General features: G+C 41.6%; 2 non-coding genes and 5 pseudogenes across 2 annotated transcripts; 2 read left to right on the forward strand and 5 right to left on the reverse strand.

Annotated features, from left to right (window-relative positions):
• Positions 1 to 9,988: 9,988 nt before the first annotated feature.
• LOC140283455 (U2 spliceosomal RNA) lies at positions 9,989 to 10,165 on the reverse strand (annotated as a pseudogene).
• Positions 10,166 to 17,012: 6,847 nt separating this feature from the next.
• LOC140283456 (U2 spliceosomal RNA) lies at positions 17,013 to 17,189 on the reverse strand (annotated as a pseudogene).
• Positions 17,190 to 22,172: 4,983 nt separating this feature from the next.
• Positions 22,173 to 22,363, forward strand: LOC140283306 (U2 spliceosomal RNA). Its single transcript, XR_011910014.1, has one exon. It is a non-coding gene; the product is annotated as a U2 spliceosomal RNA (small nuclear RNA).
• An 8,028-nt stretch (positions 22,364 to 30,391) lies between these two features.
• LOC140283387 (U2 spliceosomal RNA) lies at positions 30,392 to 30,568 on the reverse strand (annotated as a pseudogene).
• Positions 30,569 to 37,518: 6,950 nt separating this feature from the next.
• Positions 37,519 to 37,695, reverse strand: LOC140283457 (U2 spliceosomal RNA; annotated as a pseudogene).
• Positions 37,696 to 42,683: 4,988 nt separating this feature from the next.
• On the forward strand, positions 42,684 to 42,874 carry LOC140283356 (U2 spliceosomal RNA). Its single transcript, XR_011910059.1, has one exon. It is a non-coding gene; the product is annotated as a U2 spliceosomal RNA (small nuclear RNA).
• An 8,232-nt stretch (positions 42,875 to 51,106) lies between these two features.
• LOC140283458 (U2 spliceosomal RNA) lies at positions 51,107 to 51,283 on the reverse strand (annotated as a pseudogene).
• Positions 51,284 to 72,089: the final 20,806 nt, after the last annotated feature.

Consider the following 72,089-nt stretch of genomic DNA (forward strand, 5'->3'; position numbering starts at 1 on the left):
TGAATGTCCGAGCATAGTTTGTAAAAAGCGGGTAAGAAAAGGTTCGAATGCCCAAACATACACCATCAAAAGAGGGAGCGGAGGTGTTCCGCCATAAGGTGTGAATGTCCGACCGTAGTTGGTAAAAATTGGGTAAGAAAAGGTTAAAATACCCGACTGTACACAATCAATAGCGGGAGCGAATGTGTTCGGCTACAAGAAGGTGTGAAAGTCCGACCATGTTTTGTAAATAGCGGGTAAGAAAAGGTGTGAATGCCCGACAATGTATGATCATCTTTTGATCGACTGTACACAATCAATAGCGGGAGCGGAGGTTTTCGGCTAAAAGAAGGTCTGAATGTCCAACCATAATTTGTAAAAACCGGGGAAGAAAAGGCTCGAAAGCCCGACTATACACCATCAAAAGCGGGAGCAGAGGGGTTCAGCTGCAAGAAGGTCTGAATGTCCATCAATAATTGCTAGAAAACATGAAAGAAAATTTTCGAATATCAAACCGCACATGATCATAAGTGGGAGCGGAGGTGATTAGCTGCAAGAAGGTGTGAATGTCCACCCATAATTCCTCAAAAATGGGTAAAAAAAAAAGGTGCGAATGCCCAACCATACATCATCAAAAGCAGGACTGGATGTGTTCGGCTACAAGGTTTGAATGTCCGAGCATTGTTTGTAAAAAGCGGGTAAGAAAAGGTTCGAATGCCCGAACATACACCATCAATGAGGGAGCGGAGGTGTTCCGCCATAAGAAGGTGTGAATGTCCGACCGTAGTTGGTAAAAAGCGGGTAAGAAAAGGTTAAAATGGCCGTCTGTACACAATCAACAGCGGGAAGGGATGTGTTCGGCTACAAGAAGGTGTGAAAGTCCGACCATGTTTTGTAAAAAGCGGGTAAGAAAAGGTGTGAATGCCCGACAATGTATGATCAAAAGAGGGAGCGGAGGTTTTCGGCTAAAAGAAGGTCTGAATGTCCAACCATAATTTGTAAAAACCGGGGAAGAAAAGGCTCGAAAGCCCGACTATACACCATCAAAAGCGGGAGCAGAGGGGTTCAGCTGCAAGAAGGTCTGAATGTCCATCAATAATTGCTAGAAAACATGAAAGAAAATTTTCGAATATCAAACCGCACATGATCATAAGTGGGAGCGGAGGTGATTAGCTGCAAGAAGGTGTGAATGTCCACCCATAATTCCTCAAAAATGGGTAAAAAAAAAAGGTGCGAATGCCCAACCATACATCATCAAAAGCAGGACTGGATGTGTTCGGCTACAAGGTTTGAATGTCCGAGCATAGTTTGTAAAAAGCGGGTAAGAAAAGGTTCGAATGCCCGAACATACACCATCAATGAGGGAGCGGAGGTGTTCCGCCATAAGAAGGTGTGAATGTCCGACCGTAGTTGGTAAAAAGCGGGTAAGAAAAGGTTAAAATGGCCGTCTGTACACAATCAATAGCGGGAAGGGATGTGTTCGGCTACAAGAAGGTGTGAAAGTCCGACCATGTTTTGTAAAAAGCGGTTAAGAAAAGATGTGAATGCCCGACAATGTATGATCAAAAGAGGGAGCGGAGGTTTTCGGCTAAAAGAAGGTCTGAATGTCCAACCATAATTTGTAAAAACCGGGGAAGAAAAGGCTCGGAAGCCCGACTATACACCATCAAAAGCGGGAGCAGAGGTGTTCAGCTGCGAGAAGGTCTCAATGTCCATCAATAATTGCTAAAAAACATGAAAGAAAATTTTCGAATATCAAACCGCACATGATCATATGCGGGAGAGGAGGTGTTCAGCTGCAAGGTGTGAATGTCCACCCATAATTCCTGAAAAATGGGTAAAAAAAGGTGCGAATGCCCAACCATACATCATCAAAAGCAGGTGTGAATGTGAGATCATAATTTGCAAAAACCTGATGAGAAATGGTGAGAATGCCCGACTATACACCATCAAATGCGGGAGCGGAGGTTTTCGGCTGTGAGTAGGTGTGAATGTCCGACCATACTTGCTGAAAAATATGACAAAGCAGTTTTCACTTGGTTTGAGTGAAGGATTTAATTTTATATCAAAATCCGAAATTGTGTAGAACTCGTGGAAATAAGTTTATTCTCGGATTCCTAAAGGTTTAGTGTTGTTCTTTGGTATACTGCAAAGTAATACTTTCTATTTTGTTGAAACCGATTCAGACATGGATAAATATCAAGGACAAAGCAGTTTTAACTTGGTTTGAGTGAAGGAATTCATTTTATATCAAAATCCGAAATTGTGTAGAACTCGTCAATCGACGCTTATTCTCGGATTCCTGAAAAGGTTTAGAGTTGTTCTTTCCTATCCTGCAAAGTACAACGTTCTTTTTTTGTTTAAAGCTATTTAGACATGGATAAATATGAAGGACAAAGCAGTTCCTTCTGTGGGTACAGTAGCTCCCGGAATATGGTGACTGCAGGCCCTGAGCCTGGTGGACATAAGGCCCTCTTGCCCTGTGTTGGGTCCCAGGTTGCGGGGATGCCTTTTGCAGCCAGTCTCTGGCTGCCCTCTCCGGGGTGGGAGGGACCAGGCGGATGAATTAATTATTCTGCTAGTTTATATATTTTAAACATAAACAATAAACATTTATAAAACTTCCCTTGGCAAGGCAAATCTGTTTGGCATAAAAGGTATTCAGACTACAATTCTGCTGCCATAATGCACAACTCCGGATTTTGATATAATATGAATTCCTTCACTCAAACCAAGTTGAAACTGCTTTGTCCTTCATATTTATCCATGTCATAATAGCTTTAAAGAAAAAAGAACGTTGTACTTTGCAGGATAGGAAAGAACAACACTAATTTTTTTCAGGGATCCGAGAATAAGCTTCTTTTCACGAGTTCTACACAATTCCGGATTTTGATATAAAATGAATTCTATCACTCAAACCAAGTTAAAACTGCTTTGTCCTTAATATTTATCCATGTCTGAATAGGTTTCAACAAAAAAGAAAGTATTACTTTGCAGTATCCCAAAGAACAACACTAAACCTTTAGTAATCCGAGAATAAGCTTCTTTTCATGAGTTCTACACAATTCCGGATTTTGATATAAAATGAATTCCTTCACTCAAACCAAGTTAAAACTGCTTTGTCCTTAATATTTATCCATGTCTGAATAGGTTTCAACAAAAAAGAAAGTATTACTTTACAGTATACCAAAGAACAACACTAAACCTTTAGTAATCCGAGAATAAGCTTCTTTTCACCAGTTCTACACAATTTCGGATTTTGATATAAAATGAATTCCTTCACTCAAACCAAGTTAAAACTGCTTTGTCCTTAATATTTATCCATGTCTGAATCGGTTTCAACAAAATAGAAAGTATTACTTTGCAGTATACCAAAGAACAACACTAAACCTTTAGGAATCCGAGAATAAGCTTCTTTTCACCAGTTCTACACAATTTTGGATTTTGATATAAAATGAATTCCTTCACTCAAACCAAGTTAAAACTGCTTTGTCCTTCATATTTATCCATGTCTGAATCGGTTTCAATAAAATAGAAAGTATTACTTTGCAGTATACCAAAGAACAACACTAAACCTTTAGGAATCCGAGAATAAACTTATTTCCACGAGTTCTACACAATTTCGGATTTTGATATAAAATGAATTCCTTCACTCAAACCAAGTGAAAACTGCTTTGTCCTTAATATTTATCCATGTCTGAATAGGTTTCAACAAAAAAGAAAGTATTAATTTGCAGTATCCCAAAGAACAACACTAAACCTTTAGTAATCCGAGAATAAGCTTCTTTTCATGAGTTCTACACAATTCCGGATTTTGATATAAAATGAATTCCTTCACTCAAACCAAGTTAAAACTGCTTTGTCCTTAATATTTATCCATGTCTGAATAGGTTTCAACAAAAAAGAAAGTATTACTTTACAGTATACCAAAGAACAACACTAAACCTTTAGGAATCCGAGAATAAGCTTCTTTTCACCAGTTCTACACAATTTTGGATTTTGATATAAAATGAATTCCTTCACTCAAACCAAGTTAAAACTGCTTTGTCCTTCATATTTATCCATGTCTGAATCGGTTTCAATAAAATAGAAAGTATTACTTTGCAGTATACCAAAGAACAACACTAAACCTTTAGGAATCCGAGAATAAACTTATTTCCACGAGTTCTACACAATTTCGGATTTTGATATAAAATGAATTCCTTCACTCAAACCAAGTGAAAACTGCTTTGTCCTTAATATTTATCCATGTCTGAATAGGTTTCAACAAAAAAGAAAGTATTAATTTGCAGTATCCCAAAGAACAACACTAAACCTTTAGTAATCCGAGAATAAGCTTCTTTTCATGAGTTCTACACAATTCCGGATTTTGATATAAAATGAATTCCTTCACTCAAACCAAGTTAAAACTGCTTTGTCCTTAATATTTATCCATGTCTGAATAGGTTTCAACAAAAAAGAAAGTATTACTTTACAGTATACCAAAGAACAACACTAAACCTTTAGTAATCCGAGAATAAGCTTCTTTTCACCAGTTCTACACAATTTCGGATTTTGATATAAAATGAATTCCTTCACTCAAACCAAGTTAAAACTGCTTTGTCCTTCATATTTATCCATGTCTGAATGGGTTTCAACAAAATAGAAAGTATTACTTTGCAGTATACCAAAGAACAACACTAAACCTTTAGTAATCCGAGAATAAGCTTCTTTTCATGAGTTCTACACAATTCCGGATTTTGATATAAAATGAATTCCTTCACTCAAACCAAGTTAAAACTGCTTTGTCCTTAATATTTATCCATGTCTGAATAGGTTTCAACAAAAAAGAAAGTATTACTTTACAGTATACCAAAGAACAACACTAAACCTTTAGTAATCCGAGAATAAGCTTCTTTTCACCAGTTCTACACAATTTCGGATTTTGATATAAAATGAATTCCTTCACTCAAACCAAGTTAAAACTGCTTTGTCCTTCATATTTATCCATGTCTGAATCGGTTTCAACAAAATAGAAAGTATTACTTTGCAGTATACCAAAGAACAACACTAAACCTTTAGGAATCCGAGAATAAGCTTCTTTTCACCAGTTCTACACAATTTTGGATTTTGATATAAAATGAATTCCTTCACTCAAACCAAGTTAAAACTGCTTTGTCCTTCATATTTATCCATGTCTGAATCGGTTTCAACAAAATAGAAAGTATTACTTTGCAGTATACCAAAGAACAACACTAAACCTTTAGGAATCCGAGAATAAACTTATTTCCACGAGTTCTACACAATTTCGGATTTTGATATAAAATGAATTCCTTCACTCAAACCAAGTGAAAACTGCTTTGTCATATTTTTCAGCAAGTATGGTCGGACATTCACACCTACTCACAGCCGAACACCTCCGCTCCCGCATTTGATGGTGTATAGTCGGGCATTCTCACCATTTCTCATCAGGTTTTTACAAATTATGATCTGACATTCAAACCTGCTTTTGATGTTGTATGGTTGGGCATTCGCACCTTTTTGTACCCATTTTTCATGAATTATGGGTGGACATTCACACCATCTACAGGCTGAACACCTCCTCTCCCGCATATGATCATGTGCGGTTTGATATTCGAAAATTTTCTTTCATGTTTTCTAGCAATTATTGATGGACATTGAGACCTTCTTGCAGCTGAACACCTCTGCTCCCGCTTTTGATGGTGTATAGTCGGGCTTTCGAGCCTTTTCTTCCCCGGTTTTTACAAATTATGGTTGGACATTCAGACCTTCTTGCAGCCGAAAACCTCCGCTCCCTCTTTAGATCATACATTGTCGGGCATTCGCACCTTTTCTTAACCACTTTTTACAAAACATGGTCGGACTTTCACACTTTCTTGTAGCCGAACACATCCCTTCCCGCTATTGATTGTGTACAGTTGGGTATTTTAACCTTTTCTTACCCGCTTTTTACCAACTACGGTCGGACATTCACACCTTCTTATGGCGGAACACCTCCGCTCCCTCTTTTGATGGTGTATGTTCGGGCATTCGAACCTTTTCTTACCCGCTTTTTACAAACTATGCTCGGACATTCAAACCATCTTGTAGTAGAACACAGCCACTTCTGCTTTTGATGATGTATGGTTGGGCATTCGCACCTTTTTTTTTACACATTTTTGAGGAATTATGGGTGGACATTCACACCTTCTTGCAGCTGAACACCTCCTCTCCCACTTATGATCATGTGCGGTTGGATATTCGAACATTTTTTTTCATGTTTTCTAGCAATTATTGATGGACATTCAGACCTTCTTGTAGCTGAACACCTCCGCTCCTGCTTTTGATGGTGTATAGTCGGGCTTCCGAGCCTTTTCTTCCCCGGCTTTTACAAATTATGGTTGGACATTTAGACCTTCTTGCAGCCGAAAACCTCCGTTCCCTCTTTTGATCATACATTGTCCAGCATTCGCACCTTTTCTTACCCGCTTTTTACAAACCATGGTCGGACTTTCACACCTTTTAGTAGCCAAACAACTCCGCTCCCGCTATTGATTGTGTACAGTCGGGTATTTTAACCTTTTCTTACCCGCTTTTTACCAATTATGGTCGGACATTCACACCTTCTTACAGCGGAACACCTCCGCTCCCTGTTTTGATCATTTATGGTCTGGCAATACTACCTTTTCTTACCCGTTTTTGAGTTATTATGGCTGGACATTCACAGCTTCTTGCAGCCGAACACCTCTTCTCCCGCTTTTGATGATGAATGGTCCGGCATTCTTACCTTTTCTAACACATTTTTCAGCAATTATTGTCGGTCATTCACACCTTTCTCATCAGCTTTTTGCAAATTATGATCTGACATTCACACCTACTTGCAGCCGAACACCTCGGCTTCCGCTTTTGATGGTGTATATTTTGGCATTCGAACCTTTTCTTACCCGCTTTTTACAAACCATGGTCGGACTTTCATACCTTCTTTTAGCCGAACAACTCCGCTCCCGCTATTGATTGTGTAGAGTTGGGTATTTTAACCTTTTCTTACCCGCTTTTTACCAACTATGGTCGGACATTCACACCTTCTTACAGCGGAACACCTCCGCTCCCTCTTTTGATGGTGTATGTTCTGGCATTCGAACCTTTTCTTACCCACTTTTTACAAACTATGCTCGGACATTCACACCTTCTTGCAGTGAAACACCTCCACTCCCTCTTTTGATTGTGTATGTTCGGGCATTCGAACCTTTTCTTACCCGCCTTTTACAAACTATGGTCGGACATTCAAACCTTCTTGTGGCCGAACACATCCACTTCTGCTTGTGATGATGTATAGTTGGGCATTCACACCTTTTCTTACCCATTTTTCAGTAATTATTGGTGGACATTCAGACCTTCTTGCAGCTGAACACCTCCGCTCCCGCTTTTGATGGTGTATAGTCGGGCTTTCGAGCCTTTTCTTCAACGGTGTTTACAAATTATGGTTGGAAATTCAGACCATGCAGCCGAACAACTCCGCTCCCTCTTTTGATCATACATTGTCCAGCATTCGCACCTTGTCTTACCCGCGTTTTACAAACCATGGTCGGACTTTCACACCTTCTTGTAGACGAACAACTCCGCTCCCGCTATTGATTGTGTACAGTCCGGTTTTTTAACCTTTTCTTACCCGCTTTTTACCAACTATGGTCGGACATTCGCAGCATCTTACAGCGGAACACCTCCCCTCCCTCTTTTGATGGTGTATGTTCGGGAATTCGAACTTTTTCTTACCCGCTTTTTACAAACTATGGTCGGACATTCAAACCTTCTTGTAGCAGAACACATCCACCTCTTCTTTTGATGATGTATGGTTGGGCATTCTCTCCTTTTCTTACCCATTTTTCAGGAATTATGGGTGGACATTCACACCTACTTGCAGTCGAACAGCTCTGCTCCCACTTTTGATTATGTTTGGTTGGATATTCGAACCTTTTCTTAACTGCTTTTTGCAAACTTTGGTCGGACGTTCACACCTTCTTGCAGCCGAACACCTCCGCTTCCGCTTTTGATGGTATATATTCGGGCATTCGAACCTTTTCTTACCCACTTTTTACCAACTATGGTCGGACATTCACACCGTCTTTCAAGTGTAACACCTCCGCTCCCTCTTTTGATGGTTTATGTTCGGGCATTCGCACCTTTTCTTACCCGCTTTTTACAAACTATGGTCGTACATTCAAACCTTCTTGTAGCCGAAAACCTCCACTCCCTCTTTTGATCATACTTTGTCGGGCATTCGCACCTTTTCTTACCCGCTTTTTACAAACTATGCTCGGACATTCAAACCTTCTTGTAGCCAAACACATCCACTCCTGCTTTTGTTGATGTATGGTTGGGCATTCGAACCTACTTGTTGTCCGCTTTTCATTAATTATGGGTGGACATTCACACCTTGTCGCAGCCAAACACCTCCGCTCCCTGTTTTGATCATGTATGGTTAGACATTCGCACCTTTTCTCACCCGCTTTTTGCAAACTATGGTTGGCCATTCACAGCTTCCTCTCCACCATACTTGTATGGTGGGATATTCACACCCACTTGCATCCGAAGATCTCCGCCCCCACTTTTGTTGATATTTAGTCGGTCATTCACACCTTACCCGTTTTCTTGCCGCCAAACACCTCTGATCTCGCTTTTGATGATGTAAGATTGGGCATTCAGACCTTGCTTTTCCTGCTTTTCACCAACTATAGATGGACATTCACACCTTCTTGCAGCCGAACACTTCCGCTCCACCTTTTAGGTTTCTATCACACCTTTTTTTTCACCGCATTTTATAGATTATGGTTGGAAATTCTCAACCACTCATCCGAAGACCTCTCCTCCCGCTTTTGTTAATATATTTGAACTTTAGTCAGACATTCACACCTACTTGTAGCCGAACACCACCTCTCTAGCTTTTGATCATGTGCGGATTGATTTTCGAAAATTTTCTTTCATGTTTTCTAGCAATTAATTATGGACATTTAGACCTTCTTGCAGCTGAACACCTCCGCTCCCGCTTTTGATAATACATTGTCAGGCATTCGCACCTTGTCTTACCCGCTTTTTACAAACTTTAGTCGAACATTCACACCTTTTTGCAGCCGAACACAGTTTTTTGCAGCCGAATTTGGGCATTCGCACCTTTTCATACCCACTTTTTACCAACTATGGTCGGACATTCACACCGTCTTACAGCGGAACACCTCCGCTCCCTCTTTTGATGGTGTATGTTCGGGCATTCGAACCTTTTCTTACCCGCTTTTTACAAACTATGCTCGGACATTCAAACCTTCTTGTAGCCGAACACATCCACTCCTGCTTTTGATGATGTATGGTATGGCATTCGAACCTACTTGTTGCCCGCTTTTCATTAATTATGGGTGGACATTCACACCTTGTCGCAGCCAAACACCCTGTTTCGATCATGTATGGTTGGACATTCGCACCTTTTCTCACCCGCTTTTTGCAAACTATGGTCGGCCATTCACAGCTTCCTCTCCACCATACTTGTATGGTGGGATATTCACACCCACTTGCATCCGAAGACCTCCGCCCCCACTTTTGTTGATATTTAGTCGGTCATTCGCACCTTACCCGCTTTTGGCAAACTATGGCCTTCTTGCAGCCAAAAACCTCTGATCTCGCTTTTGATGATGTAAGGTTGGGCATTCAGACCTTGCTTCACCTGCTTTTCACCAAATATAGTCGGACATTCACACCTTCTTGCAGCCGAACACTTCCGCTCCACCTTTTAGTTTTCTATGGGGCATTCACACCTTTATTTTCACCGCATTTTATAAAAACACCACAGGAACACCGTATTGAGGCTTTGTTCTGACCGCTCATTCGGTGTCGCGTTTCTTTCAAGCATTTCTCCTGGTTAGCCCGCACTCGGCTCGCTCCCAGAGCCGTGTTAAAGTCTACTTCGCATTCACTCTCTTTTCTCAGCAGACTAAAAGAAACTTCCATCCTGCACCGCTGTTAGCTTTTTCACAAGAGCAGAGGAGAGCGCACCGTTCCCAGCGGCACTGCAGTACCGGGTCGATGCTTGGAGTGAACGGAGCAAGCTCCTTTTTCAACTCCTATTGATAAAAATCCATTTAATATGTAGTCCTTGCATAGACATATCACATATTAAACTGATAAGTACAGATGGATTATGTGCAATTAGTAAAGAGAGTAGAGGACGATCTCTCTCGTTGGAAGTCCTTACCTATATCACTTATGGGGAGAGTTACAACCATTAAAATGATGATACTACCAAAAGTTAACTATTTGTTCTCAATGATCCCCATAAAACCATCTGCTACTTGGTTTAAGTCACTAGATTCATGCATCTCCAAATTTCTGTGGAAAAACAAACCACCACGTATTAGTTTAAAAACCCTACAGAAGACCAAGGACAGTGGTGGATTAGATTTACCTCATTTTCAGCACTATTCCTTAGCCAATAGGTTACAATATATATCAAAATGGTTTAAACCTTGTTGTTGTCACAGTTCCCAGAGACGTTGTAATCGTTGAGGATTCTATATTCACCCCCTCATTAGAGGCACGTGTTGCAGATTGATGACACTGAATCTTCTTCTCTGTTCATTGCTGGCATCATTCCCAGCATCGTAAGTGTTTTTGGCATTGTTAGCCTCTTCTTCTGGATCTTGATATCGAGCATCCTTTTGTATTTCTGGTTTGTAAGTCCTCTCTCTTCGTTCACCGGAGTCTTCGTCTCTTTGTCCTTGAGTTTGGTGATTTTTTCTTCTTTTGATGCCTTGACACAGTGTGACAGGTGATACCACATGGGAGATCCTTTAACTTGGACTGCTGTCCCTGTGCTGCGAAATGGCTGTGCTGCTCAAATGGTCTCTCCTTCATCATATACACAGTTATTTATACATCACCTTCCACCATGAAGCGTTGTCCCTTTTTGTTTCTCTCTTTGTTCTTAAAATGCTGTTATAAATGTCTAAACCAATCCATTAAACTAGATCATTTTGGCAGTAAAGCGATCTACAATGTGCTTGGTCGCAAAGCTGCTCATCTGTGGTAATCAGCTCTTCAGAAAGGCATTCTTCAATTGATTTCACTCATTTTATGTAATAATTTTGTGATTTCCTACAAAACTACACTTCTTCTCCCATCTGTCTGAGTATTTAATATTGTCTGGGTCCCGTTAAAACATGTATTTTTCCCATCTAATTCCTTGTTTGCTTTAAAACAAGTATTCCCCATTTTCTATCCCTTCAGTAGCCAACCAGTTTGTATGGAGTACACTGGAGCAACTTGACTGATCAGTAAAACACTGCTTTTGTTGTCACCGCAAGGCTTCCCCCGTCGGTTGTTTCACTGAGACACTACTGAGTAACTACAACTCAACACAGTTTATATACATAACATTCATATACATACTAACAAACAAACAAACAATAATTTATCGCAATTTTCTCATCTCTGTTTGAACGTACACCCAGGTAAATATTCCTGTAGTCTTCTCATACCGACTATGGACCCATTCATTGTTTAACTTCACTGTTTTGCAAATCCTAATTGAATATTGCACATTGACATTGAACTTTACTGGATAAGCAGGTCTTCATTGCATTCAGCAGCCTATATGTGAGCATTTATGTGTAAGCTGTTCTTCTTTGCATTTATCAGCAGCAAGCAATTCTTCACTGCACATGCATATGTAAATAGTAAAACAATTCCAATGTGTTAGCGAAACCTTCTATATCACAGTGGTTTCTAAGGTCTATTTTAAGTTCTTTGCCATCAGTGAGATGACATTGTTTACAAAGTGTGTCAAATTATCACTGAAGATCTTTTCAGGAATTTCAAATCTAGAAATGAGTTATTTTACGCGTGATTTTGCTACTGAGAGTGCATCTGCTTGTGCACATGGAAATATTTCAGACCATTTGGTAAAAACCTCTGTTGTCACTGAGCAGAATCATTTCCCTTAACATTAATTTAGTTCAATGAAATCTACAAAATAATGAAATAATGAAATCCAAACAAATATGTTGAAAAAGATACACTGGCTTAGGGAATTATCTTCGTTTTGGTCTTAGATTGCCCTGTGGAATGTATTTTGCACATATTTGACCTGCTAGACAAAACTTTATTCATTTATTTATTCTAAAAAAATGTTTTTAATAATTAGTAAAACCATATGCTGTAAAAACCTGGTTCATTATTGCTTCCATCCCTCCTGTTGAGACATGACATGGTCCGTGGCTCAATACTGCTGCATATTTAAACAAATTCTTTGGCAGTATGGTTTTCCTTCCGGTCATTCATACGAGTCTATTGTAGATGGCAATTGAATAACATCTAATAATGCTAAAATATTTGTAGTTTATACATTTAGCTGTGGATGTCAACATACCTGTTTTTCCAATGCTGTGTTAACACATGTACAGTTGAGAAGGCATACTGACTGTCAGTGTAAACGTTAACAACCTTTTTGTTATTTAATTTACAAGCTTCAGTTAAAGCTACCAATTTGACTGCTTGAACAGAGTAATTTTTTGGTAGTGGTTGTTTTAAGAAAACTTCAGTTTCTGTTACTACTGCAAATCCTGTAGCATTTGTGCCATCAGGGTTTTTTTCCTTGATCTGTTGAATAAATATAGTTATTTCTGCATTTTCATAACGTATATCAGTTAAGTCTGGCCTGGGTAAAACACTGATGGTTATTTCTGGCTTTCCATCTGTGGGGTAGGTAGCAGTGTGGATGGATTAAGTGTAGCACATCTCTCGACAACAAGGTGTGGCTGTGAAAGAAGAACTGTTATGTAGGAGAGATGTCTGGTAAAGATATTTTGTTAAGTAACCATATCACAGCCACTGCATGAGGTACCTTAAGTGTTAATGGGTGAAATAACACCATTATTGTTGATGCCTGCACTGCCAATGGCTTCTGGCCATTGATTCAAAAGTACGATCTCGTCCCTTTTTCCCCCTTTCAGTGGACACTGGCCCCTAATTACCGCAATTCAGCAGGGGGTCTTTCATTACTTACAGCCGAACACCTCCGCTCCCGCATTTGATGGTGTATAGTCGGGCATTCTCACCATTTCTCATCAGGTTTTTGCAAATTATGATGACATTCACACCTGCTTTTGATGTTGTATGGTTGGGCATTCGCACCTTTTTTTACCCATTTTTCAGGAATTATGGGTGGACATTCACACCATCTTACAGCTGAACACCTCCTCTCCCGCATATGATCATGTGCGGTTTTTTTATTCGAAAAATTTTCTTTCATGTTTTCTAGCAATTATTGATGGACATTCAGACCTTCTTGCAGCTGAACACCTCTGCTCCCGCTTTTGATGGTGTATAGTTGGGCTTTCGAGCCTTTTCTTCCCCGGTTTTTACAAATTATGGTTGGACATTCAGACCTTCTTGCAGCCGAAAACCTCCGCTCCCTCTTTTGATCATACATTGTCGGGCATTCGCACCTTTTCTTAACCACTTTTTACAAAACATGGTTGGACTTTCAAACTTTCTTGTAGCCGAACACATCCCTTCCCGCTATTGATTGTGTACAGTCAGGTATTTTAACCTTTTCTTACCCGCTTTTTACCAACTACGGTCGGACATTCACACCTTCTTATGGCGGAACACCTCCGCTCCCTCTTTTGATGGTGTAGGTTCGGGCATTCGAACCTTTTCTTACCCGCTTTTGAGTTATTATGGCTGGACATTCACAGCTTCTTGCAGCCGAACACCTCTTCTCCCGCTTTTGATGATGAATGGTCCGGCATTCTTACCTTTTCTAACACATTTTTCAGCAATTATTGTCGGTCATTCACACCTTTCTCATCAGCTTTTTACAAATTATGATCTGACATTCAGACCTACTTGCAGCCGAACACCTCGGCTTCCGCTTTTGATGGTGTATATTTTGGCATTCGAACCTTTTCTTACCCGCTTTTTACAAACCATGGTCGGACTTTCATACCTTCTTTTAGCCGAACAACTCCGCTCCCGCTATTGATTGTGTAGAGTTGGGTATTTTAGCCTTTTCTTACCCGCTTTTTACCAACTATGGTCGGACATTCACACCTTCTTACAGCGGAACACCTCCGCTCCCTCTTTTGATGGTGTATGTTCTGGCATTCGAACCTTTTCTTACCCACTTTTTACAAACTATGCTCGGACATTCACACCTTCTTGCAGTGAAACACCTCCGCTCCCTCTTTTGATTGTGTATGTTCGGGCATTCGAACCTTTTCTTACCCACCTTTTACAAACTATGGTCGGACATTCAAACCTTCTTGTGGCCGAACACATCCACTTCTGCTTGTGATGATGTATAGTTGGGCATTCACACCTTTTCTTACCCATTTTTCAGTAATTATTGGTGGACATTCAGACCTTCTTGCAGCTGAACACCTCCGCTCCCGCTTTTGATGGTGTATAGTCGGGCATTCGAGCCTTTTCTTCAACGGTGTTTACAAATTATGGTTGGAAATTCAGACCTTGCAGCCGAACAACTCCGCTCCCTCTTTTGATCATACATTGTCGGGCATTCGCACCTTGTCTTACCCGCTTTTTACAAACCATGGTCGGACTTTCACACCTTCTTGTAGCCGAACAACTCCGCTCCCGCTATTGATTGTGTACAGTGCGGTTTTTTAACCTTTTCTTACCCGCTTTTTACCAACTATGGTCGGACATTCGCAGCATCTTACAGCGGAACACCTCCGCTCCCTCTTTTGATGGTGTATGTTCGGGCATTCGAACTTTTTCTTACCCGCTTTTTACAAACTATGGGTGGATATTCACACCTACTTGCAGTCGAACAGCTCTGCTCCCACTTTTGATTATGTTTGGTTGGATATTCGAACCTTTTCTTAACTGCTTTTTACAAACTTTGGTCGGACGTTCACACCTTCTTGCAGCCGAACACCTCCGCTTCCGCTTTTGATGGTATATATTCGGGCATTCGAACCTTTTCTTACCCACTTTTTACCAACTATGGTCGGACATTCACACCGTCTTTCAAGTGTAACACCTCCGCTCCCTCTTTTGATGGTGTATGTTCGGGCATTCGCACCTTTTCTTACCCGCTTTTTACAAACTATGGTCGTACATTCAAACCTTCTTGTAGCCGAAAACCTCCACTCCCTCTTTTGATCATACTTTGTCGGGCATTCGCACCTTTTCTTACCCGCTTTTTACAAACTATGCTCGGACATTCAAACCTTCTTGTAGCCAAACACATCCACTCCTGCTTTTGTTGATGTATGGTTGGGCATTCGAACCTACTTGTTGCCCGCTTTTCATTAATTATGGGTGGACATTCACACCTTGTCACAGCCAAACACCTCCGCTCCCTGTTTTGATCATGTATGGTTGGACATTCGCACCTTTTCTCACCCGCTTTTTGCAAACTATGGTCGGCCATTCACAGCTTCCTCTCCACCATACTTGTATGGTGGGATATTCACACCCACTTGCATCCGAAGACCTCCGCCCCCACTTTTGTTGATATTTAGTCGGTCATTCGCACCTTACCCGCTTTTGGCAAACTATGGCCTTCTTGCAGCCAAAAACCTCTGATCTCGCTTTTGATGATGTAAGGTTGGGCATTCAGACCTTGCTTTTCCTGCTTTTCACCAACTATAGATGGACATTCACACCTTCTTGCAGCCGAACACTTCCGCTCCACCTTTTAGGTTTCTATCACACCTTTTTTTTCACCGCATTTTATAGATTATGGTTGGAAATTCTCAACCACTCATCCGAAGACCTCTCCTCCCGCTTTTGTTAATATATTTGAACTTTAGTCAGACATTCACACCTACTTGTAGCCGAACACCACCTCTCTAGCTTTTGATGAGGTATGGTCCGGGATTCTTACCGTTTCTAACACATTTTTCAGCAATTATGGTAGGATATTCACACCTTCTTGCAGCTGAACACCTCCTCTCCCACTTATGATCATGTGCGGATTGATTTTCGAAAATTTTCTTTCATGTTTTCTAGCAATTAATTATGGACATTTAGACCTTCTTGCAGCTGAACACCTCCGCTCCCGCTTTTGATCATACATTGTCAGGCATTCGCACCTTGTCTTACCCGCTTTTTACAAACTTTAGTCGAACATTCACACCTTTTTGCAGCCGAACACAGTTTTTTGCAGCCGAATTTGGGCATTCGCACCTTTTCATACCCACTTTTTACCAACTATGGTCGGACATTCACACCGTCTTACAGCGGAACACCTCCGCTCCCTCTTTTGATGGTGTATGTTCGGGCATTCGAACCTTTTCTTACCCGCTTTTTACAAACTATGCTCGGACATTCAAACCTTCTTGTAGCCGAACACATCCACTCCTGCTTTTGATGATGTATGGTATGGCATTCGAACCTACTTGTTGCCCGCTTTTCATTAATTATGGGTGGACATTCACACCTTGTCGCAGCCAAACACCCTGTTTCGATCATGTATGGTTGGACATTCGCACCTTTTCTCACCCGCTTTTTGCAAACTATGGTCGGCCATTCACAGCTTCCTCTCCACCATACTTGTATGGTGGGATATTCACACCCACTTGCATCCGAAGACCTCCGCCCCCACTTTTGTTGATATTTAGTCGGTCATTCGCACCTTACCCGCTTTTGGCAAACTATGGCCTTCTTGCAGCCAAAAACCTCTGATCTCGCTTTTGATGATGTAAGGTTGGGCATTCAGACCTTGCTTCACCTGCTTTTCACCAAATATAGTCGGACATTCACACCTTCTTGCAGCCGAACACTTCCGCTCCACCTTTTAGTTTTCTATGGGGCATTCACACCTTTATTTTCACCGCATTTTATAAAAACACCACAGGAACACCGTATTGAGGCTTTGTTCTGACCGCTCATTCGGTGTCGCGTTTCTTTCAAGCATTTCTCCTGGTTAGCCCGCACTCGGCTCGCTCCCAGAGCCGTGTTAAAGTCTACTTCGCATTCACTCTCTTTTCTCAGCAGACTAAAAGAAACTTCCATCCTGTTAGCTTTTTCACAAGAGCAGAGGAGAGCGCACCGTTCCCAGCGGCACTGCAGTACCGGGTCGATGCTTGGAGTGAACGGAGCAAGCTCCTTTTTCAACTCCTATTGATAAAAATCCATTTAATATGTAGTCCTTGCATAGACATATCACATATTAAACTGATAAGTACAGATGGATTATGTGCAATTAGTAAAGAGAGTAGAGGACGATCTCTCTCGTTGGAAGTCCTTACCTATATCACTTATGGGGAGAGTTACAACCATTAAAATGATGATACTACCAAAAGTTAACTATTTGTTCTCAATGATCCCCATAAAACCATCTGCTACTTGGTTTAAGTCACTAGATTCATGCATCTCCAAATTTCTGTGGAAAAACAAACCACCACGTATTAGTTTAAAAACCCTACAGAAGACCAAGGACAGTGGTGGATTAGATTTACCTCATTTTCAGCACTATTCCTTAGCCAATAGGTTACAATATATATCAAAATGGTTTAAACCTTGTTGTTGTCACAGTTCCCAGAGACGTTGTAATCGTTGAGGATTCTATATTCACCCCCTCATTAGAGGCACGTGTTGCAGATTGATGACACTGAATCTTCTTCTCTGTTCATTGCTGGCATCATTCCCAGCATCGTAAGTGTCCGTGGCATTGTTAGCCTCTTCTTCTGGATCTTGATATCGAGCATCCTTTTGTATTTCTGGTTTGTAAGTCCTCTCTCTTCGTTCACCGGAGTCTTCGTCTCTTTGTCCTTGAGTTTGGTGATTTTTTCTTCTTTTGATGCCTTGACACAGTGTGACAGGTGATACCACATGGGAGATCCTTTAACTTGGACTGCTGTCCCTGTGCTGCGAAATGGCTGTGCTGCTCAAATGGTCTCTCCTTCATCATATACACAGTTATTTATACATCACCTTCCACCATGAAGCGTTGTCCCTTTTTGTTTCTCTCTTTGTTCTTAAAATGCTGTTATAAATGTCTAAACCAATCCATTAAACTAGATCATTTTGGCAGTAAAGCGATCTACAATGTGCTTGGTCGCAAAGCTGCTCATCTGTGGTAAACAGCTCTTCAGAAAGGCATTCTTCAATTGATTTCACTCATTTTATGTAATAATTTTGTGATTTCCTACAAAACTACACTTCTTCTCCCATCTGTCTGAGTATTTAATATTGTCTGGGTCCCGTTAAAACATGTATTTTTCCCATCTAATTACTTGTTTGCTTTAAAACAAGTATTCCCCATTTTCTATCCCTTCAGTAGCCAACCAGTTTGTATGGAGTACACTGGAGCAACTTGACTGATCAGTAAAACACTGCTTTTGTTGTCACCGCAAGGCTTCCCCCGTCGGTTGTTTCACTGAGACACTACTGAGTAACTACAACTCAACACAGTTTATATACATAACATTCATATACATACTAACAAACAAACAAACAATAATTTATCGCAATTTTCTCATCTCTGTTTGAACGTACACCCAGGTAAATATTCCTGTAGTCTTCTCATACCGACTATGGACCCATTCATTGTTTAACTTCACTGTTTTGCAAATCCTAATTGAATATTGCACATTGACATTGAACTTTACTGGATAAGCAGGTCTTCATTGCATTCAGCAGCCTATATGTGAGCATTTATGTGTAAGCTGTTCTTCTTTGCATTTATCAGCAGCAAGCAATTCTTCACTGCACATGCATATGTAAATAGTAAAACAATTCCAATGTGTTAGCGAAACCTTCTATATCACAGTGGTTTCTAAGGTCTATTTTAAGTTCTTTGCCATCAGTGAGATGACATTGTTTACAAAGTGTGTCAAATTATCACTGAAGATATTTTCAGGAATTTCAAATCTAGAAATGAGTTATTTTACGCGTGATTTTGCTACTGAGAGTGCATCTGCTTGTGCACATGGAAATATTTCAGACCATTTGGTAAAAACCTCTGTTGTCACTGAGCAGAATCGTTTCCCTTAACATTAATTTAGTTCAATGAAATCTACAAAATAATGAAATAATGAAATCCAAACAAATATGTTGAAAAAGATACACTGGCTTAGGGAATTATCTTCGTTTTGGTCTTAGATTGCCCTGTGGAATGTATTTTGCACATATTTGACCTGCTAGACAAAACTTTATTCATTTATTTATTCTAAAGAAATGTTTTTAATAATTAGTAAAACCATATGCTGTAAAAACCTGGTTCATTATTGCTTCCATCCCTCCTGTTGAGACATGACATGGTCCGTGGCTCAATACTGCAGCATATTTAAACAAATTCTTTGGCAGTATGGTTTTCCTTCCGGTCATTCATACGAGTCTATTGTAGATGGCAATTGAATAACATCTAATAATGCTAAAATATTTGTAGTTTATACATTTAGCTGTGGATGTCAACATACCTGTTTTTCCAATGCTGTGTTAACACATGTACAGTTGAGAAGGCATACTGACTGTCAGTGTAAACGTTAACAACCTTTTTGTTATTTAATTTACAAGCTTCAGTTAAAGCTACCAATTCGACTGCTTGAACAGAGTAATTTTTGGTAGTGGTTGTTTTAAGAAAACTTCAGTTTCTGTTACTACTGCAAATCCTGTAGCATTTGTGCCATCAGGGTTTTTTTCCTTGATCTGTTGAATAAATATAGTTATTTCTGCATTTTCATAATGTATATCAGTTAAGTCTGGCCTGGGTAAAACACTGATGGTTATTTCTGACATGCAATCATGAGGCTTTCCATCTGTGGGGTAGGTAGCAGTGTGGATGGATTAAGTGTAGCACATCTCTCGACAACAAGGTGTGGCTGTGAAAGAAGAACTGTTATGTAGGAGAGATGTCTGGTAAAGATATTTTGTTAAGTAACCATATCACAGCCACTGCATGAGGTACCTTAAGTGTTAATGGGTGAAATAACACCATTATTGTTGATGCCTGCACTGCCAATGGCTTCTGGCCATTGATTCAAAAGTACGATCTCGTCCCTTTTTCCCCCTTTCAGTGGACACTGGCCCCTAATTACCGCAATTCAGCAGGGGGTCTTTCATTAGGAGTACTGGACTCCCCCGTGCACGGTTTCAGCTCCGACCCTGGACAGCGGAAAAAACGTTGAGATCTGGTTTGAGGACCCAATTGTTGAGAAAAGTCTCTCAATGAGACTCAGAGTTGCTGGAGTCAGTTAATGCAAAGGTTTAATCTTGCAGCAAGTTCAAGAATGTGTGTGTGTATGGGTGTATGTGTGCGAACGTGTGTGAGTTTGTGTGTGTGAGAGTTTAAAGAACCTGTTATCCACAGGCAGGCCTTAACTAGTATGGCACGGGTCCAGCCTGTCTCATCTTTTTTGGAAGGTCCAGCGCTCGGCCGTAACCCTTCTGTCTGTTTGGACTCTCACATACATTCGGTTAATCATAGAAAAACGAGAACAAAACTTTTTAGCCCCTTAGATTCATAAAACAGACATGGTGCAGTTATTTCCATTCTAGAAAATAAGAGTAATCACCACCATTCCTATAAATTCTGGATATTCTAACAATCTGAATCTTTTTTAAATGTTCGATGAAGCCCTTTGCTGTTCTGTTTAGAGACTCAGCTGATCATAAATCAAGTTTTGCTCTTGAACCAAGCTTCTAAACTCTTCACCTTTTTCATTTCTCAGTTAGTATTCACTTTAAAACTGATTAAAAGAAAAATTAAATGAATGCCTATCAACAAATGTGGGATCTAAACTCTAGTGCTTCCTCTAAAATAATTTCCTTTCTCAATTCAGAAATGTGTGTGTGTAAGTCACAACACCCGTGACACCAAAACGGCTTTCTTTTCTCTCTTTTCTCTACACTCTGCACTGTGAGCACACACAACAAATCAGAAAAGCTTTTTTCTCTCTTTTCTACATTATGGACTGTGGGGACACAAAACCGCTCTCTCTTTTTTTTTTTTTTTGATTGTGTGCCAGGGCGTTGTCTCACGTATTAGATTATGCTTAAGATACGAATGAGTTTATCAGTCACATCAGAATCCATACATACTGATCCTCCCGTAATAAAATGGTCGGATCTTATCAAACACACTTTGTTTCTTGTGACAAGTCAGCGAAACAGCGTATACACGTCAAGACACTGAATCAAGTTTGCCACAAGAACTCATAAGTTTGGCAGTATTGCTCTGCCGTCAGCAATCATACACCCATTTTATTTTCATGAGACATGTGCAGGCACCTGTTCATCTACTGTTCTATCACTATGAATTAGTTTATCTATTATCAATAAGGATACTTCTACAACTACTATCAAAGTATGTCCGGACTTCTTATGTTGTCAGTTGCTATATATGAATAAGTGGGTTGCTACTGAAAAGCATTAAGCATGTCACACAGCCCAAACATATAACATTTCAGGACACACCACACAGTTAACAACCACAGTGAAGCGTGTCAAAGCCCAAACATGTAACATTCAACAGGACACTTACACAACACATTCAAATCAAACAGTCAGACAACATACAAGAACCTATACCCCAGCCGGCATTGCTCCCTGCCTATTTTCCTACAACTCACTATGTGTGCGCACACCTTTATTCACAAACTCTTCAACTTATACTCTTTTACCGAAGCTGCTACAGCTCGATTGGCCAAATACCCTTGGATCCTATTTCGGTGAATTTGACATCTGCCTTGCATGTAACAGATTAGCGGTTTAGCAGTTTTAATTTAGTTTGAGTGAAGGAATTCATTTTATAGCAAAATCCGAAATCGTGAAGAACTCATGGAAGTAAGCTTATTCTCGGATTCCTGAATCTTTAGATTTGCTCTTTGTTTTACTGCAAAGTACAACGTTGAGCAGCACTAATGAGTTGTTTCTATTTTTGGCAGGCTTTACCTTTGCGGATGAAGCCCTTTCTGTCTGTGCAAAAGAAATCTTGTTACTGTGCAGAGTGACTTCTCTGAGTAGAGTCGCCTTACTTGTTGCGACTGTGCCGATGTTCGAAGCTGGAGTGCAAAGTTGTTGCTTGAATGGTGCTCGCTGGAGCATGCGGTAGTGTAAAGTTATACCATTTAAAAGGGCTGAAGAGTGCTCAGTGCAGTGGGCCGAGGTGCAAAGTGACACTATGGCCATAAAAAGAACACCGCTACAAGTGCGCATTGTGCCAGGAAGGGCCCTCGGACGTGAACCAGTGGACAGTTATCGCTTCTCGGCCTTTTGGCTAAGATCAAGTGTAGTATCTGTTCTTATTAGTTTAATGTCTGATGTGTCCTCTATGCGAGGACTACATATTAAATGGATTTGTATCAATAGGAGTTGAAAAAGGAGCTTGCTCCGTTCACTCCAAGCATCGACCCGGTACTGTAGTGCCCCTGGGAACGGTGCGCTCTCCTCTGCTCTTGTGAAAAAGCAAACAGCGGTGCAGGATGGAAGTTTCAGGGAGCCCAAGATGAAACTTTCTTTTAGTCTGCTGAGAAAAGAGAGTGAATGCGAAGTAGACTTTAACACGGTTCTGGGAGCGAGCCGAGTGCGGGCTAACCAGGAGAATTGGTGTGATAGAAACCTAAAAGGTGGAGCGGAAGTGTTCGGCTGCAAGAAGGTGTGAATGTCCAACTATATTTGGTGAAAAGCAGGTGAAGCAAGGTCTGAATGCCCAACCTTACATCATCAAAAGCGAGATCAGAGGTTTTTGGCTGCAAGAAGGCCATAGTTTGCCAAAAGTGGGTAAGGTGCGAATGACCGACTAAATATCAACAAAAGTGGGGGCGGAGGTCTTCGGATGCAAGTGGGTGTGAATATCCCACCATAGAAGTATGGTGGAGAGGAAGCTGTGAATGGCCGACCATAGTTTGCAAAAAGCGGGTGAGAAAAGGTGCGAATGTCCAACCATACATGATCAAAACAGGGAGCGGAGGTGTTTGGCTGCGACAAGGTGTGAATGTCCACCCATAATTAATGAAAAGCGGGCAACAAGTAGGTTCGAATGCCCAACCATACATCATCAAAAGCAGGAGTGGATGTGTTCGGCTACAAGAAGGTTTGAATGTCCGAGCATAGTTTGTAAAAAGCGGGTAAGAAAAGGTTCGAATGCCTGAACATACATCATCAAAAGCAGGACTGGATGTGTTCGGCTACAAGAAGGTTTGAATGTCCGACCCTAGTTGGTAAAAAGTGGGTATGAAAAGGTTCGAATGCCCAAAATCGGCTGAAAAAAACTGTGTTCGGCTGCAAAAAGGTGTGAATGTTTGACTAAAGTTTGTAAGGTTCGAATGCCTGACAATGTATGATCAAAAGCGGGAGCGGAGGTATTCAGCTGCAAGAAGGTCTAAATGTCCATCATTAATTGCTAGAAAACATGAAAGAAAATTTTCGAAAATCAATCTGCATATGATCATAAGTGGGAGAGGAGGTGTTCAGCTGCAAGAAGGTGTGAATGTCCTACCATAATTGCTGAAAAATGTGTTAGAAACGGTAGGAATGCCGGAACATACATCATCAAAAGCTAGAGAGGTGGTGTTCGGCTGCAAGTAGGTGTGAATGTCTGACTAAAGTTCAAATATATTAACAAAAGCGGGAGGAGAGGTCTTCGGATGAGTGGTTGAGAATTTCCAACCATAATCTATAAAATGCGGTGAAAAAAAAGGTGTGATAGAAACCTAAAAGGTGGAGCGGAAGTGTTCGGCTGCAAGAAGGTGTGAATGTCCGTCTATAGTTGGTGAAAAGCAGGAAAAGCAAGGTCTGAATGCCCAATCTTACATCATCAAAAGCGAGATCAGAGGTGTTTGGCTGCAAGAAAACGGGTAAGGTGTGAATGACCGACTAAATATCAACAAAAGTGGGGGCGGAGGTCTTCGGATGAAAGTGGGTGTGAATATCCCACCATACAAGTATGGTGGAGAGGAAGCTGTGAATGTCCGACCATGGTTTGTAAAACGCGGGTAAGACAAGGTGCGAATGTCCGACAATGTATGATCAAAAGAGGGAGCGGAGGTGTTCGGCTGCAAGGTCTGAATTTCCAACCATAATTTGTAAACACCGTTGAAGAAAAGCCTCGAAAGCCCGACTATACACCATCAAAAGCGGGAGCAGAGGTGTTCAGCTGCAAGAAGGTCTGAATGTCCACCAATAATTACTGAAAAATGGGTAAGAAAAGGTGTGAATGCCCAACTATACATCATCAAAAGCAGAAGTGGATGTGTTCGGCCACAAGAAGGTTTGAATGTCCGACCATAGTTTGTAAAAGGCGGGTAAGAAAAGGTTTGAATGCCCGAACATACACAATCAAAAGAGGGAGCGGAGGTGTTTCGCTGCAAAAAGGTGTGAATGTCCGAGCATAGTTGGTAAAAAGCGGGTAAGAAAAGGTTAAAATATCCGACTCTACACAATCAATAGCGGGAGCGGAGTTGTTCGGCTAAAAGAAGGTGTGAAAGTCCGACCATGGTTTGTAAAAAGCGGGTAAGAAAAGGTTCGAATGCAAAAATATACACCATCAAAAGCGGAAGCCGAGGTGTTAGGCTGCAAGTAGGTCTGAATGTCCACCCATAATTAATGAAAAGCGGGCAACAAGTAGGTTCGAATGCCCAACCATACATCAACAAAAGCAGGAGTGGATGTGTTTGGCTACAAGAAGGTTTGAATGTCCGAGCACAGTTTGTAGACAGCGGGTAAGAAAAGGTGCGAATGCCCGACAATGTATGATCAAAAGAGGGAGTGGAGGTTTTCGGCTACAAGAAGGTTTGAATGTCCAACCATAGTTTGTAAAAAGCGGGTAAGAAAAGGTGCGAATGCCCGAAAATACACCATCAAAAGAGGGAGCGGAGGTGTTCCGCTGTAAGATGGTGCGAATGTCCGACCATAGTTGGTAAAAAGCGGGTAAGAAAAGGTTCGAATGCCCGAATATATACCATCAAAAGCGGAAACGGAGGTGTTCGGCTGCAAGAAGGTGTGAACGTCCGACCAAAGTTTGTAAAAAGCAGTTAAGAAAAGGTTCGAATATCCAACCAAACATAATCAAAAGTGGGAGCAGAGCTGTTCGACTGCAAATAGGTGTGAATGTCCACCCATAATTCCTGAAAAATGGGTAAGAAAAGGTGCGAATGCCCAACCATACATCATCAAAAGAAGAAGTGGATGTGTTCTGCTACAAGAAGGTTTGAATGTCCGACCATAGTTTGTAAAAAGTGGGTAAGAAAAAGTTTGAATGCCCGAACATACACCATCAAAAGAGGGAGCGGAGGTGTTCCGCTGTAAGACGGTGTGAAAGTCCGACCATAATTGGTAAAAAGCTGGTAAGAAAAGGTTAAAATACCCGACTGTACACAATCAATAGCGGGAGCGGAGTTTTTCGGCTACAAGAAGGTGTGAAAGTCCGACCATGGTTTGTAAAACGCGGGTAAGACAAGGTGCGAATGCCCGACAATGTATGATCAAAAGAGGGAGCGGAGGTGTTCGGCTGCAAGGTCTGAATTTCCAACCATAATTTGTAAACACCGTTGAAGAAAAGCCTCGAAAGCCCGACTATACACCATCAAAAGCGGGAGCAGAGGGGTTCAGCTGCAAGAAGGTCTGAATGTCCACCAATAATTACTGAAAAATGGGTAAGAAAAGGTGTGAATGCCCAACTATACATCATCAAAAGCAGAAGTGGATGTGTTCGGCCACAAGAAGGTTTGAATGTCCGACCATAGTTTGTAAAAAGCGGGTAAGAAAAGGTTCGAATGCCCGAACATACACAATCAAAAGAGGGAGCGGAGGTGTTTCGCTGCAAGAAGGTGTGAATGTCCGACCGTAGTTGGTAAAAAGTGGGTAAGAAAAGGTTAAAATACCCGACTGTACACAATCAATAGCGGGAGCGAATGTGTTCGGCTACAAGAAGGTGTGAAAGTCCGACCATGTTTTGTAAAAAGCGGTTAAGAAAAGGTGCGAATGCCCGACAATGTATGATCAAAAGAGGGAGCGGAGGTTTTCGGCTGCAAGAAGGTCTGAATGTCCAACCATAATTTGTAAAAACCGGGGAAGAAAAGGCTTGAAAGCCCGACTATACAACATCAAAAGCGGGAGCAGAGGGGTTCAGCTGCAAGAAGGTCTGAATGTCCATCAATAATTGCTAGAAAACATGAAAGAAAATTTTCGAATATCAAACCGCACATGATCATAAGTGGGAGCGGAGGTGTTTAGCTGCAAGAAGGTGTGAATGTCCACCCATAATTCCTCAAAAATGGGTAAAAAAAAAGGTGCGAATGCCCAACCATACATCATCAAAAGCAGGTGTGAATGTCAGATCATAATTTGCAAAAACCTGATGAGAAATGGTGAGAATGCCCGACTATACACCATCAAATGCGGGAGCGGAGGTGTTCGGCTGTGAGTAGGTGTGAATGTCCGACCATACTTGCTGAAAAATATGACAAAGCAGTTTTCACTTGGTTTGAGTGAAGGATTTCATTTTATATCAAAATCCGAAATTGTGTAGAACTCGTGGAAATAAGTTTATTCTCGGATTCCTAAAGGTTTAGTGTTGTTCTTTGGTATACTGCAAAGTAATACTTTTTATTTTGTTGAAACCGATTCAGACATGGATAAATATCAAGGACAAAGCAGTTTTAACTTGGTTTGAGTGAAGGAATTCATTTTATATCAAAATCCGAAATTGTGTAGAACTCGTGGAAATAAGTTTATTCTCGGATTCCTAAAGGTTTAGTGTTGTTCTTTGGTATACTGCAAAGTAATACTTTCTATTTTGTTGAAACCGATTAAGTTAAAACTGCTTTGTTCTTCATATTTATCCATGTCATAATAGCTTTAAACAAAAAAGAAGGTTGTACTTTGCAGGATAGGAAAGAACAACTCTAAACCTTTTCAGGAATCCGAGAATAAGCTTCTTATCACCAGTTCTACACAATTTCGGATTTTGATATAAAATGAATTCCTTCACTCAAACCAAGTTAAAACTGCTTTGTCCTTCATATTTATCCATGTCTGAATAGGTTTCAACAAAAAAGAAAGTATTAATTTGCAGTATACCAAAGAACAACACTAAACCTTTAGGAATCCGAGAATAAGCTTCTTATCACCAGTTCTACACAATTTCGGATTTTGATATAAAATGAATTCCTTCACTCAAACCAAGTTAAAACTGCTTTGTCCTTAATATTTATCCATGTCTGAATAGGTTTCAACAAAAAAGAAAGTATTACTTTGCAGTATACCAAAGAACAACACTAAACCTTTAGGAATCCGAGAATAAGCTTCTTATCGCCAGTTCTACACAATTTCGGATTTTGATATAAAATGAATTCCTTCACTCAAACCAAGTTAAAACTGCTTTGTCCTTAATATTTATCCATGTCTGAATAGGTTTCAACAAAAAAGAAAGTTTTACTTTACAGTATACCAAAGAACAACACTAAACCTTTAGGAATCCGAGAATAAGCTTCTTATCGCCAGTTCTACACAATTTCGGATTTTGATATAAAATGAATTCCTTCACTCAAACCAAGTTAAAACTGCTTTGTCCTTAATATTTATCCATGTCGGAATAGGTTTCAACAAAAAAGAAAGTATTACTTTACAGTATACCAAAGAACAACACTAAACCTTTAGGAATCCGAGAATAAGCTTCTTATCGCCAGTTCTACACAATTTCGGATTTTGATATAAAATGAATTCCTTCACTCAAACCAAGTTAAAACTGCTTTGTCCTTCATATTTATCCATGTCTGAATCGGTTTCAACAAAATAGAAAGTATTACTTTGCAGTATACCAAAGAACAACACTAAACCTTTAGGAATCCGAGAATAAACTTATTTCCACGAGTTCTACACAATTTTGATATAAAATGAATTCCTTCACTCAAACCAAGTGAAAACTGCTTTGTCATATTTTTCAGCAAGTATGGTCGGACATTCACACCTACTCACAGCCGAACACCTCCGCTCCCGCATTTGATGGTGTATAGTCGGGCATTCTCACCATTTCTCATCAGGTTTTTGCAAATTATGATCTGACATTCACACCTGCTTTTGATGTTGTATGGTTGGGCATTCGCACCTTTTTTTACCCATTTTTCAGGAATTATGGGTGGACATTCACACCATCTTACAGCTGAACACCTCCTCTCCCGCATATGATCATGTGCGGTTTGATATTCGAAAAATTTTCTTTCATGTTTTCTAGCAATTATTGATGGACATTGAGACCTTCTTGCAGCTGAACACCTCTGCTCCCGCTTTTGATGGTGTATAGTTGGGCTTTCGAGCCTTTTCTTCCCCGGTTTTTACAAATTATGGTTGGACATTCAGACCTTCTTGCAGCCGAAAACCTCCGCTCCCTCTTTTGATCATACATTGTCAGCATTCGCACCTTTTCTTAACCACTTTTTACAAAACATGGTTGGACTTTCACACTTTCTTGTAGCCGAACACATCCCTTCCCGCTATTGATTGTGTACAGTTGGGTATTTTAACCTTTTCTTACCCGCTTTTTACCAACTACGGTCGGACATTCACACCTTCTTATGGCGGAACACCTCCGCTCCCTCTTTTCATGGTGTAGGTTCGGGCATTCGAACCTTTTCTTACCCGCTTTTTACAAACTATGCTCGGACATTCAAACCTTCTTGTAGCCAAACACATCCACTCCTGCTTTTGTTGATGTATGGTTGGGCATTCGAACCTACTTGTTGCCCGCTTTTCATTAATTATGGGTGGACATTCACACCTTGTCACAGCCAAACACCTCCGCTCCCTGTTTTGATCATGTATGGTTGGACATTCGCACCTTTTCTCACCCGCTTTTTGCAAACTATGGTCGGCCATTCACAGCTTCCTCTCCACCATACTTGTATGGTGGGATATTCACACCCACTTGCATCCGAAGATCTCCGCCCCCACTTTTGTTGATATTTAGTCGGTCATTCACACCTTACCCGTTTTCTTGCCGCCAAACACCTCTGATCTCGCTTTTGATGATGTAAGATTGGGCATTCAGACCTTGCTTTTCCTGCTTTTCACCAACTATAGATGGACATTCACACCTTCTTGCAGCCGAACACTTCCGCTCCACCTTTTAGGTTTCTATCACACCTTTTTTTTCACCGCATTTTATAGATTATGGTTGGAAATTCTCAACCACTCATCCGAAGACCTCTCCTCCCGCTTTTGTTAATATATTTGAACTTTAGTCAGACATTCACACCTACTTGTAGCCGAACACCACCTCTCTAGCTTTTGATGAGGTATGGTCCGGGATTCTTACCGTTTCTAACACATTTTTCAGCAATTATGGTAGGATATTCACACCTTCTTGCAGCTGAATGCCTCCTCTCCCACTTATGATCATGTGCGGATTGATTTTCGAAAATTTTCTTTCATGTTTTCTAGCAATTAATTATGGACATTTAGACCTTCTTGCAGCTGAACACCGCCGCTCCCGCTTTTGATCATACATTGTCAGGCATTCGCACCTTGTCTTACCCGCTTTTTACAAACTTTAGTCGAACATTCACACCTTTTTGCAGCCGAACACAGTTTTTTGCAGCCGAATTTGGGCATTCGCACCTTTTCATACCCACTTTTTACCAACTATGGTCGGACATTCACACCGTCTTACAGCGGAACACCTCCGCTCCCTCTTTTGATGGTGTATGTTCGGGCATTCGAACATTTTCTTACCCGCTTTTTACAAACTATGCTCGGACATTCAAACCTTCTTGTAGCCGAACACATCCACTCCTGCTTTTGATGATGTATGGTATGGCATTCGAACCTACTTGTTGCCCGCTTTTCATTAATTATGGGTGGACATTCACACCTTGTCGCAGCCAAACACCCTGTTTCGATCATGTATGGTTGGACATTCGCACCTCTTCTCACCCGCTTTTTGCAAACTATGGTCGGCCATTCACAGCTTCCTCTCCACCATACTTGTATGGTGGGATATTCACACCCACTTGCATCCGAAGACCTCCGCCCCCACTTTTGTTGATATTTAGTCGGTCATTCGCACCTTACCCGCTTTTGGCAAACTATGGCCTTCTTGCAGCCAAAAACCTCTGATCTCGCTTTTGATGATGTAAGGTTGGGCATTCAGACCTTGCTTCACCTGCTTTTCACCAAATATAGTCGGACATTCACACCTTCTTGCAGCCGAACACTTCCGCTCCACCTTTTAGTTTTCTATGGGGCATTCACACCTTTATTTTCACCGCATTTTATAAAAACACCACAGGAACACCGTATTGAGGCTTTGTTCTGACCGCTCATTCGGTGTCGCGTTTCTTTCAAGCATTTCTCCTGGTTAGCCCGCACTCGGCTCGCTCCCAGAGCCGTGTTAAAGTCTACTTCGCATTCACTCTCTTTTCTCAGCAGACTAAAAGAAACTTCCATCCTGCACCGCTGTTAGCTTTTTCACAAGAGCAGAGGAGAGCGCACCGTTCCCAGTGGCACTGCAGTACCGGGTCGATGCTTGGAGTGAACGGAGCAAGCTCCTTTTTCAACTCCTATTGATAAAAATCCATTTAATATGTAGTCCTTGCATAGACATATCACATATTAAACTGATAAGTACAGATGGATTATGTGCAATTAGTAAAGAGAGTAGAGGACGATCTCTCTCGTTGGAAGTCCTTACCTATATCACTTATGGGGAGAGTTACAACCATTAAAATGATGATACTACCAAAAGTTAACTATTTGTTCTCAATGATCCCCATAAAACCATCTGCTACTTGGTTTAAGTCACTAGATTCATGCATCTCCAAATTTCTGTGGAAAAACAAACCACCACGTATTAGTTTAAAAACCCTACAGAAGACCAAGGACAGTGGTGGATTAGATTTACCTCATTTTCAGCACTATTCCTTAGCCAATAGGTTACAATATATATCAAAATGGTTTAAACCTTGTTGTTGTCACAGTTCCCAGAGACGTTGTAATCGTTGAGGATTCTATATTCACCCCCTCATTAGAGGCACGTGTTGCAGATTGATGACACTGAATCTTCTTCTCTGTTCATTGCTGGCATCATTCCCAGCATCGTAAGTGTCCGTGGCATTGTTAGCCTCTTCTTCTGGATCTTGATATCGAGCATCCTTTTGTATTTCTGGTTTGTAAGTCCTCTCTCTTCGTTCACCGGAGTCTTCGTCTCTTTGTCCTTGAGTTTGGTGATTTTTTCTTCTTTTGATGCCTTGACACAGTGTGACAGGTGATACCACATGGGAGATCCTTTAACTTGGACTGCTGTCCCTGTGCTGCGAAATGGCTGTGCTGCTCAAATGGTCTCTCCTTCATCATATACACAGTTATTTATACATCACCTTCCACCATGAAGCGTTGTCCCTTTTTGTTTCTCTCTTTGTTCTTAAAATGCTGTTATAAATGTCTAAACCAATCCATTAAACTAGATCATTTTGGCAGTAAAGCGATCTACAATGTGCTTGGTCGCAAAGCTGCTCATCTGTGGTAAACAGCTCTTCAGAAAGGCATTCTTCAATTGATTTCACTCATTTTATGTAATAATTTTGTGATTTCCTACAAAACTACACTTCTTCTCCCATCTGTCTGAGTATTTAATATTGTCTGGGTCCCGTTAAAACATGTATTTTTCCCATCTAATTCCTTGTTTGCTTTAAAACAAGTATTCCCCATTTTCTATCCCTTCAGTAGCCAACCAGTTTGTATGGAGTACACTGGAGCAACTTGACTGATCAGTAAAACACTGCTTTTGTTGTCACCGCAAGGCTTCCCCCGTCGGTTGTTTCACTGAGACACTACTGAGTAACTACAACTCAACACAGTTTATACACATAACATTCATATACATACTAACAAACAAACAAACAATAATTTATCGCAATTTTCTCATCTCTGTTTGAACGTACACCCAGGTAAATATTCCTGTAGTCTTCTCATACCGACTATGGACCCATTCATTGTTTAACTTCACTGTTTTGCAAATCCTAATTGAATATTACACATTGACATTGAACTTTACTGGATAAGCAGGTCTTCATTGCATTCAGCAGCCTATATGTGAGCATTTATGTGTAAGCTGTTCTTCTTTGCATTTATCAGCAGCAAGCAATTCTTCACTGCACATGCATATGTAAATAGTAAAACAATTCCAATGTGTTAGCGAAACCTTCTATATCACAGTGGTTTCTAAGGTCTATTTTAAGTTCTTTGCCATCAGTGAGATGACATTGTTTACAAAGTGTGTCAAATTATCACTGAAGATCTTTTCAGGAATTTCAAATCTAGAAATGAGTTATTTTACGCGTGATTTTGCTACTGAGAGTGCATCTGCTTGTGCACATGGAAATATTTCAGACCATTTGGTAAAAACCTCTGTTGTCACTGAGCAGAATCATTTCCCTTAACATTAATTTAGTTCAATGAAATCTACAAAATAATGAAATAATGAAATCCAAACAAATATGTTGAAAAAGATACACTGGCTTAGGGAATTATCTTCGTTTTGGTCTTAGATTGCCCTGTGGAATGTATTTTGCACATATTTGACCTGCTAGACAAAACTTTATTCATTTATTTATTCTAAAAAAATGTTTTTAATAATTAGTAAAACCATATGCTGTAAAAACCTGGTTCATTATTGCTTCCATCCCTCCTGTTGAGACATGACATGGTCCGTGGCTCAATACTGCTGCATATTTAAACAAATTCTTTGGCAGTATGGTTTTCCTTCCGGTCATTCATACGAGTCTATTGTAGATGGCAATTGAATAACATCTAATAATGCTAAAATATTTGTAGTTTATACATTTAGCTGTGGATGTCAACATACCTGTTTTTCCAATGCTGTGTTAACACATGTACAGTTGAGAAGGCATACTGACTGTCAGTGTAAACGTTAACAACCTTTTTGTTATTTAATTTACAAGCTTCAGTTAAAGCTACCAATTTGACTGCTTGAACAGAGTAATTTTTTGGTAGTGGTTGTTTTAAGAAAACTTCAGTTTCTGTTACTACTGCAAATCCTGTAGCATTTGTGCCATCAGGGTTTTTTTCCTTGATCTGTTGAATAAATATAGTTATTTCTGCATTTTCATAACGTATATCAGTTAAGTCTGGCCTGGGTAAAACACTGATGGTTATTTCTGGCTTTCCATCTGTGGGGTAGGTAGCAGTGTGGATGGATTAAGTGTAGCACATCTCTCGACAACAAGGTGTGGCTGTGAAAGAAGAACTGTTATGTAGGAGAGATGTCTGGTAAAGATATTTTGTTAAGTAACCATATCACAGCCACTGCATGAGGTACCTTAAGTGTTAATGGGTGAAATAACACCATTATTGTTGATGCCTGCACTGCCAATGGCTTCTGGCCATTGATTCAAAAGTACGATCTCGTCCCTTTTTCCCCCTTTCAGTGGACACTGGCCCCTAATTACCGCAATTCAGCAGGGGGTCTTTCATTACTTACAGCCGAACACCTCCGCTCCCGCATTTGATGGTGTATAGTCGGGCATTCTCACCATTTCTCATCAGGTTTTTGCAAATTATGATGACATTCACACCTGCTTTTGATGTTGTATGGTTGGGCATTCGCACCTTTTTTTACCCATTTTTCAGGAATTATGGGTGGACATTCACACCATCTTACAGCTGAACACCTCCTCTCCCGCATATGATCATGTGCGGTTTTTTTATTCGAAAAATTTTCTTTCATGTTTTCTAGCAATTATTGATGGACATTCAGACCTTCTTGCAGCTGAACACCTCTGCTCCCGCTTTTGATGGTGTATAGTTGGGCTTTCGAGCCTTTTCTTCCCCGGTTTTTACAAATTATGGTTGGACATTCAGACCTTCTTGCAGCCGAAAACCTCCGCTCCCTCTTTTGATCATACATTGTCGGGCATTCGCACCTTTTCTTAACCACTTTTTACAAAACATGGTTGGACTTTCAAACTTTCTTGTAGCCGAACACATCCCTTCCCGCTATTGATTGTGTACAGTCGGGTATTTTAACCTTTTCTTACCCGCTTTTTACCAACTACGGTCGGACATTCACACCTTCTTATGGCGGAACACCTCCGCTCCCTCTTTTGATGGTGTAGGTTCGGGCATTCGAACCTTTTCTTACCCGCTTTTGAGTTATTATGGCTGGACATTCACAGCTTCTTGCAGCCGAACACCTCTTCTCCCGCTTTTGATGATGAATGGTCCGGCATTCTTACCTTTTCTAACACATTTTTCAGCAATTATTGTCGGTCATTCACACCTTTCTCATCAGCTTTTTACAAATTATGATCTGACATTCACACCTACTTGCAGCCGAACACCTCGGCTTCCGCTTTTGATGGTGTATATTTTGGCATTCGAACCTTTTCTTACCCGCTTTTTACAAACCATGGTCGGACTTTCATACCTTCTTTTAGCCGAACAACTCCGCTCCCGCTATTGATTGTGTAGAGTTGGGTATTTTAGCCTTTTCTTACCCGCTTTTTACCAACTATGGTCGGACATTCACACCTTCTTACAGCGGAACACCTCCGCTCCCTCTTTTGATGGTGTATGTTCTGGCATTCGAACCTTTTCTTACCCACTTTTTACAAACTATGCTCGGACATTCACACCTTCTTGCAGTGAAACACCTCCGCTCCCTCTTTTGATTGTGTATGTTCGGGCATTCGAACCTTTTCTTACCCACCTTTTACAAACTATGGTCGGACATTCAAACCTTCTTGTGGCCGAACACATCCACTTCTGCTTGTGATGATGTATAGTTGGGCATTCACACCTTTTCTTACCCATTTTTCAGTAATTATTGGTGGACATTCAGACCTTCTTGCAGCTGAACACCTCCGCTCCCGCTTTTGATGGTGTATAGTCGGGCATTCGAGCCTTTTCTTCAACGGTGTTTACAAATTATGGTTGGAAATTCAGACCTTGCAGCCGAACAACTCCGCTCCCTCTTTTGATCATACATTGTCGGGCATTCGCACCTTGTCTTACCCGCTTTTTACAAACCATGGTCGGACTTTCACACCTTCTTGTAGCCGAACAACTCCGCTCCCGCTATTGATTGTGTACAGTCCGGTTTTTTAACCTTTTCTTACCCGCTTTTTACCAACTATGGTCGGACATTCGCAGCATCTTACAGCGGAACACCTCCGCTCCCTCTTTTGATGGTGTATGTTCGGGCATTCGAACTTTTTCTTACCCGCTGTTTACAAACTATGGTTGGACATTCAAACCTTCTTGTAGCAGAACACATCCACTTCTTCTTTTGATGATGTATGGTTGGGCATTCGCACCTTTTCTTACCCATTTTTCAGGAATTATGGGTGGATATTCACACCTACTTGCAGTCGAACAGCTCTGCTCCCACTTTTGATTATGTTTGGTTGGATATTCGAACCTTTTCTTAACTGCTTTTTACAAACTTTGGTCGGACGTTCACACCTTCTTGCAGCCGAACACCTCCGCTTCCGCTTTTGATGGTATATATTCGGGCATTCGAACCTTTTCTTACCCACTTTTTACCAACTATGGTCGGACATTCACACCGTCTTTCAAGTGTAACACCTCCGCTCCCTCTTTTGATGGTGTATGTTCGGGCATTCGCACCTTTTCTTACCCGCTTTTTACAAACTATGGTCGTACATTCAAACCTTCTTGTAGCCGAAAACCTCCACTCCCTCTTTTGATCATACTTTGTCGGGCATTCGCACCTTTTCTTACCCGCTTTTTACAAACTATGCTCGGACATTCAAACCTTCTTGTAGCCGAACACATCCACTCCTGCTTTTGATGATGTATGGTTGGGCATTCGAACCTACTTGTTGCCCGCTTTTCATTAATTATGGGTGGACATTCACACCTTGTCACAGCCAAACACCTCCGCTCCCTGTTTTGATCATGTATGGTTGGACATTCGCACCTTTTCTCACCCGCTTTTTGCAAACTATGGTCGGCCAATCACAGCTTCCTCTCCACCATACTTGTATGGTGGGATATTCACACCCACTTGCATCCGAAGATCTCCGCCCCCACTTTTGTTGATATTTAGTCGGTCATTCACACCTTACCCGTTTTCTTGCCGCCAAACACCTCTGATCTCGCTTTTGATGATGTAAGATTGGGCATTCAGACCTTGCTTTTCCTGCTTTTCACCAACTATAGATGGACATTCACACCTTCTTGCAGCCGAACACTTCCGCTCCACCTTTTAGGTTTCTATCACACCTTTTTTTTCACCGCATTTTATAGATTATGGTTGGAAATTCTCAACCACTCATCCGAAGACCTCTCCTCCCGCTTTTGTTAATATATTTGAACTTTAGTCAGACATTCACACCTACTTGTAGCCGAACACCACCTCTCTAGCTTTTGATGAGGTATGGTCCGGGATTCTTACTGTTTCTAACACATTTTTCAGCAATTATGGTAGGATATTCACACCTTCTTGCAGCTGAACACCTCCTCTCCCACTTATGATCATGTGCGGATTGATTTTCGAAAATTTTCTTTCATGTTTTCTAGCAATTAATTATGGACATTTAGACCTTCTTGCAGCTGAACACCTCCGCTCCCGCTTTTGATCATACATTGTCAGGCATTCGCACCTTGTCTTACCCGCTTTTTACAAACTTTAGTCGAACATTCACACCTTTTTGCAGCCGAACACAGTTTTGTGCAGCCGAATTTGGGCATTCGCACCTTTTCATACCCACTTTTTACCAACTATGGTCGGACATTCACACCGTCTTACAGCGGAACACCTCCGCTCCCTCTTTTGATGGTGTATGTTCGGGCATTCGAACATTTTCTTACCCGCTTTTTACAAACTATGCTCGGACATTCAAACCTTCTTGTAGCCGAACACATCCACTCCTGCTTTTGATGATGTATGGTATGGCATTCGAACCTACTTGTTGCCCGCTTTTCATTAATTATGGGTGGACATTCACACCTTGTCGCAGCCAAACACCTCCGCTCCCTGTTTCGATCATGTATGGTTGGACATTCGCACCTTTTCTCACCCGCTTTTTGCAAACTATGGTCGGCCATTCACAGCTTCCTCTCCACCATACTTGTATGGTGGGATATTCACACCCACTTGCATCCGAAGACCTCCGCCCCCACTTTTGTTGATATTTAGTCGGTCATTCGCACCTTACCCGCTTTTGGCAAACTATGGCCTTCTTGCAGCCAAAAACCTCTGATCTCGCTTTTGATGATGTAAGGTTGGGCATTCAGACCTTGCTTCACCTGCTTTTCACCAAATATAGTCGGACATTCACACCTTCTTGCAGCCGAACACTTCCGCTCCACCTTTTAGTTTTCTATGGGGCATTCACACCTTTATTTTCACCGCATTTTATAAAAACACCACAGGAACACCGTATTGAGGCTTTGTTCTGACCGCTCATTCGGTGTCGCGTTTCTTTCAAGCATTTCTCCTGGTTAGCCCGCACTCGGCTCGCTCCCAGAGCCGTGTTAAAGTCTACTTCGCATTCACTCTCTTTTCTCAGCAGACTAAAAGAAACTTCCATCCTGCACCGCTGTTAGCTTTTTCACAAGAGCAGAGGAGAGCGCACCGTTCCCAGCGGCACTGCAGTACCGGGTCGATGCTTGGAGTGAACGGAGCAAGCTCCTTTTTCAACTCCTATTGATAAAAATCCATTTAATATGTAGTCCTTGCATAGACATATCACATATTAAACTGATAAGTACAGATGGATTATGTGCAATTAGTAAAGAGAGTAGAGGACGATCTCTCTCGTTGGAAGTCCTTACCTATATCACTTATGGGGAGAGTTACAACCATTAAAATGATGATACTACCAAAAGTTAACTATTTGTTCTCAATGATCCCCATAAAACCATCTGCTACTTGGTTTAAGTCACTAGATTCATGCATCTCCAAATTTCTGTGGAAAAACAAACCACCACGTATTAGTTTAAAAACCCTACAGAAGACCAAGGACAGTGGTGGATTAGATTTACCTCATTTTCAGCACTATTCCTTAGCCAATAGGTTACAATATATATCAAAATGGTTTAAACCTTGTTGTTGTCACAGTTCCCAGAGACGTTGTAATCGTTGAGGATTCTATATTCACCCCCTCATTAGAGGCACGTGTTGCAGATTGATGACACTGAATCTTCTTCTCTGTTCATTGCTGGCATCATTCCCAGCATCGTAAGTGTTCGTGGCATTGTTAGCCTCTTCTTCTGGATCTTGATATCGAGCATCCTTTTGTATTTCTGGTTTGTAAGTCCTCTCTCTTCGTTCACCGGAGTCTTCGTCTCTTTGTCCTTGAGTTTGGTGATTTTTTCTTCTTTTGATGCCTTGACACAGTGTGACAGGTGATACCACATGGGAGATCCTTTAACTTGGACTGCTGTCCCTGTGCTGCGAAATGGCTGTGCTGCTCAAATGGTCTCTCCTTCATCATATACACAGTTATTTATACATCACCTTCCACCATGAAGCGTTGTCCCTTTTTGTTTCTCTCTTTGTTCTTAAAATGCTGTTATAAATGTCTAAACCAATCCATTAAACTAGATCATTTTGGCAGTAAAGCGATCTACAATGTGCTTGGTCGCAAAGCTGCTCATCTGTGGTAAACAGCTCTTCAGAAAGGCATTCTTCAATTGATTTCACTCATTTTATGTAATAATTTTGTGATTTCCTACAAAACTACACTTCTTCTCCCATCTGTCTGAGTATTTAATATTGTCTGGGTCCCGTTAAAACATGTATTTTTCCCATCTAATTCCTTGTTTGCTTTAAAACAAGTATTCCCCATTTTCTATCCCTTCAGTAGCCAACCAGTTTGTATGGAGTACACTGGAGCAACTTGACTGATCAGTAAAACACTGCTTTTGTTGTCACCGCAAGGCTTCCCCCGTCGGTTGTTTCACTGAGACACTACTGAGTAACTACAACTCAACACAGTTTATATACATAACATTCATATACATACTAACAAACAAACAAACAATAATTTATCGCAATTTTCTCATCTCTGTTTGAACGTACACCCAGGTAAATATTCCTGTAGTCTTCTCATACCGACTATGGACCCATTCATTGTTTAACTTCACTGTTTTGCAAATCCTAATTGAATATTGCACATTGACATTGAACTTTACTGGATAAGCAGGTCTTCATTGCATTCAGCAGCCTATATGTGAGCATTTATGTGTAAGCTGTTCTTCTTTGCATTTATCAGCAGCAAGCAATTCTTCACTGCACATGCATATGTAAATAGTAAAACAATTCCAATGTGTTAGCGAAACCTTCTATATCACAGTGGTTTCTAAGGTCTATTTTAAGTTCTTTGCCATCAGTGAGATGACATTGTTTACAAAGTGTGTCAAATTATCACTGAAGATATTTTCAGGAATTTCAAATCTAGAAATGAGTTATTTTACGCGTGATTTTGCTACTGAGAGTGCATCTGCTTGTGCACATGGAAATATTTCAGACCATTTGGTAAAAACCTCTGTTGTCACTGAGCAGAATCGTTTCCCTTAACATTAATTTAGTTCAATGAAATCTACAAAATAATGAAATAATGAAATCCAAACAAATATGTTGAAAAAGATACACTGGCTTAGGGAATTATCTTCGTTTTGGTCTTAGATTGCCCTGTGGAATGTATTTTGCACATATTTGACCTGCTAGACAAAACTTTATTCATTTATTTATTCTAAAGAAATGTTTTTAATAATTAGTAAAACCATATGCTGTAAAAACCTGGTTCATTATTGCTTCCATCCCTCCTGTTGAGACATGACATGGTCCGTGGCTCAATACTGCAGCATATTTAAACAAATTCTTTGGCAGTATGGTTTTCCTTCCGGTCATTCATACGAGTCTATTGTAGATGGCAATTGAATAACATCTAATAATGCTAAAATATTTGTAGTTTATACATTTAGCTGTGGATGTCAACATACCTGTTTTTCCAATGCTGTGTTAACACATGTACAGTTGAGAAGGCATACTGACTGTCAGTGTAAACGTTAACAACCTTTTTGTTATTTAGTTTACAAGCTTCAGTTAAAGCTACCAATTCGACTGCTTGAACAGAGTAATTTTTTGGTAGTGGTTGTTTTAAGAAAACTTCAGTTTCTGTTACTACTGCAAATCCTGTAGCATTTGTGCCATCAGGGTTTTTTTCCTTGATCTGTTGAATAAATATAGTTATTTCTGCATTTTCATAATGTATATCAGTTAAGTCTGGCCTGGGTAAAACACTGATGGTTATTTCTGACATGCAATCATGAGGCTTTCCATCTGTGGGGTAGGTAGCAGTGTGGATGGATTAAGTGTAGCACATCTCTCGACAACAAGGTGTGGCTGTGAAAGAAGAACTGTTATGTAGGAGAGATGTCTGGTAAAGATATTTTGTTAAGTAACCATATCACAGCCACTGCATGAGGTACCTTAAGTGTTAATGGGTGAAATAACACCATTATTGTTGATGCCTGCACTGCCAATGGCTTCTGGCCATTGATTCAAAAGTACGATCTCGTCCCTTTTTCCCCCTTTCAGTGGACACTGGCCCCTAATTACCGCAATTCAGCAGGGGGTCTTTCATTAGGAGTACTGGACTCCCCCGTGCACGGTTTCAGCTCCGACCCTGGACAGCGGAAAAAACGTTGAGATCTGGTTTGAGGACCCAATTGTTGAGAAAAGTCTCTCAATGAGACTCAGAGTTGCTGGAGTCAGTTAATGCAAAGGTTTAATCTTGCAGCAAGTTCAAGAATGTGTGTGTGTATGGGTGTATGTGTGCGAACGTGTGTGAGTTTGTGTGTGTGAGAGTTTAAAGAACCTGTTATCCACAGGCAGGCCTTAACTAGTATGGCACGGGTCCAGCCTGTCTCATCTTTTTTGGAAGGTCCAGCGCTCGGCCGTAACCCTTCTGTCTGTTTGGACTCTCACATACATTCGGTTAATCATAGAAAAACGAGAACAAAACTTTTTAGCCCCTTAGATTCATAAAACAGACATGGTGCAGTTATTTCCATTCTAGAAAATAAGAGTAATCACCACCATTCCTATAAATTCTGGATATTCTAACAATCTGAATCTTTTTTAAATGTTCGATGAAGCCCTTTGCTGTTCTGTTTAGAGACTCAGCTGATCATAAATCAAGTTTTGCTCTTGAACCAAGCTTCTAAACTCTTCACCTTTTTCATTTCTCAGTTAGTATTCACTTTAAAACTGATTAAAAGAAAAATTAAATGAATGCCTATCAACAAATGTGGGATCTAAACTCTAGTGCTTCCTCTAAAATAATTTCCTTTCTCAATTCAGAAATGTGTGTGTGTAAGTCACAACACCCGTGACACCAAAACGGCTTTCTTTTCTCTCTTTTCTCTACACTCTGCACTGTGAGCACACACAACAAATCAGAAAAGCTTTTTTCTCTCTTTTCTACATTATGGACTGTGGGGACACAAAACCGCTCTCTCTTTTTTTTTTTTTTTGATTGTGTGCCAGGGCGTTGTCTCACGTATTAGATTATGCTTAAGATACGAATGAGTTTATCAGTCACATCAGAATCCATACATACTGATCCTCCCGTAATAAAATGGTCGGATCTTATCAAACACACTTTGTTTCTTGTGACAAGTCAGCGAAACAGCGTATACACGTCAAGACACTGAATCAAGTTTGCCACAAGAACTCATAAGTTTGGCAGTATTGCTCTGCCGTCAGCAATCATACACCCATTTTATTTTCATGAGACATGTGCAGGCACCTGTTCATCTACTGTTCTATCACTATGAATTAGTTTATCTATTATCAATAAGGATACTTCTACAACTACTATCAAAGTATGTCTGGACTTCTTATGTTGTCAGTTGCTATATATGAATAAGTGGGTTGCTACTGAAAAGCATTAAGCATGTCACACAGCCCAAACATATAACATTTCAGGACACACCACACAGTTAACAACCACAGTGAAGCGTGTCAAAGCCCAAACATGTAACATTCAACAGGACACTTACACAACACATTCAAATCAAACAGTCAGACAACATACAAGAACCTATACCCCAGCCGGCATTGCTCCCTGCCTATTTTCCTACAACTCACTATGTGTGCGCACACCTTTATTCACAAACTCTTCAACTTATACTCTTTTACCGAAGCTGCTACAGCTCGATTGGCCAAATACCCTTGGATCCTATTTCGGTGAATTTGACATCTGCCTTGCATGTAACAGATTAGCGGTTTAGCAGTTTTAATTTAGTTTGAGTGAAGGAATTCATTTTATAGCAAAATCCGAAATCGTGAAGAACTCATGGAAGTAAGCTTATTCTCGGATTCCTGAATCTTTAGATTTGCTCTTTGTTTTACTGCAAAGTACAACGTTGAGCAGCACTAATGAGTTGTTTCTATTTTTGGCAGGCTTTACCTTTGCGGATGAAGCCCTTTCTGTCTGTGCAAAAGAAATCTTGTTACTGTGCAGAGTGACTTCTCTGAGTAGAGTCGCCTTACTTGTTGCGACTGTGCCGATGTTCGAAGCTGGAGTGCAAAGTTGTTGCTTGAATGGTGCTCGCTGGAGCATGCGGTAGTGTAAAGTTATACCATTTAAAAGGGCTGAAGAGTGCTCAGTGCAGCGGGTGGGCCGAGGTGCAAAGTGACACTATGGCCATAAAAAGAACACCGCTACAAGTGCGCATTGTGCCAGGAAGGGCCCTCGGACGTGAACCAGTGGACAGTTATCGCTTCTCGGCCTTTTGTTTAAGATCAAGTGTAGTATCTGTTCTTATTAGTTTAATGTCTGATGTGTCCTCTATGCGAGGACTACATATTAAATGGATTTGTATCAATAGGAGTTGAAAAAGGAGCTTGCTCCGTTCACTCCAAGCATCGACCCGGTACTGTAGTGCCCCTGGGAACGGTGCGCTCTCCTCTGCTCTTGTGAAAAAGCAAACAGCGGTGCAGGATGGAAGTTTCAGGGAGCCCAAGATGAAACTTTCTTTTAGTCTGCTGAGAAAAGAGAGTGAATGCGAAGTAGACTTTAACACGGTTCTGGGAGCGAGCCGAGTGCGGGCTAACCAGGAGAATTGCTTGAAAGAAACGCGACACCGAATGAGCGGTCAGAACAAAGCCTCAATATGGTGTTCCTGTGGTGTTTTTATAAAATGCGGTGAAAAAAAAGGTGTGAATGCCCCATAGAAAACTAAAAGGTGGAGCGGAAGTGTTCGGCTGCAAGAAGGTGTGAATGTCCAACTATATTTGGTGAAAAGCAGGTGAAGCAAGGTCTGAATGCCCAACCTTACATCATCAAAAGCGAGATCAGAGGTTTTTGGCTGCAAGAAGGCCATAGTTTGCCAAAAGTGGGTAAGGTGCGAATGACCGACTAAATATCAACAAAAGTGGGGGCGGAGGTCTTCGGATGCAAGTGGGTGTGAATATCCCACCATAGAAGTATGGTGGAGAGGAAGCTGTGAATGGCCGACCATAGTTTGCAAAAAGCGGGTGAGAAAAGGTGCGAATGTCCAACCATACATGATCAAAACAGGGAGCGGAGGTGTTTGGCTGCGACAAGGTGTGAATGTCCACCCATAATTAATGAAAAGCGGGCAACAAGTAGGTTCGAATGCCCAACCATACATCATCAAAAGCAGGAGTGGATGTGTTCGGCTACAAGAAGGTTTGAATGTCCGAGCATAGTTTGTAAAAAGCGGGTAAGAAAAGGTTCGAATGCCTGAACATACATCATCAAAAGCAGGACTGGATGTGTTCGGCTACAAGAAGGTTTGAATGTCCGACCATAGTTGGTAAAAAGTGGGTATGAAAAGGTTCGAATGCCCAAAATCGGCTGAAAAAAACTGTGTTCGGCTGCAAAAAGGTGTGAATGTTTGACTAAAGTTTGTAAGGTTCGAATGCCTGACAATGTATGATCAAAAGCGGGAGCGGAGGTATTCAGCTGCAAGAAGGTCTAAATGTCCATCATTAATTGCTAGAAAACATGAAAGAAAATTTTCGAAAATCAATCTGCATATGATCATAAGTGGGAGAGGAGGTGTTCAGCTGCAAGAAGGTGTGAATGTCCTACCATAATTGCTGAAAAATGTGTTAGAAACGGTAGGAATGCCGGACCATACATCATCAAAAGCTAGAGAGGTGGTGTTCGGCTGCAAGTAGGTGTGAATGTCTGACTAAAGTTCAAATATATTAACAAAAGCGGGAGGAGAGGTCTTCGGATGAGTGGTTGAGAATTTCCAACCATAATCTATAAAATGCGGTGAAAAAAAAGGTGTGATAGAAACCTAAAAGGTGGAGCGGAAGTGTTCGGCTGCAAGAAGGTGTGAATGTCCGTCTATAGTTGGTGAAAAGCAGGAAAAGCAAGGTCTGAATGCCCAATCTTACATCATCAAAAGCGAGATCAGAGGTGTTTGGCTGCAAGAAAACGGGTAAGGTGTGAATGACCGACTAAATATCAACAAAAGTGGGGGCGGAGGTCTTCGGATGAAAGTGGGTGTGAATATCCCACCATACAAGTATGGTGGAGAGGAAGCTGTGAATGTCCGACCATGGTTTGTAAAACGCGGGTAAGACAAGGTGCGAATGTCCGACAATGTATGATCAAAAGAGGGAGCGGAGGTGTTCGGCTGCAAGGTCTGAATTTCCAACCATAATTTGTAAACACCGTTGAAGAAAAGCCTCGAAAGCCCGACTATACACCATCAAAAGCGGGAGCAGAGGTGTTCAGCTGCAAGAAGGTCTGAATGTCCACCAATAATTACTGAAAAATGGGTAAGAAAAGGTGTGAATGCCCAACTATACATCATCAAAAGCAGAAGTGGATGTGTTCGGCCACAAGAAGGTTTGAATGTCCGACCATAGTTTGTAAAAGGCGGGTAAGAAAAGGTTTGAATGCCCGAACATACACAATCAAAAGAGGGAGCGGAGGTGTTTCGCTGCAAGAAGGTGTGAATGTCCGAGCATAGTTTGTAAAAAGTGGGTAAGAAAAGGTTCGAATGCCCGAACATACACCATCAAAAGAGGGAGCGGAGGTGTTCCGCTGTAAGAAGGTGTGAATGTACAACCATAGTTGGTAAAAAGCGGGTAAGAAAAGGTTAAAATATCCGACTCTACACAATCAATAGCGGGAGCGGAGTTGTTCGGCTAAAAGAAGGTGTGAAAGTCCGACCATGGTTTGTAAAAAGCGGGTAAGAAAAGGTTCGAATGCAAAAATATACACCATCAAAAGCGGAAGCCGAGGTGTTCGGCTGCAAGTAGGTCTGAATGTCCACCCATAATTAATGAAAAGCGGGCAACAAGTAGGTTCGAATGCCCAACCATACATCAACAAAAGCAGGAGTGGATGTGTTTGGCTACAAGAAGGTTTGAATGTCCGAGCACAGTTTGTAGAAAGCGGGTAAGAAAAGGTGCGAATGCCCGACAATGTATGATCAAAAGAGGGAGTGGAGGTTTTCGGCTACAAGAAGGTTTGAATGTCCAACCATAGTTTGTAAAAAGCGGGTAAGAAAAGGTGCGAATGCCCGAAAATACACCATCAAAAGAGGGAGCGGAGGTGTTCCGCTGTAAGATGGTGCGAATGTCCGACCATAGTTGGTAAAAAGCGGGTAAGAAAAGGTTCGAATGCCCGAATATATACCATCAAAAGCGGAAACGGAGGTGTTCGGCTGCAAGAAGGTGTGAACGTCCGACCAAAGTTTGTAAAAAGCAGTTAAGAAAAGGTTCGAATATCCAACCAAACATAATCAAAAGTGGGAGCAGAGCTGTTCGACTGCAAATAGGTGTGAATGTCCACCCATAATTCCTGAAAAATGGGTAAGAAAAGGTGCGAATGCCCAACCATACATCATCAAAAGAAGAAGTGGATGTGTTCTGCTACAAGAAGGTTTGAATGTCCGACCATAGTTTGTAAAAAGTGGGTAAGAAAAAGTTTGAATGCCCGAACATACACCATCAAAAGAGGGAGCGGAGGTGTTCCGCTGTAAGACGGTGTGAAAGTCCGACCATAATTGGTAAAAAGCTGGTAAGAAAAGGTTAAAATACCCGACTGTACACAATCAATAGCGGGAGCGGAGTTTTTCGGCTACAAGAAGGTGTGAAAGTCCGACCATGGTTTGTAAAACGCGGGTAAGACAAGGTGCGAATGCCCGACAATGTATGATCAAAAGAGGGAGCGGAGGTGTTCGGCTGCAAGGTCTGAATTTCCAACCATAATTTGTAAACACCGTTGAAGAAAAGCCTCGAAAGCCCGACTATACACCATCAAAAGCGGGAGCAGAGGGGTTCAGCTGCAAGAAGGTCTGAATGTCCACCAATAATTACTGAAAAATGGGTAAGAAAAGGTGTGAATGCCCAACTATACATCATCAAAAGCAGAAGTGGATGTGTTCGGCCACAAGAAGGTTTGAATGTCCGACCATAGTTTGTAAAAAGCGGGTAAGAAAAGGTTCGAATGCCCGAACATACACAATCAAAAGAGGGAGCGGAGGTGTTTCGCTGCAAGAAGGTGTGAATGTCCGACCGTAGTTGGTAAAAAGTGGGTAAGAAAAGGTTAAAATACCCGACTGTACACAATCAATAGCGGGAGCGAATGTGTTCGGCTACAAGAAGGTGTGAAAGTCCGACCATGTTTTGTAAAAAGCGGTTAAGAAAAGGTGCGAATGCCCGACAATGTATGATCAAAAGAGGGAGCGGAGGTTTTCGGCTGCAAGAAGGTCTGAATGTCCAACCATAATTTGTAAAAACCGGGGAAGAAAAGGCTTGAAAGCCCGACTATACAACATCAAAAGCGGGAGCAGAGGGGTTCAGCTGCAAGAAGGTCTGAATGTCCATCAATAATTGCTAGAAAACATGAAAGAAAATTTTCGAATATCAAACCGCACATGATCATAAGTGGGAGCGGAGGTGTTTAGCTGCAAGAAGGTGTGAATGTCCACCCATAATTCCTCAAAAATGGGTAAAAAAAAAGGTGCGAATGCCCAACCATACATCATCAAAAGCAGGTGTGAATGTCAGATCATAATTTGCAAAAACCTGATGAGAAATGGTGAGAATGCCCGACTATACACCATCAAATGCGGGAGCGGAGGTGTTCGGCTGTGAGTAGGTGTGAATGTCCGACCATACTTGCTGAAAAATATGACAAAGCAGTTTTCACTTGGTTTGAGTGAAGGATTTCATTTTATATCAAAATCCGAAATTGTGTAGAACTCGTGGAAATAAGTTTATTCTCGGATTCCTAAAGGTTTAGTGTTGTTCTTTGGTATACTGCAAAGTAATACTTTCTATTTTGTTGAAACCGATTAAGTTAAAACTGCTTTGTTCTTCATATTTATCCATGTCATAATAGCTTTAAACAAAAAAGAACGTTGTACTTTGCAGGATAGGAAAGAACAACTCTAAACCTTTTCAGGAATCCGAGAATAAGCTTCTTATCACCAGTTCTACACAATTTCGGATTTTGATATAAAATGAATTCCTTCACTCAAACCAAGTTAAAACTGCTTTGTCCTTCATATTTATCCATGTCTGAATAGGTTTCAACAAAAAAGAAAGTATTAATTTGCAGTATACCAAAGAACAACACTAAACCTTTAGGAATCCGAGAATAAGCTTCTTATCACCAGTTCTACACAATTTCGGATTTTGATATAAAATGAATTCCTTCACTCAAACCAAGTTAAAACTGCTTTGTCCTTAATATTTATCCATGTCTGAATAGGTTTCAACAAAAAAGAAAGTATTACTTTGCAGTATACCAAAGAACAACACTAAACCTTTAGGAATCCGAGAATAAGCTTCTTATCGCCAGTTCTACACAATTTCGGATTTTGATATAAAATGAATTCCTTCACTCAAACCAAGTTAAAACTGCTTTGTCCTTAATATTTATCCATGTCTGAATAGGTTTCAACAAAAAAGAAAGTTTTACTTTACAGTATACCAAAGAACAACACTAAACCTTTAGGAATCCGAGAATAAGCTTCTTATCGCCAGTTCTACACAATTTCGGATTTTGATATAAAATGAATTCCTTCACTCAAACCAAGTTAAAACTGCTTTGTCCTTAATATTTATCCATGTCTGAATAGGTTTCAACAAAAAAGAAAGTTTTACTTTACAGTATACCAAAGAACAACACTAAACCTTTAGGAATCCGAGAATAAGCTTCTTATCGCCAGTTCTACACAATTTCGGATTTTGATATAAAATGAATTCCTTCACTCAAACCAAGTTAAAACTGCTTTGTCCTTAATATTTATCCATGTCGGAATAGGTTTCAACAAAAAAGAAAGTATTACTTTACAGTATACCAAAGAACAACACTAAACCTTTAGGAATCCGAGAATAAGCTTCTTATCGCCAGTTCTACACAATTTCGGATTTTGATATAAAATGAATTCCTTCACTCAAACCAAGTTAAAACTGCTTTGTCCTTCATATTTATCCATGTCTGAATCGGTTTCAACAAAATAGAAAGTATTACTTTGCAGTATACCAAAGAACAACACTAAACCTTTAGGAATCCGAGAATAAACTTATTTCCACGAGTTCTACACAATTTTGATATAAAATGAATTCCTTCACTCAAACCAAGTGAAAACTGCTTTGTCATATTTTTCAGCAAGTATGGTCGGACATTCACACCTACTCACAGCCGAACACCTCCGCTCCCGCATTTGATGGTGTATAGTCGGGCATTCTCACCATTTCTCATCAGGTTTTTGCAAATTATGATCTGACATTCACACCTGCTTTTGATGTTGTATGGTTGGGCATTCGCACCTTTTTTTACCCATTTTTCAGGAATTATGGGTGGACATTCACACCATCTTACAGCTGAACACCTCCTCTCCCGCATATGATCATGTGCGGTTTGATATTCGAAAAATTTTCTTTCATGTTTTCTAGCAATTATTGATGGACATTGAGACCTTCTTGCAGCTGAACACCTCTGCTCCCGCTTTTGATGGTGTATAGTTGGGCTTTCGAGCCTTTTCTTCCCCGGTTTTTACAAATTATGGTTGGACATTCAGACCTTCTTGCAGCCGAAAACCTCCGCTCCCTCTTTTGATCATACATTGTCAGCATTCGCACCTTTTCTTAACCACTTTTTACAAAACATGGTTGGACTTTCACACTTTCTTGTAGCCGAACACATCCCTTCCCGCTATTGATTGTGTACAGTTGGGTATTTTAACCTTTTCTTACCCGCTTTTTACCAACTACGGTCGGACATTCACACCTTCTTATGGCGGAACACCTCCGCTCCCTCTTTTCATGGTGTAGGTTCGGGCATTCGAACCTTTTCTTACCCGCTTTTTACAAACTATGCTCGGACATTCAAACCTTCTTGTAGCCAAACACATCCACTCCTGCTTTTGTTGATGTATGGTTGGGCATTCGAACCTACTTGTTGCCCGCTTTTCATTAATTATGGGTGGACATTCACACCTTGTCACAGCCAAACACCTCCGCTCCCTGTTTTGATCATGTATGGTTGGACATTCGCACCTTTTCTCACCCGCTTTTTGCAAACTATGGTCGGCCATTCACAGCTTCCTCTCCACCATACTTGTATGGTGGGATATTCACACCCACTTGCATCCGAAGATCTCCGCCCCCACTTTTGTTGATATTTAGTCGGTCATTCACACCTTACCCGTTTTCTTGCCGCCAAACACCTCTGATCTCGCTTTTGATGATGTAAGATTGGGCATTCAGACCTTGCTTTTCCTGCTTTTCACCAACTATAGATGGACATTCACACCTTCTTGCAGCCGAACACTTCCGCTCCACCTTTTAGGTTTCTATCACACCTTTTTTTTCACCGCATTTTATAGATTATGGTTGGAAATTCTCAACCACTCATCCGAAGACCTCTCCTCCCGCTTTTGTTAATATATTTGAACTTTAGTCAGACATTCACACCTACTTGTAGCCGAACACCACCTCTCTAGCTTTTGATGAGGTATGGTCCGGGATTCTTACCGTTTCTAACACATTTTTCAGCAATTATGGTAGGATATTCACACCTTCTTGCAGCTGAACACCTCCTCTCCCACTTATGATCATGTGCGGATTGATTTTCGAAAATTTTCTTTCATGTTTTCTAGCAATTAATTATGGACATTTAGACCTTCTTGCAGCTGAACACCTCCGCTCCCGCTTTTGATCATACATTGTCAGGCATTCGCACCTTGTCTTACCCGCTTTTTACAAACTTTAGTCGAACATTCACACCTTTTTGCAGCCGAACACAGTTTTTTGCAGCCGAATTTGGGCATTCGCACCTTTTCATACCCACTTTTTACCAACTATGGTCGGACATTCACACCGTCTTACAGCGGAACACCTCCGCTCCCTCTTTTGATGGTGTATGTTCGGGCATTCGAACCTTTTCTTACCCGCTTTTTACAAACTATGCTCGGACATTCAAACCTTCTTGTAGCCGAACACATCCACTCCTGCTTTTGATGATGTATGGTATGGCATTCGAACCTACTTGTTGCCCGCTTTTCATTAATTATGGGTGGACATTCACACCTTGTCGCAGCCAAACACCCTGTTTCGATCATGTATGGTTGGACATTCGCACCTTTTCTCACCCGCTTTTTGCAAACTATGGTCGGCCATTCACAGCTTCCTCTCCACCATACTTGTATGGTGGGATATTCACACCCACTTGCATCCGAAGACCTCCGCCCCCACTTTTGTTGATATTTAGTCGGTCATTCGCACCTTACCCGCTTTTGGCAAACTATGGCCTTCTTGCAGCCAAAAACCTCTGATCTCGCTTTTGATGATGTAAGGTTGGGCATTCAGACCTTGCTTCACCTGCTTTTCACCAAATATAGTCGGACATTCACACCTTCTTGCAGCCGAACACTTCCGCTCCACCTTTTAGTTTTCTATGGGGCATTCACACCTTTATTTTCACCGCATTTTATAAAAACACCACAGGAACACCGTATTGAGGCTTTGTTCTGACCGCTCATTCGGTGTCGCGTTTCTTTCAAGCATTTCTCCTGGTTAGCCCGCACTCGGCTCGCTCCCAGAGCCGTGTTAAAGTCTACTTCGCATTCACTCTCTTTTCTCAGCAGACTAAAAGAAACTTCCATCCTGCACCGCTGTTAGCTTTTTCACAAGAGCAGAGGAGAGCGCACCGTTCCCAGCGGCACTGCAGTACCGGGTCGATGCTTGGAGTGAACGGAGCAAGCTCCTTTTTCAACTCCTATTGATAAAAATCCATTTAATATGTAGTCCTTGCATAGACATATCACATATTAAACTGATAAGTACAGATGGATTATGTGCAATTAGTAAAGAGAGTAGAGGACGATCTCTCTCGTTGGAAGTCCTTACCTATATCACTTATGGGGAGAGTTACAACCATTAAAATGATGATACTACCAAAAGTTAACTATTTGTTCTCAATGATCCCCATAAAACCATCTGCTACTTGGTTTAAGTCACTAGATTCATGCATCTCCAAATTTCTGTGGAAAAACAAACCACCACGTATTAGTTTAAAAACCCTACAGAAGACCAAGGACAGTGGTGGATTAGATTTACCTCATTTTCAGCACTATTCCTTAGCCAATAGGTTACAATATATATCAAAATGGTTTAAACCTTGTTGTTGTCACAGTTCCCAGAGACGTTGTAATCGTTGAGGATTCTATATTCACCCCCTCATTAGAGGCACGTGTTGCAGATTGATGACACTGAATCTTCTTCTCTGTTCATTGCTGGCATCATTCCCAGCATCGTAAGTGTTCGTGGCATTGTTAGCCTCTTCTTCTGGATCTTGATATCGAGCATCCTTTTGTATTTCTGGTTTGTAAGTCCTCTCTCTTCGTTCACCGGAGTCTTCGTCTCTTTGTCCTTGAGTTTGGTGATTTTTTCTTCTTTTGATGCCTTGACACAGTGTGACAGGTGATACCACATGGGAGATCCTTTAACTTGGACTGCTGTCCCTGTGCTGCGAAATGGCTGTGCTGCTCAAATGGTCTCTCCTTCATCATATACACAGTTATTTATACATCACCTTCCACCATGAAGCGTTGTCCCTTTTTGTTTCTCTCTTTGTTCTTAAAATGCTGTTATAAATGTCTAAACCAATCCATTAAACTAGATCATTTTGGCAGTAAAGCGATCTACAATGTGCTTGGTCGCAAAGCTGCTCATCTGTGGTAAACAGCTCTTCAGAAAGGCATTCTTCAATTGATTTCACTAATTTTATGTAATAATTTTGTGATTTCCTACAAAACTACACTTCTTCTCCCATCTGTCTGAGTATTTAATATTGTCTGGGTCCCGTTAAAACATGTATTATTCCCATCTAATTCCTTGTTTGCTTTAAAACAAGTATTCCCCATTTTCTATCCCTTCAGTAGCCAACTAGTTTGTATGGAGTATACTGTAGCAACTTGACTGATCAGTAAAACACTGCTTTTGTTGTCACCGCAAGGCTTCCCCCGTCGGTTGTTTCACTACGACACTACTGAGTAACTACAACTCAACACAGTTTATACACATAACATTCATATACATACTAACAAACAAACAAACAATTATTTATCGCAATTTTCTCATCTCTGTTTGAACGTACACCCAGGTAAATATTCCTGTAGTCTTCTCATACCTACTATGGACCCATTCATTGTTTAACTTCACTGTTTTGCAAATCCTAATTGAATATTACACATTGACATTGAACTTTACTGGATAAGCAGGTCTTCATTGCATTCAGCAGCCTATATGTGAGCATCTATGTGTAAGCTGTTCTTCTTTGCATTTATCAGCAGCAAGCAATTCTTCATTGCACATGCATATGAAAATAGTAAAACAATTCCAGTGCGTTAGCAAAACCTTCTATATCAGGAGTGTCCATCATGATGCTGGGAATAGAACCTCTTTCCCAGAATAGTTCAACCTTCATTACTCAACTGATCATAACTCCGCAATGAGCACATTTCAAAGTATCATTCCTCTACATGGATTCAAAAATCTATGTGTAAATGTTTAATATTTCTTATATTTGTTGATGTCATTCTGTGTGCATGTGGCCTAAACCCAATCTCTGTGTGGCAATTTTAATTTAAACAAGTTGAACTCTGCCTCTGATCATTTAAAAATGGTGTGTACCAATATCAACCTTTCTCAGGTAATTACTGATCTTACAAAACCAAACTTAAGAGATCCTTCAAGGTTGTCCCTGATTGGCTCAATCTTAACAAATCAAAGGTAGAAAATCTGCGGTATCTGAACTTGGTGTTAGTTATCACTGCTCAATAGCCCGTATCAGAATTGCAAAAATGAAAACATTAGGTCCACGCTTGGTATCCAGATCCTGAAACATCTCCATGAGCAGGCTTTTTTTTTTTAACTGATCTGTTGAATAGTTATACTCATGACACTGTTAAAATCCCAGAAATCTAGCACTTGACCATTTTTGTAAATCTTCTAATTCCATTGTTGATAAACACGCCCCTTTTAAAAAGTATAGAACTTAGAACAGGTCTAGTCCATGGCTTTCGGCAGAACTGTCTTCTTTACTTTTTTTTTTTTTCCCCTTTGTCATGTTCAGGATTATGGCAGCTGAATTGTAGATTCTTGTGAACGGGTGATTTGTTTGTTTGTTTGTTTGTTTTTTGTTGTTGTTTGTTTGTTTTTTTAGAGGTCCTCCAGGGTTGGGGTTGGGTTGAGTGGGGTGGTGTGGTGTGGTGTGGGATTCTGGGGGTACAGTAGCTCCCGGAATATGGTGACTGCAGGCCCCGAGCCTGGTGGACATCAGGCCCTCCTGCACTGTGTTGGGTCCCAGGTAGCGGGGATGCCTATTGCAGCCAGTCTCTGGCTGCCCTCTCCGGAGTGGGAGGGACCAGGACGATGGATTAATTATTTTGTTGGTTTATATATTGTAAACATAAACAATAAACATTTATAAAACTTCCCTTGGCAAAGCAAATCTGTTTGGCATAAAAGGTATTCAGACTACAATTCTGCTGCCATAATGCTGAACAGGACAAGGGAAATAAAACTAAAAACTAAAAGAAAATAACTGACTCTGTGCGTTACTAAATATCCACCACAATATAAAAGAACAACACTAAACCTTTAGGAATCCGAGAATAAGCTTCTTTTCACGAGTTCTACACAATTTCGGATTTTGATATAAAATGAATTCCTTCACTCAAACAAGTTAAAACTGCTTTGTCCTTCATATATATGTCTGAATATGTTTCAACAAAAAAGAAAGTATTACTTTGCAGTATACAAAAGAACAACACCAAACCTTTAGGAGAGAATAAGCTTCTTTTCACAAGTTCTACACAATTTTAGATTTTGATATAAAATGAATTCCTTCACTCAAACCAAGTTAAAACTGCTTTGTCCTTCATATTTATCCATGTCTAAATACCTTTAAACAAAAAACAACGTTGTACTTTGCAGGATAGGAAAGAAAAACACTAAACCTTTTCAGGAATCGGAGAATAAGCTTCTTTTCACGAGTTCTACACAATTTCGGATTTTGATATAAAATGAATTCCTTCACTCAAACCAAGTTAAAACTGCTTTGTCCTTCATATTTATCCATGTCTAAATAGCATTAAACAAAAAAGAACGTTGTACTTTGCAGGATAGGAAAGAACAACACTAAACCTTTTCAGGAATCCGAGAATAAGCTTCTTTTTACGAGTTCTACACAATTTTGGATTTTGATATAAAATGAATTCCTTCACTCAAACCAAGTTAAAACTGCTTTGTCCTTCATATTTGTGCATGTCTGAATAGGTTTCAACAAAAAAGAAAGTATTACTTTGCAGTATACAAAAGAACAACACTAAACCTATAGGAATCCGAGAATAAGCTTCTTTTCACGAGTTCTACACAATTTTAGATTTTAATATAAAATGAATTCCTTCACTCAAACCAAGTTAAAACTGCTTTGTCCTTCATATTTATCCATGTCTAAATACTTTTAAACAAAAAAGAACGTTGTACTTTGCAGGATAGGAAAGAAAAACACTAAACATTTTCAGGAATCCGAGAATAAGCTTCTTTTCACAAGTTCTACACAATTTCGGATTTTGATATAAAATGAATTCCTTCACTCAAACCAAGTTAAAACTGCTTTGTCCTTCATATTTATCCATGTCTAAATACTTTTAAACAAAAAAGAACGTTGTACTTTGCAGGATAGGAAAGAAAAACACTAAACCTTTTCAGGAATCCGAGAATAAGCTTCTTTTCACGAGTTCTACACAATTTCGGATTTTGATATAAAATGAATTCCTTCACTCAAACCAAGTTAAAACTGCTTTGTCCTTCATATTTGTGCATGTCTGAATAGGTTTCAACAAAAAAGAACGATGTACTTTGCAGTATACAAAAGAACAACGCTAAACCTTTTCAGGAATCCGAGAATAAGCTTCTTTTCACGAGTTTTACACAATTTCGGATTTTAATATAAAATTAATTCCTTCACTCAAACCAAGTTAAAACTGCTTTGTCCTTCATATTTATCCATGTCTGAATACCTTTAAACAAAAAAGAACTTTGTACTTTGCAGGATAGGAAAGAACAACACTAAACCTTTTTAGGAATCGGAGAATAAGCTTCTTTTCACGAGTTCTACACAATTTCGGATTTTGATATAAAATGATTTCCTTCACTCAAACCAAGTTAAAACTGCTTTGTCCTTCATATTTATCCATGTCTGAATAGGTTTCAACAAAAAAGAAAGTATTACTTTGCAGTATACAAAAGAACAACACTATACCTATAGGAATCCGACTGGTGTCTCTGAACCGGACCGCAGTGCATGGCCAGCCTGGACTGAAGTAGCTGTTCCAGCCTCATACCTCCAAGGCCTTTTCGGAGAGAGAGGACTGTCAGGTCCGTTTCCTGAATACCAGCGCTGGGATAATTTTTTAAATATTATAGTCTGAGACGATAGGACTGCTTTTTTGTTTTTATTTGAATAAAAGAGGGTTTCCCGGTTGTGTCATTAGTGAGACAGAGATTTCACGGGTAAGTGAAACATTTGAAGCAGTCCAAAGAAGTGTGAAGTACTGAATGGGAAACAGTAGGTTTCAGACTTTTGACCCTCCCGGGGGACGTAAGCATGATGAAATGAAAAAGAAATATGGTCCAGAGAGTGTAAAATGGACGAGATATTGGATAGAAAATTGGGGTTTTCCACCTGAAGGTTCTTTTAGTATGTTAGAAATAAGAAAATTAGAAGAAATATGAGAAAGAGATGAAGCAAAAAAAAGAAAATGAAGTTTAAATAAGAAGTAAGAAAGGAATAGAATGTTGGAAAAAATAAAGTGTATTAAGAGAAAGAAAGAAAAATGCTAAACAAATGCCATGACGGAATGATGATGATAATTTAGTATGTGGACGAAAAGATAATTCAGCTCTGATTAAGACTGAATCTTCTTTTAAACCACCACCATATTCCACTGATAACACTTCTTCTCCTTCTGCACCTCTTTACCCCACCCTGAGCGCTCTCGCTGTGCCGGATCCAGACCTGGACTCCTGCCCTCCACGACGCCTGCAACAACAACAGCCAGCCCTGCCACAAGCCTCTGGCTCTCGGGAAGAAGGGACTTCTTCCATCCTCCCTCGAGAAGAAATTCCATCATCCTCACAACATCAGTTACAAAGGTCTGATGATGAGGAAAAGGAAGACGTTTGGTTCTCTAGCGTACCTGCCCAAGAACTTTTAAGGCAAGTGACAAAAATCCTTTCCCCACAATCTGGACTTCGGAGATCTAAACGTGAGAAAAAACAAAACCAGATTCAAACCATGCCTATAGTTAAAGTTGCAGGTCCCACTGGACCATTACTGGTTTATCGACCCTGGACTGAGACTGACATCATGGAAGCATCACAATGCTTACCAGATCCAGAGAATTCTGGACCCCGTTTCGCTGACGAGTTGCGAGTTTTCTGCGCACAATTCCGCCCGACCGGGGTTGAATTGCGTCGCATATTGGCAACAAAGTTCAAACCGACCGACCTCTGCAAAATAGAGGCCAGCATGCCACAACTGGATTTGCAACCTACCAACAGTGAACGAGGACATAATGATAACGCTCAATATGAAGCAGCCATCCAAAGACTGTGTCAAGCCATTACCACTCAATTTCCAACCAAAATCAATATGTCCCACATTTACACCTGCAAACAGAAACCCGGTGAAGGGACTGATGATTTTGTACACCGCATCCTTGAGGAAGTCAGCAAGCACAGTGGTCATCAGAGACCAACGGATTTGGGTAATGAACCAGGACCATGGGAGAGTATTGCATGCGATGCAATAATTAAAGGCCTCATGCCAGATGTCGCCACTGAAGTAAAGAACATTTACGTGGGATGGTGTGAGGGTCCTCGTTTGGCTGACGTTCGCCGATATGCTCGCCATGCTCATAACCAAGTTGAGACGCGTAAGACAACCAAAAGGGACAAGTGTGAAAAGGAGCTGCATTTGGCAGCCATGACCATGTATTACGCAGTTGGTTTAAACAGAGGACGAGGCCGAAGGTGAAGACGTGGACGTGTGGGAGAGGAGGTCGAAATGGGCCACGCCACAGCTATGATCCGAATATTAGTTTTTACTGTGGCCAGGCTGGACACTGGAAGAAGGACTGTCCACAGCTGAAAAGTGATGAAATTGGGCAAAAGGCTGACTGAGGGTGGGAGGCAGGTTCTGGACGTCACGCGCCAGCGGAGCCTCCACTAATGGGTGATAGCACAACACACGCATTTTTCCTGCTCTGTGTAGTGAAGAAACGCTTGCCGACTGTGATTCATGTAGTAAAGTTTTGCATGCTATTTCCGTCCTAGAGCAAAGATAATGTCTCAGAAAATAGGAACTTATGTTCATTTAACATCTGAAGCCTACAAAGCTTTTCCAACTTTTCAGCTTATTGTTAAGGGGAAAAGGGTAACAAATATGGTTGACTCTGGGGCTACATCATCAGTAGTGACGTCACGGGAGTATGATTGTCCTCCAAAGTTAAGTGGAAACCACGTTTACTCTATGTCTGCATCAGGCCAGGTTGTGAAGGAGAAAATGACAACGCCCATTGCGTGTTGTCACTCCCGTTGGGCTCTCCTTCAAACACTCATTTTTGTTATCAGAGTTGTGTCCCATTAACCTGATGGGCCGTGATCTCATGTGTAAATTAGGCATTATTTTAACTTCTACACCAGAGGGTGTTAAGGTTATGTTACAGCCTGACAAAGTTTTCACAGCAGTGCAGTTTGATTCATCGGCACTTACATATGCTTATGAGTGGAAACTTCCCAGCTCTCCTTTTTCACAACAACTAGTGGAAGAAGCAAAAGCGTTAGTTTCACCCCTTTCTGATTTCATGCAACCTGCTGATTTGCACTGCACATCACACATTTCTTTGGGGCCTGACAATGACTATGAGAAGAAGTGAAAAAATATGTGCGCCTACTTTATTGGCTCCAGAGCAATTCGATTTTTTTAATGTTTGTGGTACTCGCCCTCACATTTCCTTGGCCAAACCTACACACTGGCAGTGACAAGGTGTGGGAGAGTTTGTTGCTACATGTCAGAAAGAAACGGAGTGGACCGTTTCATAGCTGATCCAAATTTGATGTTTTCTGAACATTTTTGAGTACAATGCATTTTTGAGTACAATGCATTGTCAAAGAACTGTGGAATTAATTCCTACCACAGAATCACATTTTGTAGTATGTTTTTTATCTGAAACAGATTTTTCTTCGATACCCATGTTGGCTGAAGTGCCAAGCAAATATGATGTGGGGTTGATTAAAGGCAGTGAACAAGTAATTGTCACCCCTAAATCAGACTTTTGTCCATTTAAAAAACAATACCCTTTGAAGCCTGAAGCAATTAAAGGGATTAAACCTGTTTTTCAATCTTTTCAGAAAACAGGCGTTATTGTTCCTTGTGAAAATTCACCTGTGCGCACTCCATTGTTTCCTGTTAAAAAGATTAAAGATGCTGGCCAGCCAGATGAATGGCGTTTTGTACAGGACCTCCAAGCGGTGAATGCTGCAGTTCAGCCACGTGCTCCTACTGTGCCCAACCCACACACTATTTTGTCTCAAATTCCATCAGATGCACAGTTTTTCTCAGTGGTTGACTTGTCTAATGCATTTTTCTCTGCGCCAGTGCACCCTGATAGCCCATTTTGGTTTGCTTTTTAGTTTGAAGGGAGATCTTGGACTTTTACCCGGTTATGCCAGGGGTACTGTGAAAGTCCCACTTTTTACAATGCTGACCTCAAAGCTAGTCTGGATTAACTTCAATTAACCACAGGCTCTTTTGCAGTATGTGGATGACATCCTTTTATGTAGTCCATCTAAACAACAGTGTGAAAAAGACAGTGAATCTGTTGAAACATCTTCATTCTTATGGCCATAAAGCCAGCCTTTCTAAGTTACAGTTTGTACAGGACGAAGTCACCTTTTTGGGTCATGTGATTTCTAAGGATGGGCGCTCACTTTCTCCTAAACGTGTTGCTGCAGTTCAGAACATTCCTAAACCGGTTATTAAAAAACAGCTTATGTCATTCTTAGGTATAACATCTTACTGTAGGATCTTTATTCCTAACTACTCTTTTCTCGAAGCTGCCTTAGGTGCTCTTATCCATGGAAAAGGCCTCCAGTCAGCTGATCGTGTTCCATGGACTCCTGAGGCTGAATCAGCCTTTAGTCAGCTTAAGCTGGCTCTTCAAACAGCACCAACACTTGGCATTCCAGATCCTCATAAACCTTTCATACAGGCAGTTGATGAGAAGCATGGTTGTATGACATCTGTTCTTATGCAGGAACATGGGGGCAGGCAAAGGCCAGTGGCTTATTTCTCAGCAAAACTGGACTCTGTGACTGCAGGCCTGCCTGGTTGTCTTCGTGCTGTTGCAGCTGCAGAGAAAGCTGTCCTGGCCTCCCGAGATATTGTGGGCTACGCTAATTTGACTGTTTTGGTTCCTCATGCTGTTGCCATTATTCTTCTCGAGCAGAAAACTTCACATCTTTCAACTGCTCATTGTCTCAGATACACCTCTGTGCTCCTTGATATGCCAAATGTCACTGTTAAACGTTGTACGGTTCTGAATCCTGCTACTTTGCTTCCGACTCCTGAGGATGGGGAGCCTCATGACTGTGAAGCTGTTTTGGAACAAGTTTGCACACCCCGACCTGATCTTTTAGAGACTCCTCTTCCAAACTCTGACATGATTCTTTTTGTAGATGGATCAGCTTTGTGTGATCCAGCCACAGGTACTAACTGTGTTTGGTTTGCAGTATGTTCATCACATGACACTTTGCTGTCTGGTTCTCTTCCTAAACATTTCTCTGCTCAAACTGCTGAGCTTATTGCACTTACTGAAGCTTGTAAGTTGGCAGCTGGTAAGTCTGTCACTATTTACACAGATTCCAGATATGCTTTTGGTGTTGTTCATGACTTTGGTGCACTGTGGAAACACAGGTATTTCCTTAAATCAGATGGTAAAACTATTCTGAACTCCAAGCAGGTTTCTGATCTTCTTGATGCGATCCTTTTGCCTACAGCAATCTCGGTCTGTAAGTGTGCGGCTCACACTAACTCAGACGATCCTGTTGCTTGTGGCAATGCCAGAGCTGATGCTGCAGCTAAGCAAGCAGCTAAATCTTTTCCTGTTTTCGCTTCCCTCTCTTTGCAGGCAGAAGACTCCCTCACAGATCTCCATGCTTTGCAAACTTTTGCCTCTGCAGATGAAAATTCCCAACCATACATCATCAAAAGCAGGTGTGAATGTCAGATCATAATTTGCAAAAAGCTGATGAGAAAGGGTGAGAATGCCCGACTATACACCATCAAATGCGGGAGCGGAGGTGTTCGGCTGTGAGTAGGTGTGAATCTACTAACATGATTGCTGAAAAATGTGTTAGAAAAGGTAAGAATGCCGGACCATACATCATCAAAAGCGGGAGAGGTGGTGTTCGGCTGCAAGTAAGTGTGAATGTCCAGCCATAATTACTCACAAACGGGTAAGAAAAGGTAGTATTGCCAGACCATACATGATCAAAAACAGGGAGCGGAGGTGGTTCAGCTGCAAGAAGGTGTGAATGTCCGACTAAAGTTCAAATATATTAACAAAAGCGGGAGGAGAGGTCTTCGGATGAGAGTGGTTGAGAATTTCCAACCATAATCTATAAAATGCGGTGAAAAAAAAGATGTGAAAGAACACTAAAAGGTGGAGCGGAAGTGTTCGGCTGCAAGAAGGTGTGAATCTCCGACCATAATTAATGAAAAATGTGTTAGAAAAGGTAAGAATGCCGGACCATACATCATCAAAAGCGGGAGAGGTGGTGTTCGGCTGCAAAAAGGTGTGAATGATCGACTTAAGTTTGTAAAAAGCGGGTAAGACAAAGTGCAAATGCCCGACAAGTTATGATCAAAAGTGGGAGCGGAGGTGTTCAGCTGCAAGAAGGTCTGAATGTCCATCAATAATTTCTAGAAAACATGAAAGAAAATTTTCTAAAATCAAACCGCACATGATCATAAATGGGAGAGGTGTTCAGCTGCAAGAAGTTGTGAATGTCCACCCATAATTCCTGAAAAATGGAAAAAAAAAAAGGGTGCGAATGCCCAACCATACATCATCAAAGGCAGGAGCGGATGTGTTCGGCTACAAGAAGGTGTGAACGTCCGACCAAAGTTTGTAAAAAGCAGTTAAGAAAAGGTTTGAATATCCAACCAAACATAATCAAAAGCGGGAGCAGAGCTGTTTGACTGCAAGTAGGTGTGAATGTCAGATCATAATTTGCAAAAAGCTGATGAGAAAGGGTGAGAATGCCCGACTATACACCATCAAATGCGGGAGCGGAGTTGTTCGGTTGTGAGTAGGTGTGAATCTCCGAACATGATTGCTGAAAAATGTGTTAGAAAAGGTAAGAATGCCGGACCATACATCATCAAAAGCGGGAGAGGTGGTGTTCGGCTACAAGTAGGTGTGAATGTCCAGCCATAATTACTCACAAACGGGTAAGAAAAGGTAGTATTGCCAGACCATACATGATCAAAACAGGGAGCGGAGGTGGTTCAGCTGCAAGAAGGTGTGAATGTCCGACTAAAGTTCAAATATATGAACAAAAGCGGGAGGAGAGGTCTTCGGATGAGAGTGGTTGAGAATTTCCAACCATAATCTATAAAATGCGGTGAAAAAAAAGATGTGATAGAACACTAAAAGGTGGAGCGGAAGTGTTCGGCTGCAAGAAGGTGTGAATGTCCGACTATATTTGGTGAAAAGCAGGTGAAGCAAGGTCTGAATGCCCAACCTTACATCATCAAAAGCGAGATCAGAGGTGTTTGGCTGCAAGAAGGCCATAGTTTGCCAAAAGCGGGTAAGGTGCGAATGACCGACTAAATATCAACAAAAGTGGGGGCAGAGGTCTTCGGATGCAAGTGGGTGTGAATATCCCACCATACAAGTATGGTGGAGAGGAAACTGTGAATGGCCGACCATAGTTTGCAAAAAGCGGGTGAGAAAAGGTGCGAATGTCCAACCATACATGATCAAAACAGGGAGTGGAGGTGTTTGGCTGCGACAAGGTGTGAATGTCCACCCATAATTAATGAAAAGTGGGCAACAAGTAGGTTCGAATGCCCAACCATACATCATCAAAAGCAGGAGTGGATGTGTTCGGCTACAAGAAGGTTTGAATGTCCGAGCATAGTTTATAAAAAGCGGGTAAGAAAAGGTTCGAATGCCCGAACATAAACCATGAAAAGAGGGAGCGGAGGTGTTCCGCTGTAAGAAGGTGTGAATGTCCGACCATAGTTGGTAAAAAGCGGGTAAGAAAAGGTTAAAATACCCAACTGTACACAATCAATAGCGGGAACGGATGTGTTTGGCTACAAGATGGTGTGAAAGTCCGACCATGGTTTGTAAAAAGCGGGTAAGAAAAGGTGCGAATGCCCGACAATGTATGATCAAAAGAGGGAGCGGAGGTTTTCGGCTGCAAGAAGGTCTGAATGTCCAACCATAATTTGTAAAAACCGGAGAAGAAAAGGCTCGAAAGCCCGACTATACACCATACACCGTCTGCAGTGTTGCAGGCTCTGCGCCGACCCGTCGTTGTGAAGAAGGAGCTTAGCCAGAAGGCGAAGCTCTCTATTTACTGGTCAATCTACGTTCCCATCCTCACCTATGGTCACGAGTTGTGGGTAGTGACCGAAAGAACAAGATCGCGAATACAAGCGGCCGAAATGGGTTTCCTCTGCAGGGTGTCTGGGCTCTCCCTTAGAGATAGGGTGAGAAGCTCAGTCATCCGGGAGGGGCTCGGAGTAGAACCGCTGCTTCTCCGCATTGAGACGAGTCAGATGAGGTGGCTCGGGCATCTGGTTAGGATGCCCCCTGGACGCCTCCCTGGGGAGGTGTTTCGGATACGTCCCACTGGGAGGACACCCCGGGGAAGACCCAGGACACGTTGGAGAGACTATGTCTCTCGGCTGGCCTGGGAACGCCTCGGGGTCCCCCCGGAAGAGCTGGAGGAAGTGGCTGGGGACAGGAACGTCTGGGTTTCTTTGCTCAAGCTGCAGCCCCCGCGACACGACCCCCGGATAAGCGGCAGATGATGGATGGATGGATGGAAGAAGCGTATTGCTCAACCATAAGTGTGGTACTTTCTCATACAACATTATAAAAAGAAGTTTATGCTTGAAACCAGCTTAAACATTGATAAATATGAAGGACAAAGTAGTTTTAACTTAGTTTGAGTGAAGCAATTCATTTTAGAGCAAAATCCCAAATCGTTCATAACTCCTCATAAGAAGCGTATGCCCATGGGGCTCGGTTGGGCATAGCCCAAAATCATGACGTGGGTCCCCCTTCCGACGGGCACACCAACCGTGGGAGGGGCCAAGGGGGTCGGATGCCATGTGAGCTGGGTAGCAGCCGAAGGCGGAGGCCTTGGCGGTCTGATCCTCGGCTACTGAAGCTAGCTCTTGGGACGTGGAATGTCACCTCTCTGTTGGGGAAAGAGCCGGAGCTGGTGCGCGAGGCTGAGCGGTTCCGGCTAGATATAGTCGGACTCACCTCGACGCACGGCTTGGGCTCTGGAACCAGTCCTCTTGAGAGGGGTTGGACTCTCTTCCACTCTGGAGTTGCCCGTGGTGAGAGGCGCAGAGCAGGTGTGGGCATACTTATTGCCCCCCGGCTGTGTGCCAGTACATTGGGGTATACCCCAGTGAACGAGAGGGTAGCCTCCCTCCGCCTTCGGGTGGAGGGACGGGTCCTGACTGTTGTTTGTGCCTATGTTCCAAACAACAGTTCAGAGTACCCACCCTTTTTGGAGTCTCTGGGGGAGGCACTGGAGAATGCTCCTACCGGAGACTCCCTCGTTCTGCTGGGGGACTTCAATGCTCAATGCTCCAGACAGCCACACAGTGGGTCAGCGCCTGCCCCAGCGCCCCTGGCCAAGTGCCCTGGGAGTCAAGACGTGCCCACAGGTGGGTGATGTCGCGAGCAGCGGGGAGAGGCAACGCCGCCCCCCCATCGGGAGAAGCACAAGCAGGCCAGGCGACAGCAAGTCCCAGATCCAGGCCCAATCACCACACACACTTTCACGTCCCATACATCCACACGTCCTCCCTCTCTCAACTCCGCCAGGGTGTAGCGCAGCGGGCACAGCAGGGGGCCAGCAGCCCCCCAGCCACCACAGACCCCGAACCAGCAGAACAATTAATTAATCCTCTTGGCCCCTCCCGCCCCGAGCAGCAACCAGGAAGCAGGGGTGTGGGAAGAAGACCCCTCCCCTCACCCTTCTGGCTCTTCAATATTTTCTAATAGTGAGCGATTAAAATTGAGGGGCAGCCAAACTTGTAGAACTGGGAGCGCGGCCCTCTGGGCAGCCTACATACCCAAAGAGCCCCGCCAACCAGATGCCACTCAGTGTAACCACCCCCCAAGACCTAATTTGTGTGTGTGAGTGTGTTTGATAAGTAGTAATGTCTAAGGTGTAATTAAAACAGGGGCGGGGAACTGCAGAGTGCAACCAAAGGGGACCACCTACGTAGCCCCATCCACTACACCCCACCGAACACACACGCCCCCAAAACCCTTCATGTGTGAGTGTGTGCTGTGTACAGGAGCCAGAAGGGAGAGGGGTATGGGGATATACACCGGGGGAGCTACTCTGCCCCGGAGAGGGCAGCCAGAGACTGGCTGCAATAGGCATCCCCGCTACCTGGGAGCCAACCCAGGGCAGGAGGGGCTGATGTCCACCAGGCTCGGGGCCTGCAGCGACCATATTCCGGGAGATACTGTACCCCCAGAAGGTACCCATCCCGCTCCACCCCACCCCGGAGGACCTCTACAAAAAACAAACAAACAACAACAAAAAACAAACAAACAAACCACCCGGTCACACCAGTCACAGCAGCCCGGGCCTGAGACCCACCATCACCCAGGCCCCCCCAGGCCCCCCCCAACAGGGGAAAAGCACCCCCCCCCCCCCCCTCCCCACACCGCACGCCCCAACTCCCTGAAAAAAAAAAAACATCTGCGGACACCTTGGAGTTCCCAGAGCAACAAGCCCGGCACCAGGACCTGCACCAACCCACCCATACTGTGGCGCGTCCAGGACAACCCAGCCCCCCCAGGCACAGGCAGGCCCCCCCCCGGGCGCAAGGCAGCGCCAAGCCACCAGGGCCCCGGCCCAGCACCACCACCCACGCCAGAGCGGCCCGGCCACCCGGCATAGAGCCAGCAGCCACCATCCCAAGGCCCCTAAGGGACCCCGCCCCACACCGCAAGACAGTCCCACCCGCAAGCCCCCAAAACTGCCCTCCAAGCCCGACACACAGTCCCCCCCAGCAATGACCAACCCGGTCCCCACGACCCGAGAGACCACCAGACGCCCGAAGCCACACAGCCCCCCCCAGCACACACCCAACCGCCCAGAGCGACGGGACAGCAACCCACCACCACCACTATGTGATAAAGCTAATCAGTGGGGACCAGAGAGAATTAAATTCAGCCAATTGATGTTTTGAGGAGGCAGACATTGTTTCCATGCTAATATAGTCTAAAAGAAAATTTCTAAACTGGTTAATACACAGATTGTTCTTCGCTTTCCAGTTCATGAGAATAGTTTTCTTTGCGATACATAACACTGTGAGAACCATGTGTGCTGAGTTAATTTCCATGTTGATGTTGTCTAAGTCACCCAGTATGCACAGTGTGGGGCATGCAGGAATGTTACACTTTAGCCATGTTGATAGGTCCGCACAGACTTCAAGCCAGAACTTCTGGACAGGCGCACAGAACCACAAAGCGTGTGCATAATCATCAGGTGTGTTATCTGTGCAATGTGAGCAGATGTTTGAGTGTGTTAGACCCATCCTGGACATCCTTTGTCCTGTATAGTGTGTTCTATGAAGAATTTTGTATTGTATGAGCTGTAAATTAGAATTCTGAGTCATTCTGAAGGTGTTCAAACATATTTGTGGCCAGAAGCTATGACTAGAACTGATGGATAAATCTGCCTCCCATTTTGAGGATGGTAGAGACATTGTGTCATCTATCTTAGACAATAATTTATATATTTTTGATAGTAGTTTTGGGGTGCAGATGCTTAGAAATTCTGCTACCCTAATCGGGAGTTGTAAGTCTGGTTGGTGGAGGATATATTTCTTTGTTATTATAGACTTAAGTTGTTGATATTCTAGGAATTTATTGCTGCCTATCTCATGTTGTGATATGAGCTCATCAAATGAAATAAAATGTCCATTTTGGATTATATGTTCCAGATGTTTGATTCCTTTGATCTTCCACAGAGTAAAGTTTAGCATTTTTTTGTTTTGCAGTATGTCAGGATTGTTCCAGATGGGTGTAAGCTTACACGGGACAATTGAAGACTTTGTTATTTTAAGAAATTCCCACCAGGCTGTCAGAGAGGTGCTGATGTTAATGCTTTTGAAACATTTGTGAATTTTTACGTTTTGACTAATAAGTGGCAGGTCAGAGATTTCCAGATTATCACACAATGCTTGTTCTATATTTATCCATGGTTCATCTATTGGGCTAGGTTTAAACCATTTTGATATATACTGTAACCTATTGGCTAAGGAATAGTGCTGAAAATTAGGTAAATCTAATCCACCACAGTCCTTGGTCTTCTGTAGGGTTTTTAAACTAATACGTGGTGGTTTGTTTTTCCACAGAAATTTGGAGATGCAAGAATCTAGTGACTTAAACCAAGTAGCAGGTGGTTTTATGGGGATCATTGAGAACAAATAATTAACTTTTGGTAGTATCATCATTTTAATGGTTGTAACTCTCCCCATAAGTGATATAGGTAAGGACTTCCGAGAGAGATCGTCCTCTACTGTCTTTAATAATTGCACATAATTTAGCTTTGTTAGCTCTGAGAGCCTGGAGGAAATGTTTATGCCTAAATATCTGATATTTCCTGACTGTAAAGTGATCGCAGGTATATTCTGGACTCTGCAGTTAATGGGCAGAACTGTGGTCTTAGACCAATTGATAGAGTAGTCAGAAAGTTCTGAGAATTTATTTATGAGTGTGATCGTGTGAGTGAGAGACGTCTGTGAGTTCTGAAGGAAAAGTAATACATCATCAGCATAAAGACTTATTTTATGCTCAATATTTTGGGGTTGAATGCCTTTTATATTTCTTTCTTGTCTGATAGCAGCTGCTAAAGGTTAGATGAAAATAGCAAAAAGTGAGGGAGAAAGTGGGCAACCCTGTCTTGTACCTCTCTGCAGAGTTAAGCTTGGAGAGGTTTGATCATTTGTCCTGACACACGCATTTGGGGAGCTATATAATATCCTTATCCACTTGATGAAGTGTGACCCAAACTCAAATTTGTTTAATGCTGCGAATAAAAATTTCCAGTTCACTCGATCAAATGCTTTTTCTGCATCTAGAGAGACTATTGTGGTTTCCAGGTTGTTGATGGTAGAATAGTCTATGAGATTAATTAGCCTGCGAGTGTTAGTGGATGAGTGTCTACCCTTTATGAAACCTGTCTGGTCAGGATGTATTATAAGTGGAGTTATTTTTTCTATTCTTTTGGCGAGGGCTTTCCAAATTATTTTGAGGTCTGCATTTATTAGAGATATTGGGCGGTAGCTGGATGGAAGTATGGGGTCTTTTCCTGGTTTCTGTAGCAAGATAATGTTAGCACAGTTCATGTGTGGGGATAATCTGCCATTCTGCTTAACTTGTAATACCATTTTGTGAAATGCAGGTGCCAAAACAGTCCAAAATTCTTTGTAGAACTCTGCTGGAAAACCATCTGGTCCCGGGGCTTTGTTACTAGGCATATGTTGAAGGGCTTCATGGAGTTCTCCTATTGAGAGAGGTGAATCCAGAGCCATTGCCTGTTCGGTTTGTAATTTTGGAAGGTTGATATTACTAAGAAACTGATCTATGTTACTGTCTGATGGATCATTTTGTGATGAATATAAGGTTTTATAGAAGTCCCTAAAAGCATTGTTGATTACATCGGGGTCATGGGTGACATTTCCTTTTGAGTCTTTAACAGAAGTGATTGTTGTTTTCTCTTTGTTTCTCTTTAGTTGGTTAGCTAGGAACCTTCCAGATTTATTGCCGTGCTCAAAGTTCTCCAAGCGAAGTCTTTGTATCAGAAACTGTGTTTGTTTATCAATAATTTTGTTTAATTCAAGTTTAGCTTTTCTTAGTTCATTCAGTGTGTGTTCCTCTTTGGAGGTACTGTAGACAATTTCTAATGATTTAATCCTGAGTTCTAAATCTAATATCCTTGAACTTTCCCTCTTTTTCTTATTTGATGAAAAAGAGATTATTTTGCCTCTCATAACTGCTTTTCCGGCTTCCCAAAGAGTACAAGCTGACATTCCTGGCAGGTCATTATTTTCTAAATATACAGACCATTCCCTTTTGAAATAATTAATAAAATCGGGGTCTTTTAGTAATGATGTATTAAATCTCCAATTCCTAGCTCGTGGTGTAACTCTGTTATTCTTCAGTGTGATAGAAACTGGAGCGTGATCACTGATAGTGATGGGGTGGATTTTGGTGTCTGAAATATCCCTCATCAAGGAACTGCTAACTAAGAAATAATCTATTCTTGAGTATGAGTGGTGTACCGGTGAGAAGAAGGTGTATTCTCTAAGAGTGGGGTGGTGGGAGCGCCAAGCATCACAAAGAAAAAAATCTTTCATATACTGTTTAACAATATTCGTGGACTGCCAGTTCTGCTGACTTCCTGAAGTACTGAGTCTGTCTACTTCTGAGTCTAATACCATATTAAAGTCCCCTCCTATGATGAGTGTGTTATCTGAGTGATCAGAGAGTGAAGTGAAAAAGGAGTGAAAAATGAGGGGTCATCCACATTTGGACCATATATATTTGCAATGCATAAATTCATATTTTGAATAGATAAATTAACTATTAGAAATCTACCTTCTGGATCTATAACTGTGTTGTTTACGGTGAAATTTACTCTTCTATTTATCAGAATGGCTACACCTCTTTGTCTGGAGTTGTAACAGGCTGAGTACACATGAGGAAACTGTGCTGTGGTGAGAACATCAGCTACAGTCTTTGATAAATGAATCTCCTGTAATAAAACAATGTCCGCCTGTAAATCCTTCAATTTATTGGAGATTTTTAATCTCTTCTCTCTGGACCCAGCTCCATGCATATTCCATGAGATAAACCTCAGCGTGGACATGCTCAGACTAACGTAGTGAGTGCTGGATGCTTGCTAAAAGCATCCCGTGCGTGTGTGTGCATATATGCTTCCATGAACATGCCATTGTTGGTGTTTCAGTTGTCAATATGAGCTTGCTACAATATGTACTTGCGCTGTCGATGCTGTGTGGAACTTGATTATGTGCTCTGCTCAAAACTCGAAATAAGCTGTTTTTTAGTAACCGGTTTAGGAATGTTCTGAACTGCAGCAACACGTTTAGGAGAAAGTGAGCGCCCATCCTTAGAAATCACATGACCCAAAAAGGTGACTTCGTCCTGTACAAACTGTAACTTAGAAAGGCTGGCTTTATGGCCATAAGAATGAAGATGTTTCAACAGATTCACTGTCTTTTTCACACTGTTGTTTAGATGGACTACATAAAAGGATGTCATCCACATACTGCAAAAGAGCAGAGTCTGTGGTTAATTGAAGTTAATCCAGACTAGCTTTGAGGGCAGCATTGTAAATAGTGGGACTTTCACAGTACCCCTGGCATAACCGGGTAAAAGTCCAAGATCTCCCTTCAAACTAAAAAGCAAACCAAAATGGGCTATCAGGGTAGACTGGCGCAGAGAAAAATGCATTAGACAAGTCAACCACTGAGAAAAACTGTGCATCTGATGGAATTTGAGACAAAATAGTGTGTGGGTTGGGCACAGTAGGAGCACGAGGCTGAACTGCAGTATTCACCGCTTGGAGGTCCTGTACAAAACGCCATTCATCTGGCTGGCCAGCATCTTTAATCTTTTTAAAAGGAAACAATGGAGTAAGCACAGGTGAATTTTCAAAAGGAACAATAACGCCTGTTTTCAGGAAAAGATTGAAAAACAGGTTTAATCCCTTTAACTGCTTCAGGCTTCAAAGGGTATTGTTTTTTAAATGGACAAAAGTCTGATTTAGGGGTGACAATTACTGGTTCACAGCCTTTTATCAACCCCACATCATATTTTTATCATCATATTCACAACCCAAAGATCATTGGGCACTTCAGCCAACATGGGTATCGAAGACAAATCTGTTTCAGATAAAAAACATGCTTCAAAATGCGATTCTGTGGTAGGAATTAAGTCCACAGTTCTTTGACAATGCATTGTACTCAAAAATGTTTTTTTGTATGCTGACAATCGTTCAGAAAACATCAAATTTGGATCAGCAGGTGAAACGGTCCAGTCCGTTTCTTTCTGACATGTAGCAACAAACTCTCCCACACCTTGTCACTGCCAGTGTGTAGGTTTAGCCAAGGAAATGTGAGGGCGAGTACCACAAACAACAACGAATTGCTCTGGAGTGAGCGACACAGCCAATAAAGTAGGCGCACATATTTTTTCATTTCTTCTCATAGTCATTGTCAGGCCCCAAAGAAATGTGGGATGTGCAATGCAAATCAGCAGGTTGCATGAAATCAGAAAGGGGTGAAACTAACGCTTTTGCTTCTTCCACTAGTTGTTGTGAAAAAGGAGAGCTGGGAAGTTTCCACTCATAAGCATATGTAAGTGCCGATGAATCAAACTGCACTGCTGTGAAAACTTTGTCAGGCTGTAACATAACCTTAACACCCTCTGGTGTAGAAGTTAAAATAATGCCTAATTTACACATGAGATCACGGCCCATCAGGTTATTGGGACACAACTCTGATAACAAAAATGAGTGTTTGAAGGAGAGCTCATCGGGAGTGACAACACGCAATGGGCGTTGTCATTTTCTCCTTCACAACCTTGCCTGATGCAGACATACAGTAAACGTGGTTTCCACTTAACTTTGGAGGACAATCAAACTCCCCTGACGTCACTACTGATGATGTAGCCCCAGAGTCAACCATAAATGTTACCCTTTTCCCCTTAACAATAAGCTGAAAAGTTGGAAAAGCTTCGTAGGCTTCAGATGTTATATGAACATAAGTTCCTCTTTTCTGAGACAAATATCTTTGCTCTAGGACGGAAATAGCATGCGAAACTTTACTACGTGAATCACAGTCGGCAAGCGTTTCTTCACTGCACAGAGCAGGAAAAATGTGTGTGTGTGTGTGTTGTGCTATCACCCATTAGTGGAGGCTCTGCTGGCGCGTGACGTCCAGAACCTGCCTCCCACCCTCAGTCAGCCTTTTGCCCAATTTCATCACTTTTCAGCTGTGGACAGTCCTTCTTCCAGTGTCCACAGTAAAAACTAATATTCGGATCATAGCTGTGGCGTGGCCCATTTCGACCTCCTCTCCCACACGTCCACGTCTTCGACTTCGGCCTCGTCCTCTGTTTACACCAACTGCGTAATACATGGTCATGGCTGCCAAATGCAGCTCCTTTTCACACTTGTCCCTTTTGGTTGTCTTACGCGTCTCAACTTGGTTCTGAGCGTGGCGAGCATATCGGCGAACGTCAGCCAA

Source organism: Leuresthes tenuis, unplaced genomic scaffold (assembly GCF_036924035.1).
Source record: "Leuresthes tenuis unplaced genomic scaffold, fLeuTen1.0.hap1 SCAF_23, whole genome shotgun sequence".
In the NCBI taxonomy this organism is placed as follows: Eukaryota; Metazoa; Chordata; class Actinopteri; order Atheriniformes; family Atherinopsidae; genus Leuresthes; species Leuresthes tenuis.